Source organism: Zingiber officinale, chromosome 6A (genome assembly GCF_018446385.1).
Source record: "Zingiber officinale cultivar Zhangliang chromosome 6A, Zo_v1.1, whole genome shotgun sequence".
Taxonomy (NCBI): domain Eukaryota; kingdom Viridiplantae; phylum Streptophyta; class Magnoliopsida; order Zingiberales; family Zingiberaceae; genus Zingiber; species Zingiber officinale.
In genome coordinates, this window is record NC_055997.1 from 147,726,144 (window position 1) to 147,794,109 (window position 67,966).

The 67,966-nt window shown below is 43.3% G+C and overlaps 10 protein-coding genes and 1 pseudogene across 11 annotated transcripts; 8 read left to right on the forward strand and 3 right to left on the reverse strand.

Annotated features, from left to right (window-relative positions):
* The first annotated feature begins 4,014 nt into the window (after positions 1-4,014).
* LOC121995459 (indole-3-acetaldehyde oxidase-like) lies at positions 4,015-5,347 on the forward strand. The gene is made up of 4 exons (XM_042549194.1): positions 4,015-4,690; positions 4,913-5,005; positions 5,095-5,193; positions 5,285-5,347. Exons 1-4 carry the CDS (start codon positions 4,031-4,033, stop codon positions 5,345-5,347), a joined length of 915 nt encoding a protein of 304 aa, XP_042405128.1. The 5' UTR covers positions 4,015-4,030.
* A 6,889-nt stretch (positions 5,348-12,236) lies between these two features.
* Positions 12,237-21,772, forward strand: LOC121995460. Its single transcript, XM_042549195.1, has 8 exons — positions 12,237-12,243; positions 12,757-12,906; positions 12,973-13,200; positions 14,592-14,785; positions 14,892-15,284; positions 15,354-15,582; positions 20,685-21,037; positions 21,104-21,772. Exons 1-8 carry the CDS (start codon positions 12,237-12,239, stop codon positions 21,770-21,772), a joined length of 2,223 nt encoding a protein of 740 aa, XP_042405129.1.
* A 4,913-nt stretch (positions 21,773-26,685) lies between these two features.
* LOC121998621 (PI-PLC X-box domain-containing protein DDB_G0293730-like) lies at positions 26,686-28,205 on the forward strand. Its single transcript, XM_042553608.1, has one exon. The coding sequence runs from the start codon at positions 27,071-27,073 to the stop codon at positions 28,025-28,027; it is 957 nt and encodes a 318-aa protein (XP_042409542.1). The 5' UTR covers positions 26,686-27,070; the 3' UTR covers positions 28,028-28,205.
* A 5,658-nt stretch (positions 28,206-33,863) lies between these two features.
* LOC121995462 (thaumatin-like protein 1b) lies at positions 33,864-35,191 on the forward strand. Its single transcript, XM_042549196.1, has 4 exons — positions 33,864-33,915; positions 34,005-34,710; positions 34,894-35,035; positions 35,186-35,191. The coding sequence occupies exons 1-4, from the start codon at positions 33,864-33,866 to the stop codon at positions 35,189-35,191; spliced, it is 906 nt and encodes a 301-aa protein (XP_042405130.1).
* Positions 35,192-35,595: 404 nt separating this feature from the next.
* Positions 35,596-38,628, reverse strand: LOC121998622 (rac-like GTP-binding protein 5). Of its 2 annotated transcripts, XM_042553610.1 has the most exons (7): positions 38,214-38,624; positions 37,421-37,508; positions 37,212-37,321; positions 37,052-37,115; positions 36,176-36,240; positions 36,030-36,095; positions 35,596-35,933 (listed from the first exon to the last, which is right to left on the reverse strand). In XM_042553610.1, exons 1-7 carry the CDS (start codon positions 38,310-38,312, stop codon positions 35,832-35,834), a joined length of 594 nt encoding a protein of 197 aa, XP_042409544.1. In that variant the 5' UTR covers positions 38,313-38,624; the 3' UTR covers positions 35,596-35,831. The 2 variants fall into 2 exon arrangements, with proteins under 2 accessions (XP_042409544.1, XP_042409543.1); XM_042553609.1 differs by having other exon boundaries at positions 37,052-37,321; positions 38,214-38,628.
* Positions 38,629-39,117: 489 nt separating this feature from the next.
* On the forward strand, positions 39,118-42,602 carry LOC121995463 (annotated as a pseudogene).
* A 163-nt stretch (positions 42,603-42,765) lies between these two features.
* Positions 42,766-43,407, reverse strand: LOC121995464 (SKP1-like protein 11). Its single transcript, XM_042549197.1, has 2 exons — positions 43,066-43,407; positions 42,766-42,945 (listed from the first exon to the last, which is right to left on the reverse strand). The coding sequence occupies exons 1-2, from the start codon at positions 43,405-43,407 to the stop codon at positions 42,766-42,768; spliced, it is 522 nt and encodes a 173-aa protein (XP_042405131.1).
* Positions 43,408-43,923: 516 nt separating this feature from the next.
* Positions 43,924-47,518, forward strand: LOC121995465. Its single transcript, XM_042549198.1, has 4 exons — positions 43,924-44,316; positions 44,459-44,620; positions 46,280-47,080; positions 47,207-47,518. The coding sequence occupies exons 1-4, from the start codon at positions 43,924-43,926 to the stop codon at positions 47,516-47,518; spliced, it is 1,668 nt and encodes a 555-aa protein (XP_042405132.1).
* Positions 47,519-47,711: 193 nt separating this feature from the next.
* On the reverse strand, positions 47,712-51,084 carry LOC121998624 (ribonuclease P protein subunit p25-like protein). Its single transcript, XM_042553611.1, has 9 exons — positions 50,984-51,084; positions 50,461-50,583; positions 49,794-49,874; positions 49,555-49,643; positions 49,257-49,331; positions 48,439-48,500; positions 48,318-48,356; positions 48,034-48,231; positions 47,712-47,965 (listed from the first exon to the last, which is right to left on the reverse strand). The coding sequence occupies exons 2-9, from the start codon at positions 50,581-50,583 to the stop codon at positions 47,886-47,888; spliced, it is 747 nt and encodes a 248-aa protein (XP_042409545.1). The 5' UTR covers positions 50,984-51,084; the 3' UTR covers positions 47,712-47,885.
* A 537-nt stretch (positions 51,085-51,621) lies between these two features.
* Positions 51,622-57,258, forward strand: LOC121998625 (dr1-associated corepressor homolog). Its single transcript, XM_042553612.1, has 6 exons — positions 51,622-51,909; positions 53,091-53,163; positions 54,972-55,065; positions 56,307-56,423; positions 56,528-56,594; positions 56,676-57,258. The coding sequence occupies exons 1-6, from the start codon at positions 51,877-51,879 to the stop codon at positions 57,045-57,047; spliced, it is 756 nt and encodes a 251-aa protein (XP_042409546.1). The 5' UTR covers positions 51,622-51,876; the 3' UTR covers positions 57,048-57,258.
* A 142-nt stretch (positions 57,259-57,400) lies between these two features.
* Positions 57,401-60,556, forward strand: LOC121998626. Its single transcript, XM_042553614.1, has 2 exons — positions 57,401-57,772; positions 60,174-60,556. The coding sequence occupies exons 1-2, from the start codon at positions 57,660-57,662 to the stop codon at positions 60,376-60,378; spliced, it is 318 nt and encodes a 105-aa protein (XP_042409548.1). The 5' UTR covers positions 57,401-57,659; the 3' UTR covers positions 60,379-60,556.
* The last annotated feature ends 7,410 nt before the right edge of the window (positions 60,557-67,966 follow it).

Consider the following 67,966-nt stretch of genomic DNA (forward strand, 5'->3'; position numbering starts at 1 on the left):
GATCTGTTTCTCCATTGACTGATGCTTTAATTTCTAATTCAGTACCCACCTCTGCATGGGATATATATATATATAAAACTAGAGTGTCATTGAGCTTTCAGTAAGATCGCAGATTGTAACGTTGTTGGTCTGTATTCAGAAAGTTATATGCATTAACTTTTCTGTCCGTGATATTCTTCAGGTTTGCTAACAGTATGCGAAGTGCTTGCTTATCAGAGCATGTGTTGATCTTTTTTAGCAGAGCATTTTTATGTTTACCTGGTAAAAAGGTGAAGCAGCATCACATGAATGAAGGCACAGTCCTAGACTTGATTTTGAAACCCTGTGCATGACACTTCACTGGTTTTGCAGTTATATATATGTAGCTGGAGCAAGAGGGGGAATTAGTTCAAGCCATTTTTTCCCCCTGGAAGGAGAGCCCGGGTGATGCATTAAAGCAGATCAAAAGTTCGTCCGAGTTAATTTTATTACTCTTACTCACTTGCAAAAGGTCCACTGAAAACTTTAGCTTAGATGCCAGATACAAGCTGAACGGTGAGTGTTTTTGTTACTTTCTGAGAATTGTCTGTATCTTATCTCGAAAGCAAGGGCTGCTGAACACTACTTTCTACCACCATTTCCAAAGAACATTAAGCATCGTGGCCTTGATGATTCAAGCTGCAAATCAATTTTTAAGTTTAATTATGAAGATCTCATCGTAATCGACTTCTTTGGATCTTAATATTCTCGTTCAGCCCATCAAGTGTACACATCCTATGTTTCAATTTGTAGACATTATGATTTCATTGACTCATGCCCATCAAGTGTTTGATTAAATGTCTCTTCCATTATATAGATTTTAGTTGATACATTTTCTTTAGTTTAATTCCATGTAATGCTTGTTAGTTTAGTGATTTATGTTCCTATGATGTTTGTTCTTTATTTGAAACTTAGTTTACTTATAAAAGTACATCATATAGGACCATCCAGAATTGAATTAGTGGAGATTTTTCTAAATATTTGTATCAAGGGTCTACACTCTAGTACCATAAGAGCTAATGGACTACTTGATACCGGTAAAATAATTATGGATTTTGTTTCCATAGTTAATATGCGGTTAAATATACTTAGTGATGTTAAATGCAGCATTTTTTTTATCAATTAATATTGAGAGTGAAATTTTAACACGGATTTCTCTGATTGCTATTGCAAATGCATAACATCCATTTTTAACTTATAAAATTTTAAAGGAAATTTGTTTGATTATACATAATTGAATGAAAGTCCTATGCTTCTTTGGTAGTATGTATTGAAGTTGGTTAGCTGTATGATATTAGAGAAAAGGCATTTTTAATCCACGATATAATTCTATGATTATTTATACCTCTGGCCTGTTCATCAAGTCCTTGAGAATCTCAGGTGTTCTGATATCACTAGCAATTAATACATAAATATTTTCATTAATTAGAATATCTTTTAAGGTAGATGCAGATTAGATGAGCCGATTTAATCGATATCGGTTGATAAGTAATGGTTCTATTTTTTTAGGATGAAATCCGATGGGATTAGATATTGGTAGCCTAGCCAGGTGAAGATCTGATGATTGTTGAATCAAATTTTTGTAGCAAATTAAAATTGCAATTAAGGTTAATTAATCTATATCAATGCAATTTTGGTTGCTGCATAGGAATCAATGCAATTTTGGCCCTTCATACATTGGATCGTAATCGGTATAATCCTATGTATTTGCCTAGTTAATTTCCATTGGAATCTTAGTGTTATTGAACCTTACAAGGATGCTATTTACTTGTTGGATTCCCTAAGTTGCCGCATTCGCGATGATGATTCAAAATACGTAATGGAAATGTGAGTTCAGATTTCTTTTAGTAAATATTTATTATAATAAAAATCTTATTTAACAAATATTCTTAACGTATGAAGGGCCTTAAAATTGTTTAATTCAACCAAGGGAAGGAAAGGTAGGAAAAATGTTAAGTGGGAAGTAGTTAAGGTATGTGTACTTTTGTTTAACATATATTGTAATGTGTATAATTTTCATTAACAATTTGACTCTAATTACTATATATAGGCTCCTCAATCTCCTCTCCTGCGAAACAATGTGGTTTTTTTGTAATGCGATTTATGAGAGAAATTATTGAAGAAGTTGAGACTATTGAGAGAGATTCGCTGCAATCAATAGTAACATTATTTAGCTTATCTCAAATTATTTGACATAAACTATTTAAAATTGCAAAGTGATCAGTGTTGATTATTTTTTCCATTAACATAAATTGTGTATGCTCACAGTTCACAAAAATAGGGTACTCTCGTGAACAAATTGATGAGGTTCGGTCCGAGTTGGCGGAGTGCATACAAGATCATATTTATGAATAGGTATGGAATGATAGTTGCCATAATTCTATTTAGATTTAAGTTCATGGAATGGTGGTTTTTTTTGGTAATGGAATCATAGTTAATGCCAATTTTTTTGATGCAGTGCATAGTTACCAGATCGACCTTGAGCAGTTGACCCCAAAGAAAAGTTGTCACTGAAGTTTAAAAACTTGTGAAAATTTTTAGTGAATGATGATGTTTTGTGAATGATGATGTTTTGGAAAAATTGTCACTTAGGTGAAAGGATGTTTTCTGGATTAATATGCAAGTACAAAGCAGTGTATTATATGTTATTCTGTAAAGTTCTATCAGTGTAAATTATCTAGTTTCTTTATCTAGCTTTTGTTCCACTATTGGGTTTGTTTTTCTAATAATTACTCGTGCAGCAAAATACTGAGCAAGAAGCTATAGATCTTATAATCAGGTAAAGTAGAAAAAGTTAACTACTTCATTATGCTTTCATCTTAGTATTTGTATATTTGATTTGTCTTCTTTGAACCAGCTTCAAGTCAAAAAGCCAGATCCTCTAGATAGCTGTTAAAAATAAGGTATTATTTGGTTTGTCAGTGATCTTAATATTTGGTAATATTTGGTCTTTGATGCTCACGACAGAGTTCCAACGCTGCATGATTACCTTGTTCAAGCAGATTGCTTGCTGCCTCAGTAGCTCGCATTTTCAGGTTTGTTTCATCATTGATATTCCTTCTTTTTAGTGTTCTATATTAAAAGGAAATACTAACTGTCGATGAGATTGTTATCCTCTTGCTTGAACATGAACCAAAGTATATAAATTTGACCTTTTGATCTGAAAGTATAAAAAAAAGTTAATTGGATACTAGTTTTTTATTTTTTTTTTGCAGTTGCATTTGTTGTATTTTCATATGTTTCTCAGTGAACTTCTAAACAATTCTTTTTTCATTAATTTATTAAGGCTTATTATAAGTTTCAGTTCCTTAGTTAACTTTCTCTATTATTGAAACAAAGTTGAGTTATGGAATTCTTACATGAAATAAAAAATATCAAACTTGGCAGTATGTAATGAAGTTATGCTCAATAAAAGAATTAGTTTATATTGGTTTGGTAAATCATGTTAAAATTTTTAAAGAAGTCATCCCTTAATGCAGTTACTTGTGATTTTTCTTGTTGATAGATGTAATTTTTATTTTTAGCCCATTGTACATCCAGTCAAAATGTCTCAAAATCTCAAAATCGTTCAATCATATCATTTTGCTACATTTTAGACAAAATAATAATGTGTGATGTCATTCTCTATCTCTCCCTCTCTAGCTTTGGAATGTTTATGATTTAGCTAATAAACCGTTAGACTATGGTTTTTCCCTGATGCTCACAGATTGCAACAGCATGTGCTCTCACAGCCTTTAAGTTGCGTCATCCAATAAAGATGTACCTTGATCGTAGCACGGATATGGTAATGGTAGGAGGAAGGCATCCAATGAAAATAACCTATTCTGTGGGTTTTAAATCCGATGGAAAGATTACGGCCTTGTACTTGAATTTGTTGGTAAATGCAGGCATATCAGAGGATTATAGTCCACTTATTTCACATGCCATTATAACTTGTCTAAAAAAATACAACTGGGGTGCTCTCGCTTTTGATATTAAACTATGCAAGATGAATCTTACAAGTAAATCATCGATGCGAGCACCAGGGCAGGTACAGGGATCTTACATTGCTGAAGCTATTATTGAGCGTGTAGCATCTTTCCTGTCCTTGGATGTCGATGTTGTGAGAAAAAGAAATTTGCATACATATGAAAGCCTGAAGTTTTTTTATGGAAGTAGCAGTGGAGAAGCTCCGGAATATACTTTACCTGCTATAGTTGATGAGTTGTTTACATCTGCAAGCTACTTCAATCGTCTTGAAATGGTATTGCATTTCAATAGTTGCAACAAATGGAAAAAACGAGGGATTTCTTGGGTACCAATTGTATATGAAGTGGAACCAATGCCAACACCAGGGAAAGTATCCATTCTAAATGATGGTTCAATTGTTGTTGAAGTCGGAGGAATTGAAATAGGCCAGGGACTGTGGACAAAGGTGAAGCAAATGGCTGCATTCGGTCTTGAACAGCTATGGGATGAAGAGAAAAAATATCTTTTGGATAGGGTTAGAATCATTCAAGCAGATACTCTGAGTTTGGTTCAGGGAGGTTTAACTGCTGGAAGCACCAAATCTGAAGCAAGCTGCGAAGCAGTTCGTCTAGCATGCTCTATTCTAGTCAGCAGATTAAAGCCTCTTAAGCAAAGTTTGGAAGAGCAAATGGGATCAATTTCATGGGACACCCTTATTACCCAGGTGTGTAATTACGTCATTAATCAAATGTACTACTGTTTATTTATTGGCAAGAAGCTAAGCTTATTTCTGTAGTCTGTATGTGTTAGCTAGCTTATGCAAGTGAAGGACAGGATAGCTTATATGCATTCACTTTTAGGGATTTCCTGGGCTTTTTTATATTTTGGAAATCAAAGCAGTTACTTCCTTTCATCCATTATGAACTAGTTACCTTACAATATACAGGCAAATTTGCAATATGTGAACTTATCAGCGAGTACATTTTGGGTTGCTGACGATACTTCATCATATCTAAATTATGGGGCTGCTATAAGCGAGGTAACCTCCTTTGTAGATCATTCATATGATTGGCTTGTAATCACATTGCTAGTCTGTTTTCTTGATTTTGAAAATTGTGTGCATTCTAGGTAGAAATTGATGTTCTCACTGGAGCTACTACGATATTGAGAGCAGACCTTACATATGACTGCGGACAGAGCTTGAGTCCTGCCGTGGATCTAGGACAGGTTTTTTTTTTTTCATCTGTCCTATTGATTTTATAATCCTAAATCACAATCAGCCGTATGTTCATATACTTATATCTGAGTGTTTCTGCAGGTTGAAGGGTCTTTTGTTCAAGGAATTGGATTTTTTGTCCTATTGATTTTGTTCAATATATAAAGAAAACTTGTCAGTTACGATATAAACACACTTACGGTATGAATTACATGTATATATAACATTGACATATTATTTAGTACGAGATTTACATGTATGAAAGTTTTCATACAAAATTTCTTGATTGCCTACAACCCCAGGTGTGCTGATGACAAGTTGAAGAAGATGGCTCTAAGAGTGATAGCTGAAAGCCTTTCAGAAGAAGAGATTGTTGGACTTAAAGAAGCAATTCCATGCGATGGACACCAACAACAGCGGTTAGTCAATGATGAGGTTTTGTAAAACTTGTGTGTTTGAAAAATTATTGTCATGAAGTTAAGGATAACTTGTATGATACAAATTTAATTTGTGGATCAATATGTATACATTTTGTTTGTATAATATAAAGTTTTATTTATTTGTTAAATAGTCTTATTATAAAAATGATTGTGGTTGTGGATATTCAATTATATGTAAATTTTGAGTATTTTTTATAATTTTTGCTATTTAATTAAGAAAAACACTATTTTTTATAAATTTAAAAAGACAACGTTTTTAAGTAATAAAAGACAACGCTTAAAAAACAATGTCTTTGAGACCAACCACAACGCTTTTAAAGCGTTGTCTTTGATATGTGCATTTTTACAACAGCATCTATAACAACGCTTTTTAAGAACGAAAAGACAACGCTTAAAAAGCGTTGTCTTTGTGACCAACCACAACGCTTTTAAAGCGTTGTCTTTGATATGACTTTCTACAACACCATCTACAACATCACTTTTTAAGTACATACGACAACGCCAAAAAAGCGTTGTTGTTTAGCTTTTTTCTTGTAGTGAACTTAAGGCGATTTGGGTCGAACGTGTTAAGTTCCGCAGGAGACCCAAGTCAAAACCTAAAAGAACGAATAGATTAAGTTTTGGATCAAACGTGTTAAGTTCCGCAGGCGATCCAAAATTTAATTTAAAAGAACACATGGTAGCTAGGAAAAGGTTTAGACCTTTGTACAAAATTTTTGTACAGTGGAACCTCTAGGTTTTCCGAGTAGCAACCAACAATGAACATTTCTATGGACCTGGAACGTTTCTAGGCGCCTGGAATAAATCCTAGCGCTCAGAAGTCCTGATGTCAGTAGATAGCCGTTGTCGAAGCGGATTAGGATGATGTCCATGTCAGCAGAATCCAAGTGCTCGAGATGTGAGAAGTTATCCAGATCTGTTAGCGGACCATTACCAAATTAGATCGACTTTGACGAGTCCAGGCGCCTGAACTGCTTCCAAGTACCTGGATAGTGCCATGTCAGCAAACGATCATATCAACGACAAAGGATATAAAAAGAGAAGCGAGATTCGTAATTAAAGAAAACATATTTGTTTTAGTTCACGCTAATTCTGTGCTTTCTAAGTGTTGTACTCAATTGTTGTAAGAGGTTTCTTTGCCTCTTACTCATGTTCGAAGAAGGAGATTTTCGTAGTGCTCTTCATAGTCTTGGACTAGTAACATCCTAATTACAAATCAAGTAAATTTGAGTTTTATATTTTTATATTTTTGATTAATTAATGTGAGTAATTAATAAGAGAAATATCATTTTTAATTTATAAGTCGCTATTCACTCCATCCATCCTAACCGCTTATGCTCTCAATATGGGTCACTTATTAGTATTTAGTAGTGGCAAAAGTGAAACTATCATTTTAATGGCCCTTTTAGGACGGATTCAAAATTGCAGTGAGTCACTTCTTAGTGAACAAACAACTTACCATTCCAATTCCATTCAAGAGGGACTGAATAAAATTACTAGCACAATATTTGACCCCGACAACCACATCATAATAATTAATCCCTACAACCCTACTCATAATTCTCACCCCACTCACGTTAATGGGCATGCAAATAAACACTCATCACGATATTTTTATTTGCCTCTCAAAGTCAAAAGTCAAACACCAAGGAGCAACCAAAGCCAAGAAGAAGACGTGTTGTCCACCAATGGTTGTTGCTGCTCGGCACCTTCACAGTCTCCTGCCCAACGGCCTCACTTGCTGGAGGAAGGCTCTCGTCTCCGGCCAACGGGTCAGACGCCAGCGACTTGGGCGATTCTGTGTCAGCGTCGAAGGCGGCGATTCCGAGGTCGCAGAGCACGATGGAGCAGGTGTTGGCGCTACATGCTATGTGATCCTGTCCGGAAGTTGAGTCGGACGGAGGCTGATCGTGGTGGTCTGGTTGTTGACGGAAAGTCGTGGGCGATTCGGCTCCCACGGGCGGCTGACGATGCTGCAGGACCCTGCACACACTTAGACGATCCCCCCCCCCTCACGTTAGAGACCAAAACTCAGGGAAAAAGTCCCCGGATCAGGCCCTCCGACGCTCAAGTCAGGTCCTTTTTCCCCAGAAAAGCAGAGAGACTGAAAATGAAAAGTTGTGAAAAAAATGACGAGAGAGCGCGTACCCGCGTACGAGGAATCTCTTCCTTTTTATGCACCCGCCTTGCTTCCAGAACCTACAACCCTGTCAGAAAACGTTAGACGCTGGGCTTTGTCGTATATCCCCGACACCTGTCGTGCTGCTATTGGTCGTGAAGGCATCTTCTTGTTTAGGAACCTCCGCCTTTACACAGGGGTTTTGTCTCGTAGTGAAGGACATCTGTCAGGCTGCTATTGGTTATGAGAGCATCTTTTCGCTTAGGGACCTCCGCTTTCGCACATCTCACTGGTATGCAATGATTACCCTTGACGGACAGTTGTGATCCTCCGACTCCTGCACAGCTTAGCTCATCCTATTTATCACGGTCTGCATCTACCTCACACCCTCGACCAGATCCCGCCTCTAAGCGTTACCTGCCAGTCGGATTGACTCCGACCAGCTCTGCTGCTTCCGACCTGTGAGTCGTGACTTGCACTTCCGGGCCTTCGAATCGCAGGCTGTAAATCGGGCTGCCTCTACCCAGCTCTGCCGCTCCTAACCCATGAGTACTCGCTGGCCCTCGACCGTAAGCCCGTAGATCGGGCTGTCTTTGCACAGCTCTGACGCTTCCAACCTATGATTTGTGACTTGCGCTTCCAGACCTTCAAATTGCAGGCCTGTAAATCGGACTACCCCTACCCAGCTATGCCGATCCTGACTTATACCCGATGTTCCGCCTGTCGTCTCCCCTTGTCTTTCAACTACTTTGCCTCCTTGATCAACAAGTCTGCCTGGCCTCTGACTACCCCACATGCTTGCCTAGTCAACTTGACTATTGACTGCTGAATCACCCTGACTATTGACCGCCACGTCCTCTTGACTTTTGACCGCTATATGGCCTTGACCTTTCTCACCCTTTCCTCTTGGGCCCCTCCATTGCCAACCGTATCACAAGCCTCCCTCACAAGTCTAGTCGAAGGAGGGCGAAAGTCTGACTGACTAGACCTCAGCACATCTCTAAGATCTCAGCATATCTCCGTGACCTCAGCCTATCTCTGTGTCTCTACCTCAGCATATCTTTGCGCGCTCTGCTTCCTACCTCACGCATCAACCTTTGTGTCGCGTCGCTTGGGATACCATGCCTCCTTCATTGCTTCGACAGTCGCTTGGGGTATCGTGCCCCCTTAATTGCTTCGCCAGTCGCTTGGGGGGTACCGTGTCCACGTAGTTGCTTTGACTTGGCCACCCATCCTCTTTATAAAGGGCCTTACGGTCACTTCTTTATTCTATCCTTATTCTGTCACGCCTTCCCACCTTCTTTTGCTAACCCGTGTTCCACTAGCTTCTTTCCCACGCGATGCATTCTCCTTTTTCTGAGGAAGTTGATCAACCACCTTCCCAAACGCAGATAGATCAGCTCACCTTACAACTTGCCGCGAAAGAACGTGAACTGGAGCGCGTATCCAAGGATCGAGCTCGTCAGCTAGCTGCCCTGCGCTCCATGGAAACCCAGTATCGTGTCGCGAAGTCTTGCGTGCACGCTGAGAAGGCGAGGAAAGAGGAATGTCAGGCTAGCTTGCAACGCCAACTTAGCCTTCAGGAACGCTTGAAACAAGAGCATGAAGCGGAGCTATCTCTCCTCCGTGCGTATCTCGACGACAAGCAAGACACGATCGCCCGGCAACAAACAGTCATCAACTCCTTACACGCGCAGCTGGCTCAAGGCTTGAACACCCCAGAGGCTCCTGAGTCCCCAGACATTTCTTCACACGGCAGTGCTCATTCTCCATAACCAATCCTTTCCCCGAGTTAAAACTAGTTCGGGCCATAGTTGTCTCAGTGGCTCCTTCGCCGCAAAACGTTCCCTCCTGTAGCCTTAGCTGTATCGCCTGCTTATTGAACTGTGCTGCTGTACTTGTATACCTGTCCTTTTCCGACGTAGTCTTTCCTGCTCAAATTTCATCTAGCAAGCATTTTTAGAAACTGGCCCGTATGTAAGAGCCAAGAGTCGCATCATGATTCCTTTTCATGTATGAATTTTGAACAATAAAACCAACATATTGCTTGAGAATTAAAACTGCAATGAACGTGCAAAACCTGATTTCGCAGTTTAATATTGATGCTTTAGGGGTAGGGTAGATGGCCTCCCGCATTCCGTGCCTTGCATATTTGCTGCATATTTGCAATTTGCATAAAGGAGCTGAAAATAAAGCCAGATGTGGCTAACCTGATTATTTGAAAATGCTCCGCTCAGTGTGAGGCATATCCCGCTGAAAGGTAGTTAGGCGTGGGCGCCGAGTTCACTTATGATTTTCGCAGGGGAGTTGATTTTTGATTCCCGCATGGGGTCCGACTTGAAAGGTCGTTGGGCGTGAGGACAGAGCTCACTTTTGATTCTCGCATGGGAGCCGACCTGAAAGGTCGTTGGGCGTGAGAACAGAGCTCACTTATAACTCGCACTGGGGCGAGAGTCTGGGACTACCGACCTAAAAGGTCGTTGGGCGTGAGCACAAGGCTCACTTTTAATTCTCGCATGGGAGCCGACCTGAAAGGTCGTTGGGCGTGAGAACAGAGCTCACTTATAACTCGCACTGGGGCGAGAGTCTGGGACTACCGACCTAAAAGGTTGTTGGGCGTGAGCACAGGGCTCACTTATAATTCTCGCATGGGAGCCGACCTGAAAGGTCGTTGGGCGTGAGAACAGAGCTCACTTATAACTCGCACTGGGGCGAGAGTCTGGGACTACCGACCTAAAAGGTCGTTGGGCGTGAGCACAGAGCTCACTTATAATTCTCGCATGGGAGCCGACCTGAAAGGTCTATCACTGGGGCGAGAGTCTGGGACTACCAACCTAAAAGGTCGTTGGGCGTGAGCACAGGGCTCACTTATAATTCTCGCATAGGAGCCGACCTGAAAGGTCGTTGGGCGTGAGAACAGAGCTCACTTATAACTCGCACTGGGGTGAGAGTCTGGGACTACCGACCTAAAAGGTCGTTGGGCGTGAGCACAGGGCTCACTTATAATTCTCGCATGGGAGCCGACCTGAAAGGTCGTTGGGCGTGAGAACAGAGCTCACTTATAACTCGCACTGGGGCGAGAGTCTGGGACTACCGACCTAAAAGGTCGTTGGGCGTGAGCACAGGGCTCACTTATAATTCTCGCATGGGAGCCGACCTGAAAGGTCGTTGGGCGTGAGAACAGAGCTCACTTATAACTCGCACTGGGGCGAGAGTCTGGAACTACCGACCTAAAAGGTCGTTGGGCGTGAGCACAGGGCTCACTTATAATTCTCACATGAGAGCCGACCTGAAAGGTTGTTGGGCGTGAGAGCAGAGCTCACTTATAACTCGCACTGGGGCGAGAGTCTGGGGTACTCCGGTCCGAGACCGGTGGCGATGGCGCTGGTCTGAGACCAGTAATGATATTCCGGTCCGAGACCAGTGGCGATGGCGCTGGTCTGAGACCAGCAATGATACTCCGGTCCGAGACCGGTGGCGATGGCGCTGGTCTGAGACCAGCAATGAAACTCCGGTCCGAGACCGGTGGCGATGGCGCTGGTCTGAGACCAGTAATGATACTCCGGTCTAAGACCGGTGGCGATGGCGCTGGTCTGAGACCAACAATGATACTTCAAACGGCGGAGGCATAGACGCATTGCTCTTCTCTGCCTTTATCCGTCTCACCTATACCGACCTCATTGCTGTTCTTGATCTGGTCGTTATTGCTAGCTTTGGGCTTACTCCTTCGCGTCGCGTTTCTCCCTGCAATTGCATTATGCATGGCATAGAATTAAGAATAGAGAAGGGAGCGTAAAAACCTTACTCAACCCTTGGGCCACAGTGCCTTCGCAGCTTATGATGACCCCGCGGTTCTCGCGATGCACTTGGTTAGCCGACCGGATCAGGGGCTGTCTACGCAGAGCTACTTGCCCGGATGGTCCGAGCAAGCAACACTCCCACAGGCCCGCTTGATAGATCTGACATTCGCTTCAACTGACCTGCCTTGCCTCATTCGCGACCCTTTTGAATTGTCTGGCTTCTGTAGCTTTATGAAACTTCCCGCCTAGCCTTGGGCCTTTCGAGGAGAAATGCATCTTTCGTAGGCCACGCCCCTTCATGATTACCTTGCCATGTCAATCCTTAATGCGCTTCTCCTCGGGGTGACACGTGTCCGATGCCTTTACTGTTCACGCCTCCTGACGCCAGCTTCTGACCCCTTTTTGCACCCTTCGGCGCTTACTTCCTATCAGACGGCGCTAGGGTGTGTTACCCAAAAAGATACTTGGCTCGACTCTCGATGTGTCCTAGGAATGAATGGGCTTTATAAACCCTAAGAGCAGTCCGCCGTCTTCACTTTAACGCTTCGCTATCCTCTTCCTCTCGTTCGTGACCGTCTCTGGTAGTGCAGCTTCTCGTCCTCCTGCTTGCGCCCGAAGCTTCTCGCCTTCCTGTTTACGCCTGACCTGTGACCTCTCTTGTCTTCAACCTCCTCACTTGCTTACTCCTCGTAGTCATGGATGGTAAGGAACTCTTCTGGTATTCACGCTATATCTCTGATTTAGACCATCACGACCTGTCTTCATTGCAATCCAACTTGGGACTAGGCGCCGCATATGAGTTCCGACTTCCCTCGCCCGCCGAACATCCCTCTTCTCCTCCCGAAGGGTTTATCACTGTCTTTAGGGATCAAATCTTAGGCGGTCTTCGCTTTCCTTTACATCCTTTTTTCTCCGAGTTGAGTCAGTATTGTGGTATTGGTATCTTTCAGTTCGCTCCTAATGTATTCCGGGCCATCTGCGGAACCATCATCTTGTGCCACATTTATCACATTCCCTTGACCGCTCAATTATTCCATCATTTCTATTCCTTTCGGCGAGCCGAGGCGAGGGTATTCAACGTTCAGGCCAAGCCGGGCCATAAGTTTTTTGATGACCTACCTTCTTCCAATAAAGGCTGGAGATCTCGCTTTTTCTTCCTCAAGCCCCCCGTCCCCTTAGTCGGGCCTTCCCAATGGCGTCTCATTCTTGCTTCAGACTTCCCTTCGCACGCTCATGAGCCTGCCTGCTCTGCAGCTGTGGCCAAGCTGAGCGGTGTTGTTGTTCACTTGTCTGTATTGATGCTAGAAGGCATTCTGTACGCTTTTGGTTTTAGTCCTGTCTCCACAGAAATCGGAGCTCCTTTTGGTAAGTTGTTACTTTTTATATGCCGCTCTTCGCTAACTGAGGTGCTTTTTCCTCTTATTCTTGTAGTGGCTGCCATCCTCCGTTCTTTTGCCAGTCAGGAGACACCCTCGGTAGCCGTTCTGCAAGCTCTGAATGAGGAGCTAACACAAGGCCTATCTTCCGACCCCGCTGCTTCCGCCGGTCCACAGCCTTTGGGACCCCGAACCTCAGAGACGATAGCCGCCTCGGCGCTTATTGAGCCACCTGCCCCCAGCCCTGCAGACTCAGCCCTACCCTGCATCTCTGATCAACATGGCATGTGTATAATTAAATTGAAAATCAAACACGCAGAGGCAAACCCTAGCTCTGATACCAATTGTTGGTTGGTCCTAGGAAGATCGTACCGGTTCCACTATACAAAAATTTGTACAAGCCCTGAACCTTTCCTAACAACCTATTGTGTTCTTTAGAAATTAAATTCGGAATCGCAAACGGAACTTAACATTATTTATTCCAAATTTAACTTATCTGTTCTTAATGGTTTAGACTTGGATCATAAACGATGCTTAACATTATTGATCCAAATCCACTTATGTTATAAATTCAATTAAATATTAATTTCTAAAATTGACTTCCAGGAGTGCATGGCGAGGCACTAGTCCTTCTTGGGTATGGGATCATCCACCACCGCCTAGACAAAGCCTTTTAAAGAAATCTAATATTTAATTTTCTTATATAACTCTAGGTTTAACCAAAAGGAACAATCGAATCACAAATTCAAAAAACAAAGCAAAAGAAACACAACTTCGAATATCTAATCCGAAAATCTAGAATCTTTAGCCTCTTGTGTTTGGAATTCATACAAAGGAAAACTAGTATGATGGGGAAAAGAATTACTAGTTATACCTTTCTTTGTATGCAACGACCTCTTGATCTTCTACAGTATTCCTCTTCTTATCTCGGACGTTGTGTGGGCAACAATCTACCAAGATGAGAAGCACCCAAGCCCTTCTTCTTCCTCCTTGCAAGTTTCGGCCAAGCACTCATCCTTGAGATGAAGATTATCGACCACCACCACCAAGCTCCAAGGGATGCTAGAAACAAAGCCTCCTTTCTCTCCTTCTTCTCCAAGCTAGAACCGACCACCAACAAGAGCTCCAAGAGAGGGATGAAACCGGCCACTAAAGAAGAAGAGAAGAGGAGAAGAGTAAGGTCTAGGGTCGGCCACCACCAAGGAAAAGAGGGAGGAAAATAGAATAGAGTTGTATCCCATGAAGGCACCCTTACCCCCTCTTTTATATTCCTTGGTCTTGCGTCTGAGCCCTCGCCAGCAGGACAAGTGCCCTCGCTCCCTCCTACTATGAATCTGCGCCTTACGCGCAAGGGCAAGAGAGCGGCCCCGGTCACCACAACTTCTCCTCCACCTCCTCGCTGTCAACGGGTATTGAGTATCTCCTCCCCCTCTAGGTCCTCGGATACGAGCTTGACCCAGGAGACAAGCTTGGCCCGGGAGAAGGCCTCTGATCTGGAAATGGCAGACCCGTCATTGGACCTGACAGCTCCGGTACCAATCTAGAGTGTATTACCTACCCCGCCTTCGTCCTCTGGCGATCAGCCCCTGGACTCGCTGAGTCCCCCAGCCTCTCCTCTTCTTGCGCCTATGAGCTCAGTCATGCCGACTCTAAACCTGCCTTCTGCAAACTTAGCTTTCGAGGCTTCCTGGAGACTTCCTTCAGAGATCGACCCGGCTTACCCGCCCGCTGCCGACCTATCTTCTATCTTCGGTAGGGTCGACTTCTATAGGGACTTGGCCACCACCTGGCAATCAGCCAACCGCCAATTCTGGGAGAGAAGTTCCCCTTTGGAGGGGTTTAATCAAATTGCTCGTTCCTTGGTAACGGTAAGCTCTTCTTCTTCCTCTTCTGGGAATTCATATGCTTCTATAACCCCCTTTCCCTTCCTATGGCCACCTGCAGACCTGTTCCGCGAGTCTGAGTGTCGTTCAGCGAGCGACCGAGCTTCAGCGAGAGAACGCGGTGCTCAAGGCACGTCTTCAGGAGCTAGAGCCCCCTGTAACTTCCTCAGCTCCTCCTGAGCCTTCTCTTGGAAGCTTGGATGCTTATCTGCGTGCCCTCGGGGAATCTGCGGCTTCTGCTCGATCCATTTCCCATGCCGCCTTCGATAAACTTCAGAAGTTGGAGGCGGCTTTAAAGACAAGTGAGTCTTCCTTGGCTTCTGAAGAGGATCGCCATCAAGCGGCAGTTTCTGAGCTGAAAGACAAAGAGGCAGAGCTGCTCTCCCAATCGGCGGATGTGAGTTTGCTACGGCAAAGTCGGGAGCTCCTGCAAATGGGGTTGGCCGATGCCCAGGCCCTGGCTAGTGCTGCCGCTAGCCGGGAGGCAACCATGTGGACTTAGTGGGAAGCTTGCCAAGCCACTCTCCAATCCTTGCGAGTGGAGTTATCGAAGGCCCAAGAAGCAGTGTCTCAGGGCCAGAGCGATTTATCCGTGGCCCGCGCCGAGGTTGCCGAGAACAAGAACAGCTTGGAAGCGTACCGAGCTGGCGAATCAGAGCGGCTGAAGGCGTACAGACTGGCCTATGTCCGCTCTACCTTCTTCCTCCAAAAACTGGGACGCTGGATGGTCTTGTTGATGTGTCATGGGGCCGCTGGTGGGGTCAGACAGGCCTTCGAGCAAGGTTTTCTACGCTCGGCACCTCCTGCCACCTTTTTGGACACAGCTCGCCTATCCAGGGAATTGCCGCAGGAAACTTTCCCCTCCTTCGAAGCGGATGTAAAATACCGGAAAAAGGCAAATATTAATAAAGGAATTTTTCTGGAATTTTTGGAAATTTTTCAGGAATTTTTCGGAGCTCGTACGAACGAGTTAACGGGGATGAAAACGGGGCCCGGGAAAAGCCTGTTTAGGCTACCCTATTTAAGTGAGGAAATGTTTATATTTCCTTTTCCTTTTATATTTCTTTTTGCTTTATTCCTTTATTTGTTTTCTTCTCTTCTCCTTCGCCGAATTCTCCCGAGCCCTAACCGGTGCCGAGCAGTTCCTTCTCCCTCTCTTCATTTCTTCTCCTCTACCGACGTCGACCTCCTTCCCCTGTGCCCTAGCCGCCGGCGACGCACGGAGCAGCGCCGACAGTCGATGCTCTTTCTGCCGTGAGATTTCGATCACTGGCCGCCGGCTCTCGGTCCCCAATCGTGACCTCGCCGGCCTTTCCTTCTCCTTTTCTTCGAGCGCCGGCCACCAGGTCCACCGAGCTCTAGCCGCGTCGCCGAGCCTAAGCACCGACGCCCTCTCCGACAGCCACCTCTCGCCACCACCGAACCTCCTCCTCTGCCCGTGCCATAGGTTGAGCTCACCGCCGGCCTTGCCTCCTTTTTTCTCGGAGACGCCCTATTCACGGCAGAAGCAAGCCCTAAATGAGCCCTGCCGATCTTCGGTTGCCAGCCATTGGAATTTTTCCTAGCCGGCCAAACATTTCTGCCCTAGACATCACCATCGGATCCTCCTTCTTCGCCACAGGTGAGGAGAACAGGGTGTAGCGAGTTAGGTAAGGCAAAAAGGGGTATTTAGATTTTTGATTTGGATCCTGTGTTGAATTTGTTGGTTGATAACTATGGTACTTGGCACTGTTTTCTCCGGGTCTCGACAGTAAGTTCTTCAGGATTTGAGCAGCACTGAGGCATCGAAAAATTTGAGGTAAGGTTTAGGATTTTTGAGCTTCGTGTATATTGATTAGGTATATGTTGGAGATTGGTAGATTGAATTAGCTTAGATTTTTAATCTCATGTTATGATTAGGGTTAAGGAACTAACCCTGGTGGACCCACTGATGTTATTTAATTAGGGTTCATTAATTTTGTTGGATGGATTAGTTGGATCCAATTTAGAACTTTTTAAATTGGATTAGAATTTAATTTGGCTAATTGTGGTATGATAGAATTAGCTAAACTAGACCTTATGTTTAATATACAGGACCTTGACGCGAGACGAGTATCTCGGAGTCAGATTTGGACCATTTTATCGGAGGCGGGTACTTTGACTTATGTCTTTGATATGCATGATAAATTGTTTAACAAATAACAATAATTGTGTTACTCTTTGTTTCGGTTGGTCACTACATGATTATAGCATGTTGTTTGTTTATTTATTCTGCTCTGCATATTATCTATATGATCATATATGTTTGAGTAGTGACCCAACCACATGATATGCTATGTTCTAGACTTAGGGTTTGTTTGATGCCCTATTTGGTTGTGTACCATTTATTTGACACATCTTTCAGTGGTACACACTTGTATTTATTTATATGGACCATGCCATGTTTTAGTGTCATGCATCATGATTGCATGCTGTACGATTGTCGGCTCTACTATGGTTGAGCCCATCGTCAGTTACATGTACTGCACACACCACCCATGGATTAGTTGTATATCTGGCTGGAGTGTGGCGGTTCTGCTGTTTGGCTCCGTTGGTCAGGTGACTCAGCGTGGTAGCCGGCAGTCAGTTCCGCTCTGTTTGGCTCCGTTGGCATTTAGGATAGCAGCGTGGTAGCCGGCAGATGGTGGACTCTGTTTGGCTCCGTTAGTCAGGAGACAGCGTGGTAGCCGGCAGAGATTTCCTCCCCGTCATTGTGCACCGGGAGATGAGAGCATTGAGCTCCCCCATTTATGATTTGGGGTCAGAGGACAGGAGTACTCCGACAGCATCCCATTCACTCGATCATGCTGCAGGAGCAGTGATGTCAGGGTGCATGGTGATCATATGCACTTATTGCATTTATTGTTTGTGATTGCTGCATTTACTTGCTGCATTTGTATGGATGCATTTGACTGACATGCATACAGGACTATGACTCACTCGGTCTGACGACCAGTTATTTTTATACTTGATCCCGGTCAGTACAGTTATCTTCTGATTTCATTTCAGTTGCATTTATCCTCCTTATATTCAGGAGACTGTACGCATGATTAGTGTTGTATGTTATTTGTTTTATTATGCATATCAGTTGTACCTGCTGAGTTTTGGACTCACCCCGCCTCCATTGTTGATTATTTTCAGGTTGAGGCTGTCCGGAGCAGTTCCAGTCGCTGGCCCCCCATCAGCACGTAGAGCCAGTTCTCTGCTGGTTTGAGTCTTATTGATATTTTGGCTTTTTCCATATAGAACGTTGTCTTATTCTGGTTTTGGATCTTTATTTATGGAATGTGTATGGATTATTTTTGTTTGATGAACTCTTGATGTGATTTTTGGATTCTATTCTACTACGTACCTGCCTGGACGGCAGAAGAGGTGAGTACGTCGGTTTTGAGCTTTACGAGTGTAGTGGAGTAGGGTGGATTTCGAGTCAGAGTATATTTATTTTATGTTGCTATTATCAACTGCGTGGTTGTGATAGCCAGAGGCTGATTTTACATATAAACTGCGTGTGTATGTTTTTTTTATTTACAGTTATGATTCCAGCCGCCTGTGGCTGAGTATTTAGTGTTTGTAGAATTTTTTTTTATTGTCCGCCGTACAGGGGAGGTGCTGCCGAAATTTTCTCGGACAGGGACTCCTCTGGGGGCGTGACAGCGGATGATGGACTTTTCCTCTTGGAGGCTCCTCCCCCTGCGGCCGATCCGGCTCCCGTGGATATTTCTGCCCAGGTCCTTCCAACTGCTGCTCCTGAAACGTCCGCTGATCCTGCGTCTTCCGCCATAGTGCTGGCTGATCCCCTGCTTCTTCCGTTGGCCTCTATTGATCCTGCGCCCTCTTCTTCAGATGTTGTGTAGTCGGAATCATTTTGTAATGTTTACCTTTTATGTGTTGATGCTGAACCTTCTCCGATTGTACTTATTTGCGTGGTCTTATTGAACTTTGGATGATCATACTTATCTGCCTTTATGTCTGGATAATCGTATGGCTGCCCCCTTCATGTGTTCTTAGCTCGTTTCTTTCCTTAGTAGGTCGTCCGTGGGCCTTGGCTGATCTCTGCTAATCAGCCTGCCCTCGTTTACTTTGCTTTGTTACATAGCTCTTCCTTCTATGATTGCTTTTGGACCGAGCCCGGCGAGAGATAGATTTTCCCTTGCATGTTCATGAAGCCCGCTGTTTTGATCTATCCACCTTTCTAATGGCCCCTCCGCACATTTTTGTCTTGCTTGGAGCAATCACCTTAGGAGGCGCTTCGTATCTCGAGCCCTTGCCTTTCCTATAATGCCCTCTGGTTATATTCTCGAGGGTCATCACAAAGCGCTCCTTGTCTACCTTCGCCCCTGTATCAACCATCCATTGTTAACTTACGAAAATATCCTTCCTCCGCCATACCTATAAGTATCTTCTTCCTCTTTCCCTTCTGTTATGATTCGCCATCACCACGGAGCACTCAAACGCTGCCGCCGCCGACTGACTTTTTTCGAGACTGCGCCACGCTCCTTCCTTTTTTTCAAGTCGCCTCTTTTCGTTTGTTCTTTCTACCTCCTGGGATAATCTTTCTCGCAATGGCCTCTCCTTCTTGGATCTCCTTGTTGGCGGAGCATTTCCCAGGCGCTTCGACTTTTGCCGAGTTGGATTGGGATGACCTACGGTATACTTACGAAATCCCTACTAGCTTTCGCCCCATCATCCCTACTGGTGTGAACTTGTACTTCGATCATCCGCCTGGTTCTTGTACTTTTTTCACTGAGCAATTTGTATCTGGCCTTCGTCTACCCCCGCATCCTTTTCTGTCTGGAGTGTGCCGTTACTTTAAGATCCCCTTAGGTCAGCTAACTCCCAACTCCATAAAGATTTTATGCGGCTTTGTAATACTCTGTGAAGTTTGCGAAGTTTCTTGGTCTGCTCCCCTCTTTCACTGCTTCTTTGCTCTTGCTCGCCACGCCGATGGTCTCTTTTACTTCCAAGCTCGCAGTCATACTGCTTTCTTCTCTCATCTTCCTCCTCCTAGTTCTAACTGGAGGAAAAAAATTCTTTTTTCTCCGGTTTCCCGAGGAAATAGACTGGCCTATGCACTGGCAGTCTGAGCTCCCCCTAACTCCGGCGTTGGACGAATTTCACATGGACTTCTCCTATGCTACGGCTGCAATCCAGATGGAGGATTGACGCTTGAATTTGACAAGACTGATATCTGAAGACCTACTTTCCTTTTTCCGGCTGAGCCCCGCTTCCTCTGAAACACCGTGCTCCTTAGGTAAGTTCAGGCTGAGCCCCCCTCCCCCGCTTTAGACCATTTTCTTTGTGAGAATGACCTTTCATATTGGTGCCTATAGCGGAGGTTCTGCATTGCGCCTCAGAGGTTCTGTCTTTGCCCCTCGATGATCTGGAAATAATGCGACGTGGTCGGGTGATCTTGGATAGGAGGCTACTCCCTCATCTTGGATCCACCTCATTTGAGGCAACAACCCAGCCCACTTCTGGCTCCGCTCTACACAATACTTCTCCTTCACCTGCTGCCCCGAGCCGAGGTCGGGGTCTCGATCAAGCCGGTCGTCCGGCCATACGCGTGTTCCTAGGAGCCTCCCGGGCCTCTAGACGTGGTCGCGTGGCACTCCATCGCGCTGGTCAAAGCTCATCCGGTCGGGGCGCCACAGACGGGGGTGCTGCAGCCTCTTCTCAGGGTCAGCCTTGTTCTGACAATTCTGATTCTGATAACCAGCCCCTGCTTCACAGACGGCGTCGGAGACCAGGTCTGACTTTACAAACGCTTGATCATGTTCCTTTTACTACCCAATTCCCCCCCCTCGCTGCCGCCGTGGCTGGCTCTGACACAATTCCCCTCGTCATTCTTGCCTTGTCCATCTGGCAGCCTCCCCCAACCCTTACAGGGGAAGACCAGCTGCATTCCGCTCTACCCCCATTCCTGCTGAGGAAGACAGCCCAGGCGATCGCCATGACCCCGTGCCTACTGAGCCCGTTCCCGAGCCATCTCCTGCTCCTCCTGGTGCTGACACCGGCCCTTCTCAACCTTCCTCCTCCGCCCGCCATCATTACAGGACCACTATCTCCTCTGAAGCTGCTCTAGCTCGGCGACATGACGTCCCCACGAGCCTTCTGATAATGAAAGGCTGTCTTGGCAGCTTGTGGGCAGAGAGCATGAGTCAAATGTATAGCGCGTCGCCATTATCCCAAATGGATAGGTTCTCGAAGTCTTGGGTTAAAGTAAGTTCTCTTCACCCTACACTTGGTATTAGTTTGTCTTAACTGAGGGTCATATCTTCCATCCAGACTCATGCAGAATCTTTGGTGTTGAACCAATCCTTCCACGCCCTCCATCACGAAAGCAAAGAACTTCGAGAGAGAGTCTCTGAATTAGAGCTGCAGCTGAATGACCCCGCCCAAGCTAGTTATGCATTGCGGGCAGAAATTCAAGCCCTGACCAATCAGACCAACCGGCAGAAAAGTTCCCTGGTGCAGGTCAAAGATGAACTCCGGGCTATGAGGGAGGAAAGAACTGCCTCAGAGGCGGGGTATCAGCAACAACTAGCCCATCAGGCTCAGGAAATACAGTCCAAGGATACCCTTCTGCAGGAGAAGAACAAGAAATTGGAGGCTCAGGCGGCTCAACTGGAAACCCAAGCAGCTGAACTGGGGGCTCTGAAGGCGGAACTATCCCAGTCCCGAGCAGCTTTGACGGGAGTATCCACTGCCTTGGCCGTCTATCAAGAAGGAGAGGAGGATCGTTGCCTGCAAAGTCGAATATCTTATCTGACCTCTCCCGAATTTTTATCCCAGACTGGGGCACGCTTCTCTGCGACCATACCATACACGGCGGCTGGGGTTATCCGACAGCTCCACGCACGAAGCTTCTTGAACTCCATTCCTCCCGCAGACTTTTTGGATCCAGAGAAAATCATCCAAGGCTTCCCGGATGAGATTTTTGCTCCTTTTAAATGATCTGTACCAACTAATAAAACTGATGAAATTTTTACATGTACATACGTATATTTGAGTTTTGGCTTGACTACCATACTATATCCAGCCCCTCCGGCCGACCTGGCTTACATTAACAGGGTCGGCCCTCCTCACACCCGATAGGGCTGTAGGTAGTTAGCACTCCAAGGTCGGTCTAGCTTCCTTCCTTGAGCATCTTGCATATAATAGGCCCCCGATGCCAACTTCTTGACAACTTTGTAGGGTCCGTCCCATTGAGGCGCCAACTTTGTCACTTCCCCCAAGGGTTTCACCTGCTTCCAGACCAGGTCTCCTTCTCCGAAGAAACGAGGGATCACCCTTTTATTATAGCTCTGTCTCATCCTCTGTCTATAGGCTTCCAACCTGGCCGCTGTTTGTTCATGAATTTCGCTGATGAATCTAGCCCGGCCAGCCGTCGCTCAGTGTTCCCTTCGTCATACATCATTCTTCTCACGGACGGTATCCCAACCTCCAGAGGTACAACTGCTTCATTGCCATATACCAAATGGAAAGGTGTCAGACCTGTACTTTTTCGGGGTGTCGTACGATAAGCCCACAAAATGCTTGGCAGCTCGTCCACCCAACTGCCTCCTGTGTGATCCAGCTTGACTTTGAGCCCTCGCACTATTTCTCGATTGACCACCTCTGTCTGACCATTACTCTGAGGATGAGCCACCGAAGTAAAGGCCTGAGTTATGCCGAACCCCTTGCACCAATTTTGTATCTTGCGCCCCTGAAATTGTCTGCCATTGTCCGACACTAACTTATGAGGTAAACCAAATCTGCAAAAGATATTCTTCCACAAGAACTGGATCACCGCATCTTCAGTAATTCTGGCCAGAGCTTCCGCCTCTACCCACTTGGAGAAGTAATCTACTGCTACCAGCAAAAAACGTCTTTGTCCCGTAGCCATCGGGAAAGGTCCTACGATATCCATACTTCATTGGTCAAATGGACAAGACACTATAGAAGTTCTCAGCAGCTCTGTGGGTCGGTGTGTTAGGTTCTGATACCTCTGGCATGACAAACAAGTGTTCACTAGCTTCTGTGCGTCCTTCTGCAGGGTAGGCCAGAAATACCCAGCCAATAGTACTTTCCGGGCCAGCGTTCTTCCACCTGCGTGATTGCCACAGCACCCCAAATGTATCTCCCGCAAGGCCTGATCTGCTTCTTCCGTATTCAAGCACTTGAGCAGAGGTCTGGAGAAAGACTTTTTGTACAATTGATCTCTAATCATAACATAAGAATGGGTCTGTCTCCTGAGCATATGCGCCTCTTCTAAGTTGGCGGGTACAATTCCTTGTTGGAGGAAGCTTATTATGGGCGCCCTCCAATCAATCACTTCTCCCAGGTTATTTTGTAGATCTATCTGAGCTATAAGGAAGGTCTGTGTTATAGATCTGTCAAGCGCCCAAGTGGTTAGGGAGCTGGCCATTTTAGCTAGTTCATCCGGTCTTTCATTTTCAGCCCTGGGAATCTTAGTGACTGTGACTTCTTTAAAATCTTTCCTTATATTCTCATATGCTTCCTTGTAAACTTGCATCTTTTCGTTGTTTACTTCAAAATGTCCGGTCACCTGCTGAGTTACTAGCTGTGAATCCGAATATATTATGACTCGGCTCATCCCCACATGCCGAGCTGCTTGCAGACCTGCTAATAGGGCTTCATATTCTGCCTGCCTCATTATTGGTAGCTCTGAAATTTAGCCGTACAGCCAACTGCATAATGTCTCCCTGCGGAGATATTAGAAGTGCACCTACGCCACTTCCATGATGGGTAGCCGACCCGTCTACGTAAACTTTCCAAACCTCCTCCGAATCCGCTTGATAAACCTCTGTCAAGAAATCCGCCAGGGCCTGCGCCTTGATCGCGGTTCGGGGCTGATACTGTATATCATATTCCCCGAGCTCGGTTGCCCATTTGATAAGCCGACCTGCTACCTCCACCTTGGTGAGAGCTCGACCCATTGTACTGTTTGTCAGGACGGTGATGGGATGCGCCAAAAAATATGGTCGGAGGCGTCGAGCCATGAGAACAAGTCCGTAAACCAACTTTTCCAGGGCCGTGTACCGAGACTCAGCCCCCTTCAATAGATGGCTGAAAAAATACACTGGCCGTTGTACATTCTCCTGCTCCTTAACCAGCACGGCCCCCACGGCCTCGGGGGTGGCTGACAAGTAGACCCAAAGGGGCTCTCCCACAACAGGCTTAAACAGTGATGGCAAAGACTCCAGGTATTGCTTTAGCTCCTCAAAGGCCTGTGTGCATTCTTCCGTCCACTGAAACTTGGCCGCTTTCCTGAGCACTTTGAAGAAGGGCGCAGCTCGATCTGTAGATCGGGAGATGAATCGAGACAACGCTGTTATCCTGCCGACTAGCTTCTGCGTTTCCTTTAGATTCTGAGGGATCTGCATGTTCCGACGAAGTGCTTGAACCTTCTCAGGATTGGCTTCTATCCCTCGGTCGGTCACCAGATAGCCCAGAAACTTCCCTCCTTTGGCCCCGAACAGACATTTCAGGGGATTCAGCTTTACACCATATTGCCTCAGAGTCCCACAGGTTTCTTCTACATCTTTTATTAGACTGGACGCCAGGGGGGACTTGATTAAGATGTCATCAACATAGACCTTCACGTTCCGCCCGATCTGAGTCTGAAAGATTTTATCCATCATCCTTTGGTAGGTAGCCCCAGCATTTCTGAGTCCAAATGGCATGACCGTATAGCAAAAAGTACCGTCGGTCGTTATGAAGCTAACCTTCTCCTGATCCTCCCTAGCCAAGGGTATCTGATGATATCCTTGATAAGCGTCCATCATGCATATCCTTTCACAGCCAGCAGTTGAATCCACCACCTGATCGATCCGCGGGAGAGGATAACAGTCTTTGGGGGTGGTTTTGTTGAGATCGCGAAAGTCTATGCACACCCTCCACTTGTTGTTAGGTTTTTTTACCAGTACAACGTTAGAAAGCTAGGACGGGAACTGCACCTCTCGAACATGTCCTGCCTTCCTGAGCTGATCCACTTTAGCTCGAATAATTTTATTCTGGTCAGCGGAGAAATTTCTCTTCTTCTGCTTGACTGGCTTGGCTTCAGGTATCAAATGCAGCTTGTGCTCGGCTATGTCTGGTCGGATCCCGGGCAATTCCTCCGGGGACCAAGCAAAAATGTCCCTATTGCGAGTCAGACACTGTATCAGCTCTGACTTAAGCTCAGATGGTAAGTCGCTGGCGATGCGAGTAATGCTTTCTGTTCTGTCAGGGTGCAACTGAATCTCTTCCCAAGGAATAGGTTCCTCACAATAGGCAGAGGCTCCTCTTGGATAGCGTGTACACCACCATCCTGCGTCCTCCAGCTTTTGCGCGCCTCCACCCGGACCATATCGATGTAGCAGCTGCGAGATACCTTTTGCTCTCCTTTGACTTCCCCGACCCGCTCGCCAACAGGGAACTTGATCTTCTGGTGAAAAGTGGAGACAGCAGCCCGGAACTCATGCAGAGCTGGCATTCCCAGGATGATGTTGTAGGAGGAAGGCGAATCCACCACTATAAAGGTGCTCCTCCGGGTGCTCACCAGTGGCTCATTGCCCATGGAGATGGCCAGCTTGATCTGACCCATGGGCTTGACTTCGTTGCCTGTGAACCCGTACAAAAAAGTGGTCACGGGTTGGAGCTCAGCGGCATCAATCTGCATCTCCTCAAACGCAGCTCTAAACAAAATATTGACCGAGCTCCCGGTGTCCACAAATACCTGGGTCACTCGGCTATTAGCGATAACGGCCTTGATTATGAGAGTATCGTCGTGGGGTAGTTCCAGACCCTCCAAATCTTGTGGCCCAAAACTAATGACAGGGCCAGACGCCTGCTCGTGGCTGCACCCCACAGCTCCCACATACAACCGCCGAACGTGCGACTTACGAGCTCGGCCTGAGTCCCCGTCAGTGGGCCCTCCTGAAATCATGTCGATCTCTCGTACAGCGGCGTTACCCCGGTTTTCCAGCTCTCCGGCATCTCTTCGATCTTCCCAGGGACCGGCTTGATTAGAAGGACCGGCTTGATCGGGTCGGGCCTGACGAGCACGTCCAGCCGCAGCCCGTTCCTCCTCCATTCTCTGTATTTGGGGCGCTAACTCCGGGCACACCCTGCTCGGCAGCTCGCCTGGAATCACGAGCGAATTGGAAGCAGTTACTGAGATCATGCGTCCTGGACCGATGATATGTGCAATATGGTGCTCCCCTTGGTCCAGGCCTAGGCGCGTGTATGGCAGCAACTCCGACCAGCTCTGCTGCTTCCGACCTGTGAGTCGTGACTTGCACTTCCGGACCTTCGAATCGCAGACCTGTAAAACGGGCTGCTTCTACCCAGCTCTGCCGCTCCTGACCCATGAGTACTCGCTCGCCCTCGACCGTAAGCCCGTAGATCGGGCTGTCTTTGCACAGCTCTGACGCTTCCGACCTATGATTTGTGACTTGCGCTCCGGGCCTTCAAATCGCAGGCCTGTAAATCGGGCTACCCTTACCCAGCTCTGCCGATCCTGACTTATACCCGGTGTTCCGCCTGTCGTCTCCTCTTGTCTTTCAACTACTTTGCCTCCTTGATCAACAAGTCTGTCTGGCCTCTGACTACCCCACATGCTTGCCTCTGACTGCCTAGTCAGCTTGACTATTGACTGCTGAATCACCCTGACTATTGATCGCCACGTCCTCTTGATTTTTGACCGCTATATGACCTTGACCTTTCTCACCATTTCCTCTTGGGTCCCTCTATTGCCAACCGTATCACTATGGATGAAGCAGAATTCGTTGCCGGGGCGGCGTCGGGTGCAGTACCGCGGCGGACAAGGGAAGCGGTGAACTTGTCAGAAGGGAAGGTAAGGAAGGGGGCAACGGCGTGGGGAGGGCAGTCGGGGGACAGAGTGGCCAGAATTTGCTGCTCGATCTCCCTCACAGTGGTGCCTGAAGGAATGGCGGCGCCTTCGGCAGCCACGGAAGAGGCAACACTAGTGTCATCGGCCAAGGAATAAGGAAAGAGAAAGAGATAAGCCACGAATAGAAGTAGAAGGAAGAAGAAAGATCCAAAATAAGAACCTCAAAAATCATTGTCCTCCTTTGTAATCTCCGAGCTTATCCCTAAAGATCCAATTGCTGACCATTTCTTTGCATTTCCTTATCACTTCACTATTTTAATCACCACCAACCAGAACACAACCACTCCCAACCAAGATACAAGTCAACTCTCTCAATGATTTCTTCTTAAGTTTCTTTAATCTCCGTCGCCGGCATCATGGGCGGCCAGTGCTCGAAGCAAGTGCAACACTGCAAGGCCGTGGCCTACGAGAAGCGAGCTCTGCGCGACCTCCTTGACTCCTGCGGAGCCGCGTTCCCCGGCTCCGACCACTTTCCGGCCGACCGGAAGTCCTGGATGTCCGCCCTCGGCCTCGGCGAGCTCCGGCTTCATCAGATCGTGTGGCCGGGGACCCACGACTCTGCCACTGACTCCATCGGTATCCCCTGCATCACCCGCCCCTTCGCCCAGTGCCAGTCCTTCTCCGTCTACGGCCAGCTCTGCCTCGGAGCACGCCTACTAGACGTCCGCGTCCAGAAAGATCGCCGGGTCTGCCACGGCTCCCTCGTCTCCTACCCCGTCGACCGCGTCCTCGATGACGTCAAGCGCTTCCTCGAAGAAACAAAGCACGAGCTCGTCGTCCTCGAGCTCCGAACAGAGTTCGGCCACGAGGACCCCCCTGACTTCGACAAGTTCCTCGTCGAGCGCCTCGGCGACTTCCTCATCCCCCACGACGAGGCCGTCTTCGCCAAGACCGTCGCCGAGGTGCTTCCGCGGCGCGTAGTGTGCGTGTGGAAGCCGCGGAAGGCGGCGCCGCCGGCGGCCGGAGGCCCTCTGTGGGGCCCGCAGTGTCTGCGGGACCACTGGATTGACACCGACCTTCCGATGACTAAGTTCGAGAACAACTTGCGGCGGCTAGGGGAGCAGAATCCGGCGGCGGAGAGGGGGTACTTTTACCGGGTGGAGAACACGGCGACGCCGCAGGCGGACAACCCCGTGGTCTGCGTGCGGCCGGTGACGGGGCGGATACGCCAGTACGCGAGGCTGTTCATCTCGCAGGCCTTCAAGAAGGGGATCGCCGACCGGCTCCAGGTGCTGTCCGCGGACTTCATCGACGGCGACTTCATCGACGCGTGCGTGGGTTTGACTCTAGCGAGAATGCAGAGGAAGGCATAACCCATGATTGCACTCTTCTTCATAATAATATTATTATTATTATTATTATTATTATTATTCACCGTAGAATTATGTGTGATATTAAATCTTGAGTGTGTTTTTTTTGGTAAAATGTTAAAAATGTAAATATATTTACATGGTATTTCTTAAAGGAGGAATTTAAATAAATTCGTTGTAAGAATCGAAAAAAAAATATCAGCAAAAATTAAGAAAGTAATCAAAGATACAAGCTCTGCGAGGAATGGAAGATTAATTGATTATTCAACAATCATGTAAATATAAATTGGATTTTGTAAACTAATGATATTAATTTACTATGGTAATAAAAACCACCAATAATTATTTAATTTAATATTAACTCTTTTATATATTAAACTAATGGATTATTAGGTAAGTACATGAGGTAATTTTAATATCATCAATCAAATTAAGTTAGGTTATAGTTTAATCCCTATATCTAAGTGTACAGGAACTTAAGAACACAGAAAATCGAATGAAACATGCAACTAGCAAGAAAGACTACACAGGAGAGAGCCGATGGACTCGGTGTATTCGAGAGATGAGGTGTTGCGAAAGACTACGTGGGCGGACGGACGAGAAGGAGGCGTGCGACGTATTTGAGAGACGAGAAGTCAGAGCAGAAGGTTGCTCGAGAAGGCCAGAAAATGAATTCGGGTGAGCCCTATTTTAGATGGGAGAAATCACCCAAGCAAGTGGAACCAGAGCGGAAGACCCGGACCAATGCGAGCGAAACCAGAGCAGAAGACCGGGATTAAAAAATCAACGAAATGTTGACTTTTTGGTCCGACCGCCAAGACCTAGTCCAGGCACCCGAACTTGGTCCGGGCGCTCGAACCCCCGGGATAGCCCGGGGGTGCCTCGGCTCCGCGGAGTCGCGAATGGCAGTTCAACCCGGTTCGAGCCCTCTGAATGCTTTTGGGTGCTCGAACCAAAAATTTTATCGAAACGCGGCGTGGCTTGATCCGTTGCGATGGGGATAAAATTTTATCCCCCTCTAGGCACCTGGAACCCTTCCAGACCCCCCGATCAGGACTATAAATACAGTACTGATCTTAGTAGCTAGAAACAATCACTTGTAATCAATTCTTTTGTCTGTTCTACTATTGTGTGATATGTCAACGCTATAAGATGTTTCTCCGCCTTAAGGAGACATTGATAAGCTTTCAACTTCCTTGGATTGGCAATTCCCTGATTCAAAACTAAGTAATTCCTTGTGTGCCTTTATCTTTAGTTTACTTCTTATTCCTTTTATGCAAGTATCTATTTTAATCAAGTTATAAAAATCGAGAAAAGTTTTATTTTTATTTTTATGCAAGGCTATTCACCCTCTGTAACCGGCCGCCAAGAGACTAACAATTAGTATCAAAGTAAGGTTCGCTTCAGAATGACTAACCGTTGACCGAAGCACAAGAGATGGTCGAACCGAGCATCTACCCACCGAAATTGGAGGGGGAATTCGCGAATTGGAAGAAAAAGATAGAGATATTTTTTAAAACAGATTTTGAATTATTAATCATTATGAAATATAGTTTTGTAGTCTCGAAAGACAAAGAAGAATATCAGTGGACGAAAGAACAAACTGACTTTATGGCAAATGACAAACCAGAGTTTCATTTGTTGAGCATTTTAGCGCCACAAAAAGTCAACCAGATCAGAGTCTACGAGTCAACCAAGGAACTTTGAGAGAAATTCCTAGAACTACACGAAGGGATTCGGAGGTAAAACTAACGAGACGAGATCTGTTCCGGAACCAGATCAACAACCTCCGATTAGAAAAAGGCGAATCATTTGCATACCTTCACTCAAGGATCAAGGAACTCATCACCGGACTCACGAATCTCAGAGAAAAGATAATTAACCGAGATTCACTAAGGTATGTGCTTAACTCATTTTCTAGAACTTCTAAATGGGTGCTCTTAGTAGATGCATATTATATCTCTAAGGATCTAGAGGTAAGTACTTTAGAAGAGTTATTTTCAACATTTGAGATTCACGAATCTAGAAATATAGGTCTAAGAACGAAGATAACGCAGAATATTGCCCTTAAAGCAAAAATTGATGAAAAGAGTCTGAAACATCCCTTGACGATGACGAAACAACGTTAATGGTAAGGAAATTTAAAAAGTTCTTTAAAACTAATAAATTTAATCAAGTGCAGGGTAAAAGAAAGGAAAAAAATAATATGCTACCACTGTGACGAAGAAGGGCACGTCAAAGATAACTGCCCAAAGTTGAAGAACATGGAGAAGAACAAGAAGTCAGTCCAGACAAAGCATCGAAATCTAAATGCAACATGGGATGAAACGTCGTCCGAGTCGGAGATCGAAGCACTCGCCGGACTTGTGCTAGTAGCAAGTCACCAAGAAAAAGAAAACGAAGCAAGCTCTTCCGAAATAAGTATCAAGAGCATTGATGAAGGGGGAGCAACATCAGAAGGAAGACACTTCAAGGAGAGCTTCAGATTATAGGATCGACAATGTAAGTCAGGTATGGTCTCTAATACTTGATAAATTATTTCAATTTATAAAAATATTATCAAAAAATCCCTATAAATTAGAAAAAGAAAATGATGAATTAAAAGGAATTCTAGCAACATCTTGCCGATTGAAGATTTCGACAAGATAAAAATAGAAAATAAAAAATTGAAAGTAGAAATAGAAGATTTGAAAAATCGTGCATGCTCCCATATTCAACAAGTAAGAAAATATAATGGATTAAATTGACAGTTTAGATACCATAAGAGCCAAATTAGAAGAATATCACAAAAGAATGTTTTTAGAAAGTTTTTTATTTATCCAGTAAGAAAGAATCTATTTTGGGTTCCAAAGTCATGTTTAAATTAAATTAGCTTTTTGAAAGGTAGACCTATGACTTTCAGAAAGAAAATTAAATATTTAATTTCTTTAATGGGTTTTGTCTAGAAGTGGTTGTTGTTCTAATAACTAAGAAGACCTAATGTCTCACCATAACCTGGAAGCCAATTACTGAAATGAATGTTTAATTTAATAGCTGTTAAGCTTTTAATTATTATAAAATTATCTAATGCTTTAGAAAAATTATTTTGTAAAATTTCTGATTAAAATTAATTTGATCTTAATTTTTTTAATTAATTTGATCTTAATTTTTCTCTTTCCGAGAAAGAAGAGTTCAATTTAAAATTTTTTTTTTAAAATTCGTTGTAAGAATCAAGATTTTTTAAAATTTCTATTTTCTTAAGTTTTTGGATATAAGTTTAAATTTAAATTTAGATTTTAAAAATATTAAATTTTGAATTTTAAAATATCTAAATTTGAATTTGGATTTTAAAAATATTAAATTTTGAAAATAGTTAAGATTAAACTTAAATTCCAGTTTTAAAAATAAAATTTGAAAGATATTTAGGTCTGAATTAGACTTTATTTTAGTTTTATATCTAATATGATTAAAGGGAGAGAATTAGAGGTGAGTCTAGGGGGATGTAGATGTTTTTATTTTTTTGCATATTTTTGAAATATTAAATATCTCTATTATTTGTTTGTTTTTTACCCTAACTTAACTTGGGTTGTTCACATAAAAAAGGGGAAGATTGTAAGTACCCCGAGGTAATTTTGACGTGATCAACCAAGTTAAGTTAGGTCCTATTGTGGTTTAACCCTTGTGTCTAAGTGTGCAGGAACTTAGGAGAACAGCAAGTTGAGCGAAAGACGTAGTTAGTGAGAAGGACAACACGAGAGGGAATCGACAGGCTTGGTGCATCCGAAGAACGAGGTGCTGCGGAAGAGTACGCATGCAAACGAGAAGGCGTGCGACATTTCCAAGGGACGAGAAGTCGGAGCGGAAAGTTACTCGAGAAGACCGGAAAATAGGTTCGGCTGAGCTATATTCTGGATGGCTGAAATCACCCAAGCAAGTGGAACCGGAGTGGAAGACCCAGACCAATACGAATGGAACTGGAGCGGAAGATCGGGACTGAAAAGTTAACAAAATGTTGACTTTTCTGTCCGTGCACCCAAACCCCCGGGACAGCTTGAGGGCGCCTCAACTCTACAAAGTCGCAGATGACAGTTCAACCCAGTCCGGGCACCCTGAACGCTTCTGGGCGCTTGGACCAGAAACTTTATCGAAACGCGAAGTGACGTGATCCATTACGATGAGGATAAAATTTTATCCCCCTCCAGGCACATGGTGTTGGATCGAGAAGCGCTAGAGGGGGGGTGAATAGCGCTCGTGGCTTTCACGCGTTTCGGACTCGGAAATCGTTCGAGTAAATGCAACGGAAATAAAAAAAAAAAACAACACCCGAACACAAGCTATTTACTTGGTTTGGAGCCTAGGGCGACTCCTACTCCAAGACCCGCGATCGTTGATAGCTTTTTGTAGGCAACAACTATATCGCGCAAATTTAGTTACAAAAGTATTACAAATTAACAGGATTAAACGTTGTTCCGACAACTAAATTGAAGATTTGAAGCTCTGGGTCGTCGGGAACTTGTAGCAGTACTTTTGGGTCGTATTGTTCGCAACACACAGGAGAAGATTGTTTTGGAATCCATTGAATTAACCTGCTGCTCGAATACCCCTTTTAAACAGTGCTAGAGGCTCCTTAAAGCCCTTCTGAGGTGCCTCAAAGCAGCCGAGTTAGCCGTGTGGATCAGCGCTGAAAGCTTCTTCTCTTATCTTGCTTGAGGCGCCTCTATGGCCACTCCAAGGAGCCTCCAAGCCCTGGTCCAAGGCGCCTCAAGATCCGTCTGAGGCGCCTCCAAGCTTGTTGCGCAGCCTGATTCTACCTTGCACCCGAGGCGCCTCCAAGCTCCACGGAGGTGCCTCGGACATTATTAATCCAAGGCTGACCTTGCTCATTTATCCCTGCAAAGCATGTTAGCTCATAAGACACACACATACCCTGCAAGACAAAGTTAACACACATAAAAATATAGTAAAAGCAGTATTTGACAGTCGTCGGACTGTCCGGGTCTGACTTCAGATCTCCGACCGGAAACGCTAGGTCGACCCGACGCCTACTGTTCCCTCTGCGGGGAACGCGCCCTCACCTACTCCCCTCAGGAGAGATTACCTTATGTCAGCCCGGTCCTCCAGACCGACTGGACTTTCTGCCTAGGGTTACCACCCCCTATGATTTTTCTCCACCTAGGGTTACCACCCCCTAGGACCTAAGGTTACCCCCCATAGGATTTTCCTTCACCTAGGGTTACCACCCCCTAGGATCTAAGGTTGTCGCCCCTTAGGGTTTTTCTCCACCTAGAGTTACCGCCCCCTAGGACCTAAGGTTTCCACCCCTTAGGATTTTCACCTGCCTAACTGCAGTTAGGACTTTCTTGAAACACTTATTCAAGTACGTTAGACAACAATTAATCTTAACTTTGAACCCTTTGTCATTATCAAAACTCGGGTTCGATTGTCGGATGTTTCCTGCACTAACACTTGGAACTCTTTCAGACACCCTGATCAGGATTATAAATACAACCCTGATCCCAGTAGGTAGAAACAATAACTTATAATCAATTCTTTTGGCTGTTCTACTACTATGTAAACTGTCTACGTTGTAAGAGATTTTTTCATCTAAAAGAGATTTGTATTAGTAATCTTTTGATTGTAAACTAAATAATTACTTGTGTAGCTTTATCTTTAGTTTACTTCTTAATATATATTTTTTTTTTTTTGTATGCATGTGTCTATTTTTATCAAGCTTATTGAGAAAGATTTTATTTTTATTTTTCTAGAGGGCTATTTACCCCCGTCCGCCAAGAGACCAACATCTGCTTCTTCTCCGATTTAATCTCTGATCTGATATGATTGTTAAATCTCTCAATTCACAATGCAGACTCTCTTTTCTCTTCTCCCTTTTCTCATCATCTCCTCCTTCCAAAGTAATCAATTAATGATCCCATTAACTCCATAATCGATGTTTAAGTTTCATTAACTGATCGCTAATCTTCCCGTTAATCGATTGTTGCAGCCGTGTTATCGACGACGTTTACGGTGATCAACAACTGCGGGTACGACGTTTGGCCCGGCGTCCTCGCCAACGCCGGCTCCTCCGCCCTCGACTCCACAGGCTTCGCGCTGGCGCCCGGTGAGTCCCGCGCCCTCTTCGCCCCTCTCCCCTGGTCCGGCCGCCTCTGGGCCCGCACCCTGTGTTCTGCTGACTCCTCCTCCGGCCGGTTCGTCTGCGCCACCGGCGACTGCGGCAGCGGCGCTGTTGCCTGCGGCGGAGCCGGAGCGGTGCCCCCCGCCACCCTCGCCGAGTTCACTCTCGGAGGCGCAGGCACCACCGACTTCTACGACGTCAGCCTCGTCGATGGCTTCAACCTGCCAGTGCTCGTCGCCCCTCTGGGCGGCGCCGGCGCGGGGTGCGCCGCCACCTGGTGCGCGGCGGACGTGAACGCGGTCTGCCCGCCGGAGCTGAGGGTGGCGGCTGCCGGGAGCGCGGCGGTGGCGTGCAAGAGCGCCTGCGGGGCGTTCGGGACGGCGAGGTACTGCTGCAGCGAGGAGTTCGGCAGCCCGGCGGCGTGCGGGCCGACACCGTACTCAGAACTGTTCAAGACCGCATGCCCGAGAGCATACAGCTACGCGTACGACGACGCGTCGTCCACTTTCACTTGCCCCACCGCCGCCGTTCCCGGAGGCGGCTACGCCGTCACCTTCTGCCCCGAAACCACCAGGTACGCCGCCGCCCGGGGCTGCCGATCAATTTGCTATCGCCTTCAAAACTTATCAAAATTCTCACTTTACTACGCAAAAACGGTCAAACATGTTTAATGCTCGATCAAGGAAGAGCACATGATCGAGCATCGAAAGTCACGAGACCAGTTCATCCATTTTTTAATCACATTCTTGCGATGCAGTTTAGAACCCAAAGGCGGCGATCGGAATCCGGAGGCGACCGGGTTGCCGTCGGCGAACGGCACAATGGTGTTCTTCGGATCAGCGAATTCAGCCGCCGGCGACGTTCCCTACCTTCATCAATTTGGGGGAGTATTTGCATTGGTTATTTATTTATTCTTATTTCCCCTTTATTTATTCCTCAATTCTGTATCCCTTTTTCTAATTTAAAAATAAAAAATGGATATGGACAGGTAAATTTCTATTTCTGATATATTATAATAATGCGATGGTAAATGAATTCTTTTTAATCAGAGATGATGATAAAATATTTAAGCTTGATGCATTATAATATAAATTGTCAAGGGATTATTCCCTCACGATCATACATTACATGAGATTAAATAATCATGAGGCTATAGAGATTGATGCTCTACATGTGAATGTGTTTAAGATGCAATTAATATGAAACTAATAGATCAATCATAAATAGTCGAAGCCATTAAAAACAAATAGGTTGAATTTCCTTAGCACCTTAGTCACTTACACTTTCAACACCGACATCCCTTGTAGGGCAATTACTAGCCGAGGAGGTGTTCTCCGATGATACCATTTGGTGTCACTCGTGCTAGTTGCACGAAGCATAGGCGGTGTCGACGCATTACTTCACCTGACTAACAGATGATCAATTGCACCATCCAACAAAGCAATCACTCCATTTGCGATAAATTTACAATGAGCAATCAAACTTATACGACAATCCAACGAAAATAGGTTCCTCAGACATCGACATGAATTGGTCATCTAAAGTCATAAAAAGCTTGGCAGGTCGTTACAGATCATTTGAAATCCTAGTGAAAACCAAATATCCTGTTAATCCGAGATAGCAACCGTATTACAACTGGAAATATTCGGAGTTTCGGTGGAACAACTCTTGGATGTTTTCTGCACACTCGGTTTATCACAAAATGGAGCAATGTCTTTGCTGCTTTCTCTTCTTCTTGTTTTTCTTTGGTGGTTGAAGTACAACCTTGATGGCTTGATCGAATACTGCCTTGACGTTCTGAACCGGAACATTTTGCACCGTGGCAGAATTCAATCAGAAAAAAGTGGTAGATCGGAGTTTAAAGAAGGGAAGTAACTTGAGAAAAAAGCATACTTGTTGGGTCTTCGAACTACATTCAATGTACGCAGCGGCCCCTATTTGCTTCAGCAGTTCCTCCCCCTTAAACATTGTTATTTATGGTAAGCAAGACGCATATCGCAATATGAAATACAACCGCACCATACACTGCTAGATTTCACCTGAGCAGTACTAATAGGAAAGGCACCAGGATGATCAATGAAGAACTGTTTATCATCTCGAAGATCTACAAACACCCCGTGCAGTAAAAGGATTGTAGGAGCATTTTTCAAACATTAGAAACTAATGAAGATAAACTTGAGAAGATCGATAGGCTTTAAAATGTACTACTGTCAAACAATTTTCGGAAATGCCAAACATAAATTGTATCTATACCAAACACAAGCAAAAAAGATGAACTTGTATCACTCTTAGGAACCACCAGAAAGTCCATAAATTGTACAGCAAATAGAAATGAATCAATATATTTATTTATCTGTACCGACCAATTAAAAAAATAAATACCATGTCATCACGTTCTCCTTGTTAATCCTAAAAATAGTTGAATGTCAATGGTCTAAACAAATATGATGATGGGTTGCTCATCAGGTGAGACACAGCAAACCGGCATCAAACAAATAGTGATTGGGAGCTAGGTAAGATAAGAAAAGATCAAATAATCAGTTACCTGTAATCTATTAAGATGTGAGGAAAACCATGTCTCAGAAATCAAAATCTAATGAAAAGACATATCGTTAAAAGCAAAAGTTACATTTTAAAGCACTTTGTTACTTCAACTTGATTTGCATAGTTTAGGATACAACTAGTATAAGTCGGTAACATTGTTCAAGGAGAGAAAAGGAAGAGTCATCAAGGTCATAAATCTAAGAGAGTGCCATAAAGCAACTAATAAATCATGAACCACAAACAGATGCAGCTAACTGGTAGAAGATTTTAGAGTCGCTAATCCAAAAACACGACATGCAAACAACGCCACTCTCAAGTAGAACTGATTGAAGTGCAAAGAAAGAGTAACATGTTATGGAATTAATAGTTACCAAGTTTTGTTCCAACAAGAATTATGGGCACACCAGGTGCATAGTGCCTCAGTTCAGGTATCCACTGAAAATCCAAATCAGAAGGAGGAAAATGTAAATCAGAAAATTTTGTTGAGTTTAAAGGTCGAGAAATTATAAAATGAATAAATTCATTACTAACCTTTTTAGCAACGTTCTCATAGCTAGCTTTACTAATGAGAGAAAATGCAAGCAAAAAGACATCTGAGCCTCGGTAGCTCAAAGGTCTCAATCTGTTGTAATCCTCCTGCCCTGTTAAATGGAAAAGTCTTATTATACCAACCTTTGAAACGAAGAACTAGAACTAGAAAGCAACAGCAAGCAGAAGAGACAAAGAAAGTTCCAATGTACCTGCAGTATCCCACAACCCTAAGTTAACTGTGCTTCCGTCCACAACGACGTTAGCGCTGAAATTGTCAAACACTGTTGGAACATAGTCCTGTTCATAAGATGAAAAACACAAGTATCTATAAAGTTATTCTTGATACATCTTAATGTCTTCTCGGATATACTTTACATTTATAATTTCATTAATGAGATACAACCAATGCTATACTTAGTGGAATATATATTTAATGAAATTATTGATCAAAGTATTAGCTTTTGCTTCCAAGTAACAAAGAGCAGATGAAATGCTTAATCAGAATATGCTAATGCTCAAATTTCAACCATGGAAAATGCATAACATTAACATTTCCCAAGAAACTGCGTGTTGAGAGGAGACAATGTCCTTATTTATCTAGCAGGTGTTTCTTCCAACATAGTACTAAACATCTCGTTCCATTTAAACAAGAAATCTCCCGATGTTCCTTCATAATAAACACGATCAAGCAAGGAATCCACATTAATCTTACAAGCATCCTAGTTAATCAAAATACAACCAGCTTAACCAAAACTGCTTCCTAATGGTGAACAACAGAAAATTTTAAAAAGATCAAAGTTCACAATTCAAGATCGTCACTGTAAATGGGGAACCTAGCAATTAGGAATTTTCAACGAACGGATCTAAGAAAGGATAGTATGGGGAGAGTCCCAAGAAGGGGGGATTTTTCCATGTTTAATCTCGCACACAAGCTATTCAGCCTAACAAGCATAATCTAAACACCAAACAACCAAAAGAAAAATCAGAATTTTCAGCACTCACCGTTGGAAAAGTGTTGCTGGTGTAGGATATAAGCATGCAGGTCTTTCCTACGGCGCCGTCGCCAACCGTGACGCACTTTATGAACTTCGACGCGCTCATCTCTTCGACGGATCGCCTCCTCACTACTCTTAATCGCCGACCACAACAAAGAACAAGACAGAAAAAACGGAGGGAAAGGGAAAAAGGAACACTTTTTTACCCTTCCCCACCTCCGCCGCTGTCCGCTGTTGCTCCAGCTACGCAACCGCTGCATTCACCCCGCAGCCTTCCGCCATTGACAACGAGAAGCAGCAAAAATCCCAACCCTAACGAAGCACGGGTAGGGATCTGCACAAAGGGAACCCCTTTTCTTCGCGGTCTCCTCGTTGTGGAATCGTGAGTCTTCGAGCGGTCAGCCTGTCGGAAGCCACAAACTTAAATTAACCTCCTGGAAAATATTATATTTAGAGGTCAGTCCTTTAAAAATTCACACTAATCCACTTTTTCATCGATTCATTAATTAAAAAAATAAAAAAGAACGAAAAAAACAATACATGTTCTTTTTTAATATTTATTTTAAAAAATACGATTGAGGATGAGAAAAGATGAAAAATTTTTAAACTTACTAAAGCAAAAATATAAAGAAACAGGGCGTGGAAAGTTAAAATAAAAAATTTATAGTGTAATGGTTTGCAAATTCGAAGGACAACTAAGATGTGGCCTTTCTTTAATTTGTCAATATCCAATAATTATATATTTTTTTATTATCGTTATTGTTATTTATATTCTTTTATATATATATATATATATAAGAGTCACATCATCATCACAAGCAACTTTAGCATAAAATTGATTGTTTTCTTTGTCCTTAATCCAACTAATTACATATAGACGACGTCGATTGGTTATCATACCCCATGTATTAATGGGGCCCAATTACAGATGGACGATCTCCACGTTCAAATCACGTCCCGCCGACATGCACGATCGATACCAAAGTGTGTTGCGCTCAGCCCGACAAACTGAACCAGGAGCTTACAGTGGTGACAAGGTCATCAAGCTTACCCCACTATGACGCGTCGAAAACGGAGGCGGCAGGTGGTTGGAGCGGTGAGAACCCCACTGTGAGTTCGTTACATGGCGAGCAAATGGTGATTCTCCGCAACAATTGAGCGTTGACATACCCGAGCTGCTTCAGAGGTAACCGGCTACTCTGCCTCTCTGCGGAACTTAGGGGACGTTTGATTTAGGGTAATAGGAGTGGGGAATGAGAATAGGAATCATTGATTCTCATTGTTAATGTTTGGATTATAGGAATATGAATACAAATAAGAAAATAAATCCTTGAAATTGGGTAATGACTCATTCCCATGTACCTCCCCTTCAATGAGTCATTACCCTATTTTCATCAATCAAAATATTACCTTATTCCAAAAATACGCTTGACTTAAAACTAAAATTTTCTCCATTAATATCAAATATCAAAATATATTTATTAATTTTTTCTTTCATATCACTTATCTCTCCTTATTCTCTCTCATTACATTTTCTCTCTCATCATAGTTTCTCTCTCATCATTTTATCACACACTTTCTCTCTCCTTAATCTCTCCTATCACACTCTCTTTCCTCTTTTTTTCTCATTACACTTTCTCTCTCATCATACTTTCTCTCTTCTCAATCTCTTCCATCGCACTCTCTTCCTTCTTTTGTCCTCATCACACTTTCTCTCTCATCACACATTCTCTCTCCTCAGTCTCTCCCATCACATTCTCTTTTCTCTTTTTTCTCATCACACTTTCTCTCTCCTCAATTTCTCTTATCACATTTCCTCCTTTTTTCCTCATCACACTTTCTCTCTCATCATACTTTCTCTCTCCTCAATCTCTCTTATCACACTTACTCCTTTTTTTCTCAACACACTTTCTCTCTCATCATACTTTCTCTCTCCTCAATCTCTCCCATCATATTCACTGTTATCTTTTTCTCTCACCATACTTTCTCTCTCCTCAATCTCCCTCATCACACTCTCTCTCCTTATTTTTTCTCACTATATTTTCTCTCTCTTCATCCTCTCCTATCATACTTTCTCTCACATCATATTTTCTCTCATCATGCTCTCTCCAATCACACTCTCTTTTTTTATTTTCTCTCATCACACTTTCTCTCTCTTCATTCTTTCTTATCACACTTTCTCTCTCATAACACTTTCTCTCTCATAATACTTTCTCTCTCATCATTCTCTTTCATCATATTTTTCTCTCATATTCATCTTTCTCTCACATATATTTTTTCCTCTTATTTTTCTTTAAGGGTAAAAAAGGAAACTTTGATTTATTCCGATAGAAGATATTCAACTAACCAAATATTACTTTTAAGAGTGATATCCATGCTCATACCCATTCCCATTCCACAATATAATGATTCTCATTTCGATTCCTATTCCTAGGAAAGAACCAAACGCCCCCTTATTCTTGAACGTTTATGTTTTCTAAATCGATTATTTTAGGCACCTTCATGAAAAGAGCGTTTTAGTGGTGACTCATACAGTCATACTACAATCGAACCACTCTACCTTGATAAAGCCCTAAAAGCCTTGATTTGGGGGAATCCTAACATCACGGTGGAGAGTGTGATTCTACCAGATGGGGAGAAGTACAAGAACATGATTGGGTTTTGGAAGACTCTTCTTTCAATTTGTTATGTACACTTGCACTATTCTATGTGTTGCTTTTTTCAGAGTTAAGTTTGATTTGACTGTATAGGAATACTCGTAGGAAACACTAACGAAGGTCTTCGACAGTGCCATAGAGTGTAGGATGGATCGTCGTTGTACTTTCCGGGCACTTGGTGGTGGTGACGTTGGTGATATGTGTGTCTTGTCTGCTGCTACCTTTCTTCGCGGTGTCAACCTCATTCAGGTTCCAACTACACTGATGTCATGGGTGTTTGATTTACTCTTAGATTTTGTTATCTAATTGTTCATCGAAAAGTACTTTTTGACTAACTGATTGAAAATGATTAAATTTATGTCAATAATGTTCAGGTGGAATCATCATTGGGGGCAAGACTACAGTAAACCATCCAATTGGGAAGAACATGACTGAGACCTTAATTTTACCAGCCACAATGTGTTTTAATAGATACTGACACTCTAAATACATTGCCTGATAGGGAATTGGCATCTGGCATTGGTGAGATTGTAAAGTGTGGGCTCGTTGGGGATGCCAAGTTGTTTGAGTGGCAAGAACAGAACTTGCAATCTCTTTTGGTAGGGTATCATAGTTTATTCTTGCAATGAGCTATTACTAGAAAACCTATGTTTTGTCCGACCCAGTTTTATAGTCTCTGCTTTCTTTTTGTTTGATTTAAAATCGCATAGGTTCTTGTTGCTTGCTAGAATAAGGTTGAATGTTCTGTTCCTTACATAAGACACTTGTCAATGTTGCTTTTTGTTGAATCAGTAAAGAAAGCATAGCTCTATTAACGAAAGAAATGATGAAATGCCACTTGAATTCAATGTCCTAATCTAGTGAAAGAATCTAGATACTGATATTTATTCTCCCTTTCAATGCCAGTGTTAATGTTAAATAATTTAAGATATCCCTTTTGTTGCATTAAGAATGAACTGCCATATTGTAGATCTTCACTGTATCGTAGATGATATATTTTATGATTTTAACATTTTGCCTTGCATTCTCTATGTTCTATGCTTATTCTAACTTTAGCTTGTATGAGTCTTATATTTTTTTTAAAAACTATTCAGAGATCCATCCACCTGGCATATGCAATCAAGCCATCTTGTGAGAACAAAACTAAGGTTGGTTCCTTAGATGAAAAAGAAAGAGGTATCCAGGCAACCCTGAACTTTGAGCATACGTTTGGACGTGTGAGTATTGAGTTTGCACGTTTTATTCTTGTTCTTCTGTCTGTTTCTAATATGTTCGAACAACCTTCAGCTCGTTATTCACAATTTGATCAGCTGTTTCTAGAAATTTTCCTGAATGGCTATCTCATGCTGTCTTGTGGTAGGCAATTGAAACAGTGGATGATGGGCAATGGCTCCATGGAGAAGCAGTTGCAACTGGATTGGTGAGACGATGCATTCGATCTCATTCACTCTCAAGTTAGTTTTGTTTCTAGATGTTTCAATCAATGAATGGATAATAGGTGATGGCAGTTTATATGTTTCGTCGCCTTGGCTGGATCGACGATTCTATCGTGGCGAGTCCTCTAAACCTTACAAGATGTCAAGCTTCCCACTCACCCACCTGAGTGATGACGGTCAAGAAATTCAGATCAGTTATGGCTGATACTTCTGAAGCGTCCTTTGGGTGGCTGTGTATTCACCGGCGACTATGACTGGAAAGCACTCGATGATACTCTTTACACCTTTTGCAACAACAGATAAGCTATGGTTCCTTTAGAGTTTGTTGAGATTGCTCAGTAGGCGAACTAGTTAAGATCAGCTATCTATTATCAATAAAAAAAACACGTTTCTTATAATTACGATAATTACGATGGATAAATAAAAAGTCGCTTCAAATTAGTTCTGAAGATCATTGCAATTAGAATCAATTGTTTTGGAATGCCCAAGAATTCTCCCTCCGGAGGGCTTCCTCTTCCTCAGGAGTGAAATCATTCTCGATGTTAAACTGCCGGCGAATCTCTTGCGCTTGCTTCCCTTTGATCCTGTCGGCGACGGTTTCAAGCACCAAATCCACAAGTTCTTCAATGTCCAGGTAGTTTGCAGCCTGTTTTCATCGATGAGTGATAGAAAACCAAAAAAAAAGCCGTATTTAATTAGATATCTTCAAATAATAGAATAATCATGAAAAGGGGAAAAACGAAATGCTTTCTTCTTCAGTACGTACAATGACAATATCGAAGAGGGAGGAATTGTTGAGCTTTACGAACTCGTTGTCCCAGGCCCTGAGCGCCGGGTCCGAGACGGGCTTCGAATATGAGATGGAGGAGGAAGAGGAGGCGGCGGCAGCAGCGGAGGAGGAGGGCGACAATGGGAAAGAATTGACGGCGGCATGCTTCCGGCAGTACTCGATGACCTGGATCAGCACCTTGGAGCTGACCGTTGGGAGGGGGATGACGTCGTCGGCGTCGGCGACGATGTCCTTGATGATCTTCGATTGGAAGGCCACCTCCTCCTCCACCTCGAATTCTGCACCGTCGCCGGAAACGAGCTTGATCATCTTCGCCATTGCCGAAGGAAGGATGTAGAAATTAAGGATTCGACGCAGCAGCAGCAGCAGAGATCGAAGGAAAGCCGAAAAAGGTTGCAGGGGACGATCACTAGGGTCGCATGTATATAGGCGAGAATCGATGAGAAATTGGACCGGGTTTTTTTTTAAAAAAAAAATCATAGTTGGGCGGATTTGGGATTTAAGTTTTAATCAGATTTAACCGAGTTCAATTGTTTTAGTGATTATATTTAGGGAACATAAGATATTCTTAGTAAATAATCATGTAAAAAAATATTTTATAATAAATTATTGAATAGGATAGATACTCTTCCTATTTTAGTTAACTAATATTATTAAAATTAAAGAAAATAGCTAAATAATTAACTGAAATTGTATTTTATTAATAATTGAACTCGTTAAACCTAATTAATCCGCGCAACTAATTTTTTTTCTGCCCTAGCCTACAAATAGGCTGCAACCTAAACCCTCTGCATCGCCTTTCTTTCGAACTCGCGGTTCATCCTTCCCTCCGCAATGACGAAGATGATTAAGCTCGTTTCCAGCGACGGAAAAGAGATCGAGGTGGAGGAGGAGGTGGCCATCCAATCGAAGGTCATCGAGGGCATGCTCGGCGACTTTGACGGCGTCATCCCGCTCGCCCCCGTCCACTCCAAGGTGTTGCGCCAGATCCTCGAGTACTGCCGGAAGCACGCCGCCACCAATTCTTCTCCCTCGTCGTCGTCCTCCTCCTCTGCTTTCGCCGCCGCTGCCTCCTCCTCCGCCTCCTCCTTCTCCGCCGCCTCCTCCTCCGACAACTCCTTCTCCTCTTATTGCATCTCATCGAAGCCCGTCTCAGACCCCGCGCTCAGTGCTTGGGATAAAGAGTTCGTCAAGCTCGACCCATCCTCCCTCTACGATCTCTTCATTGTACGTACTGAAGGAGAAAGCCTCTTCTTTTCCGCTTTTCATGATTATTCTTCTGTTATTTGAAGATATCTAATTAATTAAATACGTCTTTTTGTTTGTTTGTTTGCTTGTTTTGGTTTTGTGTCACGGATCGATCGAACAGGCTGCGAACTACCTGGACGTTAAAGGATTGGTCGATTTTATCGCTGAAACCGTCGCCGACATGATCAAAGGGAAGGAACCGGAAGAGATCCGCCAGTTGTTAGACATCGATAATGATTTCACTCCTGAAGAAGAAGAAGCCGTCCGGAGCAAGCACCCCTGGGTATTCAAATAATTGCTATGATCTCCGGAACAGAACAAATTTGAAGCGACTTTTTAATTATCCGCCGCCTTAATTACATTCTATTTTATTTACTGTTTTTATCTTGTCCCTTTGTAAATAAATATTCTCCATGATGTTCAATTGTTTGCGTTGATAAAATTTGAAGCAAATATCAGTACTGAAAGGAAAAAAAAAAAGATCATATATATTTCTGTTGTTGCCATCGCAAAATTTTAATTATTCCTTTCTTTTTCATTTTTCTCATATAAAAACAATTCAATTAAAATAAAATTATCTAACACACGAGAATGAAATGTTTGTTATGCTTAATATTTTAGCTCGATCTTTTGTATCTGTCTTAATTCAGTTTTTTCTTTGTCAAATTGCCCGAAGCTTATGCGATTTTCAATCCAATTTACGCTTGTTGTATCTCAGAATCTTCATAGATTACTCCAACAAAACATACTTAAAGCCCAAGGGAGAATGAAATTTTAAATCCTGCTCTATCTTCACCAATTCCTATAGACTTAACAATCAATAATGTCTCGTTTTACACTCCTAATTCTCATTAGTCTTACCATTCATCTTTGAATAATTCCAATGATGAAATTCCTCGTCATATGATCCCTCTAAGCAAGATTTATGCACAATGTTCATTAATTTTCACTCATTATCCTTTTCCACAAATTCAAATTAATTCTTTAAATTTTGTTGAATTAACTAGCTTTACTTGTTAGCGTGCCTCCGCCACTGGCCCTATAATATGTCACCATCACCTTCCCTATTAAGCACCATTGGGAAGGTGTTAAGTTATACGATCTTCTTTTATATTGTCGTCGATTTTTATAAGAGTTGATTGTCTATAATGATACAAATTGAATTGGATCTTCTAAAGATAAACATTTTACTAGTGGGTATATCATATTTATTGGATAAAATTTTACTTTTTGCCTTCTAAAGAAATAACTTACCTCTCTTACTCAAATATTGAAACTGAAGACAAAGATATATAATTAATGTGTCTTTTGGAATTTTTTGATTACACTATCTTGTTTCAAAATTATATATTTCCATGACCGCTACATCCAAAATCGAGTATGATAATATTAGAGCGATATACACTACTATAAATCTAATTTTTCATACTCATACAAAGTTTATAGAAATTAATTTTAATTTTATCCTATAACATGTGGTAACTCAGACAACCTTGACGCTTTAATAAGTTGACAATCAAATACACTCCGAGTTTGTCATAGGTTAATGACAACAAGAATATCAATTAAGCATTATAATCTCGCTGATATATTACTAGGGGAGGACTGCCCATCGCTAAGAATAGACAAGGGAAATTTGAATATTTAAATTATCAAAAAAAAAAAAGGAAAAATAATAATAATTTTGATTTCAAAATTAAAATTTACCATATTTAATTAGCTTCATACTCAACTGATAATATTTCTAAATTTATCATATAATTTTTTATGATTATAATTAACAAATCTTATATTTATTACTATGATTGCAATTACTATACCATATTTGATGTTTCTATTTAATATTTAGATAATAGGTATAAATAAGTCCATGAGGTGCAGTAATAAAATCATCAAATTAATAATTATTGTTTATTCTATCCCTCGGTAATTAATGTCCAAGGTGATCAAGCTCTTTCGTATGGTAACGACGAAAGCAGTGAAGGAGATGATCAAGCTCGTTTCCAGCGATGGGCAAGGGATCGAGGTGGAGGAGGAGAAGGTGGCCCTCCTATCGAAGGTCGTCGTGGAGCAAGGGATGGATGTGGAGAAGGTGGCGTTCCTCCTATCGAAGGTCGTCGTGATCAAGGTGGAGAAGGTGGCGGCCCTCCTATTGAAGGTCATTGTGGAGCAAGGGATCGAGGTGGAGGAGGTGGCAGCCTTCCTATCGAAGGTCATCTTGGAGCAATGGATCGAGGTGGAGGAGGTGGTGGCCCTCGTATCGAAGGCCATCGTGGAGCAAGGGATCGAGGTGGAGGAGGAGGTTGTGGCCCTCTTATCGAAGGTCATCGCGGAGCAAGATATCGATGTGGAGGATGCGGTGGCCCTCCTATCGAAGGTCATCGTGGAGCAAGAGATCGAGGTCTACGACGTGGTGGCCCTCCTATCGAAGGTCATCGTCAAGCAACGGATCGCGGTGGAGGAGGCGGTGGAGGAGGAGGAGGGGATCCTCCTATCAATGATCATCAAGGACATGGAGCTCGACGATGCCGGCGTCAACCCCCTCCTCCTCGAGTACTGCGAATGGAAGCGCGCCCAGAAGCACGACGCCTCCAATTCGTCTCCCTCCTCGCCCTCCTCCTCCGATGACGACGACGACGACGACTCCTTCTCGGTCCCTTCGCTCAGCGCCTGGGACAAAGAGTTCGTCAAGTTCGACGGATTCGACCCATCCGACCGATCCTGCCTCCGGGATCTCCTCCATGTAAGTGCCGAAGAAGAATGAAGAAGAAAGCGTTCCTTTCTTTTTTTCCCCCTTTTCATGGTTATTCTGTTATTAATTAAAGACGCCTTTTTTGTTTTGGTTTTGTGTCACGGATCGATCGAACAGGAGGTTGCAAGTGAAAACTGCCTGGACGTAGCTTTGGTCGATTTGATCTCTAAAAGCGTCTTCGACATGGTCAGACGACGGAAAGAACCGGGAGAGATGCGCCGGTTGTTTGCATCAAGAATGATTTCACTTTTGAAGAACAGGAAGCCATCCGTAGAAAGAATGATTTCAGTCATGGAGAAGAGAGCGAGAGAATTTACAGCGAGAAGATTTCAGAGATTAGGGAGGCGTGTGGTGCAACAACTTCTGGCTAATCAAATAGCCATTCTAATCGCTATGATCTCCGGAACAAACTTGAATTATCAGCCTTAATTACATTCTATTTGTTCTTATATTTTTTTCTTAATTTGAATTATCTTTGCTTATATTTTTTAATTTCTTTGTTTATTTGTTTCTGTTGTTGCCATCGCAAACTCTATGCAAGATCATATTATCCAAGATGTTTAGAACCAATTAAATCTCTTTTTTGTTCTACTTAAATCTTACTAATCACATGGTTAAGCACTTCAAATAAAACAAAAAATTTCTTCAACGAATGAAAGAATGTACTGCTCTCCAATGGTCAAAATCCTAGCATCTAACTAAAACTCTGGAATCGTCAAGTTCATTGCATCAGAACAATCTTCCAATGCTATCGATCCAGTCGTAATGCAGACATATAGCATGGGAGATCAACCCGTTAAGCACCGACATTGATCGGTCCATTCCGTTTCAAGTTATGACCCCTTCCTCGAGTTGGACCTTGTCCGCGACCACGGCCTGAAATGAAACACATGTGCCATTACTGAAGCTCCTTTCAACTTCCAACTTCACATTGACAAACTTACCTCTTCCCTGATTGTTTATGGGAACTTCATCGTTGTAGGCGTAGCCGCTGATTTCCGGTGGATAATCAGGCTGGCCACCATATCCACCCCTGCCTCGCCCAGGGTACCGTCGGCCTCTGCCTCGTCCATAGCCAACTCTATTGTATCCATGAACTCTATCATCCCAACTTCCATCATCGTATTCTGTTTGGCCATTTCCTGAATTTACACAATCATATGCTGAGTAGCTGCATCTTAGCATTCACCCAAGAGATGATGGCTAAAAAGAGTAATCTATAAAATACCTCGAGCCCGCCCTCTGCCTCGACCAACAGGAGATCCTTCTGTAACCGTAGAAATAAAATCAGAAACAAATTGCATGACTACCTAAATGCATAGAGTTGAGATCATCTTTCACGTGTTTACCTCCTTCGTAGTCAAATTCAACAAAGGGTTTCACCTGATCTCTAGGCAAAGGAGGTTGATACCTTCAAAAAGAAATTATTCCACGCCAACACTATGTTTAAGGAACCTAAACTTCAGGGGATAGAAAAATTCTTTAAAAAAGATATGTATGAACACACTCTCATCCCTGATCCTTTCAATTTTGGATCATGAAGAAAATACAAAGCAAGGTTTTAAGTAATTCTTAAATCTTCCTTGAGAGGCCAGTCATAACTGAGAAAAGTATCTCTGATAAATAAGAATCTTAAATCATAATGAACAATTACTCCACTGTCCATACAAAGTTTAAGGCAATTTCTCTAACAGTAAGAATCTTTCGGGTCACAATGGAAGATAAGAAAAAATTCAGCCTCGAAATTGAAATATTCATGTTTCATTACATGGGCCAAGAAGGCAGTAAAAGCAAGTGAATATCGCCAACTTCAAAGGATAGAAACCCTAATATGGCTATTTAATTGTCAAGCGAATTGCCGGTAAGAAAGCCCAAAGCAGGATATTTCATTCTCATTTCACTCTTGATGCTCAATTTGGTCTAACTAATTGCAGAATTAGATTAACTAACCAAAAAATATGCCGAGACAGTGAATCTTAAGACAAATCTGACAAATTACAGATTCATGCAAACATAGTAATCAGGATTGTTTGATTATAATAGGGTCTATAATGAATTCATTGCCTTAAATGTGCTTTATCAATATAAATCAACCATACAAAACAAAAACAACAAAAAAAATCAATTCAAAATCAATTTGTAAGATTATGAGAAGGTAGTCAATTACCCAACAGCTGATTTGTCCAGCTCCTGCTTGGATAAAGTTATGCTGATTACTGAGACATGCCTTGTAGTCTCAAGCCTGCAAATGATATTGTCAATAACTATGATATGTTTTATGTTAAAACTTTGACATGATAAAGCATTAGTCTGAAGCCTACAAATAATATGGTTAATAGCTAAGAGATATTTTTAATGTTCAAACATAAGCATGATTTTGCAACTTCCAAGCTCACTAAATGTTCTTCCAATCATCCAATCTGTTACTTCAAAAAAGAACAAAAAATAAAAAGCCAGGTTCTTACGGCAGTAAGCCTTCCTCTAATGGTTCCCATGTATCAGTTATGTCAGTAGATCCAATTACAGTATTTTGATGAAGGCCAACTATACGTCTCTGCATCATCATTATAGTTAAAATTTAATTAGTTATGTTACTTGTGTCTAGTTTATCTAGGAAATTTAAGGACTCCCATCATCATTATAAATGAAAAATCTAATGCACTTGTCAGGAAAACTTACTTATCTTTTAGAGCTTATGATGTACCTTAATCAGTTCCACAATCAAAACAGTCTTGTTAATAGCTCTTCCCATTGCCTTTAAGGCAATCTTATTTGAACCGTTTTCCTTCAAAAATGAAAGAAGTGAGATGAGTACAAGAAAAAAAAAAACAAAAGAGCTAAACAAGTAATACTAATTTGGTAGAGAAATAGAACATTAGTTGGTAAAAAATGTTAATTCAACCCAATCAGCAATGTTTTTGCCTGGATATATCAGGGGAAAAAGTGGAAGCATTAAGTATTTCAAACATAGGGAATTAAGCATGTGATTTCGGTCTGATGTGTTTCTTGATGTGGATGCAAAAGGACAAGTGGACAACAGGTCAATGTTGTGGAAATTAAAGAAAAGAAGATTGTTATTAGTATTCAAACAGAAAAATAGGATTACTCACAAAAGAACTCCATGATCATTCCAGAGTAAAACATGCAAGCAAACAAATATAACATTTAGAACTCTCATGAATGCCACCGAGAAGGTATGCAGCACATGGGTGATTAATCCCAACAATTCCTTCACTAAAATTTACCACAGTCAAAATTTTCAAAAAAACAAAATGTTAAGTATTACTACTATGAAGAACGATATAGTGGAGAAAGAACCAAATACCAACCTAAAAGGTTCAAACCAATTTTAAAGTTCAAATGACGTATACCTGAAGCAAGCTGGTGGCGTACGAGATATAGTTGCGCATCCTCCCTTGAGCCGTGATACGAATCTCGTTCTCATTAATCGGGGTCTCTTCCCTCGGTTTCTCTACCTTTTGGTACCGATCCATCTTCTCATCCACCCATGAAACAGAAAAAAAAACACACACACACACACAATTTTGACATCACCAATGATAATATCCTTGGTACTTGAAAACACTCATCACAATGGACAAAGATCAGCACATTTTAAAAAATGTTTCTTGCAAAAAATAGCGTCAAAATAGCGAACTATACACCAAATTATACCATTCAAAGAGAAACTACGATTGAATCAAGAAAACAGCGAACGATTCCGGATTGTTTCTCCACTTTTTCCTTCCATTTCGAAACCCCCATAATGAAACTTTTTTTTAAAAAAAAAAACACAACTTTTGACCATCACAATTGCAGCTCCAGTCGAAATCAAGGAAGAAACACAACCAGAAACAAAGAAAGAGGAGGACAGCCATCTTCTCCATTGCCTACCTCGGTCTTCACTGCCGCTCGTTGCCCTCTACGGCTCGTATACCTATTTTCGACCCCGGGGAGAGTTATCACCACAGAGCGCTCCTTGCCATAGAAAAATCCGTATGGGAAGCGCGCGACCGGTTCTCGTTCGGGCTTTGGGCCGTCGCCGAATCGACTAATGGCCCCCGGTCGATTACTTAATTACCATCAAGTCCAAAGAAATATCTGCCGTAGGATACTGAAGATGTACGGCGGTGATTAGTGCCGATGGAGTTGGACTTTATGAGTGTCCTTCCCAAAATGCTATTTTCTTTTAAATTTAATTTGTTAAAAATAATTGTTGTGGTAGAAAAAATATTCTATTAATGATGTTTTTCCTTATCATTTTCTAGTTTTTATAGGATTAATATTATGTTTACTTGCACAACACCAATTTTAAAATATTGTAATATTATAAATAAATAATAATAATAAATTATATTTACCCCATGCAATTGAGTCTTCAATTCCTTTGAAATTATGCAGGGCATTTAACGATAACTTGAAATTATGTAGGGCATTTAACAAAATAAAACTAAGTTTAAGGGGAATAATAAAAAAAAATCTTAACTCAAAGGGTGAAACGACGATGGGAAACGGTTCGATAACGGATCCCGGCCCCCGTTGTGTTCCAATCCGATAGGAAAACTGGAAAGAAGGGGGGAGAAAACGAGGGGCAATCAGTCGTTAGAGTGATCAATCGCCGTCAGAGGCGGCTGCAACCGGATTGCTCTTTCTCCCCGCCTTTCCTCTCGATCTCATAGTTTCAAATCCTTATCCATGTTATGTTCCCCGAACTCCTGGCGAATCTGGATTGATTTGGTCATTTTCTGAAGGAGTTGTTGGTGGTGGATGAGAAGCAGAGCTAGAAGATGAGGAAGAAGCTAGGCACCCGATTCCCGGCGGTAATTTCTTCCTTTTTCATTTTTGAATATATAAAATCTCGAATGATTTCCTTTTTGTATTTAGTATCCCAACTCGGATCTGTGATCCGATGTTCTTGAGGAGTCCGTTCGTCTACGAGATCTAGGGATGCCTCGTGGCGGCCTGATTCCGAAAACCCTAATAAAAGTTTGCAGTTTTAAATCTGAGCTCTATTGACTTTTTTTTTCCTGGAATAAGTAAATTTTTTGTTTCTTTGATCTTGGTTAATTGCAATAAGGGATCTAGTTTTTCGGTGGTGAGGCTGGGAGAGCGGAAATATAACATTGGATTGGTTCAGATGCTCGTGAATTAGTCGTTGTGGCGTTGCATGTCAAAGTATTTGTCTAACGCTACGAACTGGACTGGCGAGGAGAGATCCACTTTCAAGGATCTATCCCTTATCAGCCTGGTTGAGAACGAACACAAAGGGGTTGACGTGGTCCTCTATGGAGAGCAGGTCTTGCAACAATCTATACAAATTGTAATAGTAAAAAAAAAAGGTACTCAGATAGAGGAAATCTATGGTAGGTCAAGCACTTCTATTATTTATATTTTTAATTTTACATCCATGACTTTCATAGTAGGACAATGACACAGTTAAAACTCAGGACTACTTTTCATACGACTTTAATGAGCCCATTCTTCATTCATGAAATATTTATGTTGTTTTGTGAGTTGATGATAACGGTTCATACCATTATTTTTCCAATGGCCACTGACATGTCTTTGATAAACCAGTTCCCATGTATTTGAGATACTCTTGGGTTCTTGACCTTGCTATTTATATATGGTTTTCTTTCTTTGTTTACCTTATATACATGTCAAACTACAAACATAGCAAAGATCCCTCACTGGATAAGCACGCTGATCATTTATAGTTTAGTGTCATTTCTTGTGGTGTCACAAGATCATAGCATATATTTTTTTGTTCGTCACTAATTCTTTGGGGGAAAAGAACTCGTAGATTTTGATTTTATTTTCCTAAACAAATCAAATGAAACTATCTTGGAAGGTATTCTCTTTGTTATCAGTTTGTATTTATTCTTGTACAGCTACCACACTTCTTAGATGTTTACAAGAGTTTAACACTAAATGTAATAGTTACGAGGTTATATTACAATGAGTTGAAACTCATGGTTATCGCATATTTTTGTTTTTACAGTCGAGAATAAAAAAGATAATGCAGGCAGATGAAGATGTTGGCAAGATTGCGTTGGCTGTGCCTCTTCTTGTATGTATGTATCTGTGCATTTCTGAATTTCATTGTGTCATTTCTTGATTATTGTTAGCATTTTATCTTGTTAGCATGCTTTCAGACTTCCTAATAGGTGTTAACTTGACCTGATTGTTTGTTACTAACTGCTCTTTTGAACGACTCTCGCTTGTGTGATGAACTATTTTAATTTTCAAGTTCTTGTCAGTGTCATCATTCCCTCCATCAAATATCTTGTTTATTTAAGGCAAATTGACTGATAAAGATTTTGAGAAAACCAATTGGTGTAGTTTATAACCCTAATGCATTTGTTTGGCATTAGTATATTCTCCTTCAAAATCCCTTTGCCTATCATTTGCCATTCACTGAAGAATTAGAGTCTCATCAATTGATTAGCATTATGTGAGAAGTAAATCATGTAATTGTTCACAGTTGGTTTATAACACAAACTTGACAGGAAGACACTATCCGCATTGGTTATAACAACTTGCATGGAGTTTTGAAGTTCAATGAATTTTCTGTCAGAAGGGGAGCCTTCGTGCAATGGTAACATTGTTGTCATGCGACCTTGAGGTCACGGGTTCAAGTCGTGAAAATAGTCTTTTGCAAAATGTAATATAAGGTTGTGTACAATAGGTCCAATATGGTCCCCGAGACCACGCACTAGCAGGAGCTTCGTGTACTTGGTTGCTCGTAATGAATTTTCTGTCAGTGCCTTATCTTTGACTGGTGCCTTTTAACTCCTGAACTTTGATCAAGCTCCAAAATGAACTGCATGATAAAATCTATTAAAAATTATTTCTTAGTCATGTTTGCCATAGTGGATACCTGACTGCTTTTTTTTTTGTCACTGAATGCATTGATATTTGGTCTTCAAAAATGAAAGGCCTTGCAAGTCAATGAAATCTTTGGAAATATGCTCTACCTGACAAGGTGATGATAAACATTGGAGTCCAAACCATGCAAATGTAGGAGGGAGGAAAGGACAATGCCCTCTTAATCCTAAAGATTTTTTTTTTGGTATAAGTAACTTGACGTTTGTGTGTTTGAATAAAGTATATTAATGGAACCTTTTCAAATTAATCTATATGGCCTCCGTGAGAAGCAACGTCATAGGAGACTTTTACATGCGGTGAATTCATATAAATTCTCTGGTAATCGATGTTATTTTTCTAAAAGAAAAAAAAAATAAAAAGCTGATGCATGTATCTATTCCTTGCAATGCATCTACACTTCCACTTCAAAAATTAAAGGCTTTACATGTCAATGAAATCTTTGGAAATATGCTCTACCTGATGAGGATACATTAGAGCGCAAACCATGCATTTTTTGGAGGGAGGACAGGACAATGTCTTCTCAATCATAAAGATTTATTTATTTATTATTGAAGTAACTTGACCTATATATGTTTGAATAAAATATATTAATGGAACCTTTTCAAGATACTCCATATGGCCCCCATGAGAGGCAACATCATGGGAGACTTTTACATGGGATGAATTCATGTAAATTATTCAGTTATCGATGGTTATTTTTCTTAAAGGAAAAATGCTGACATTTGTATCTATCCCTTGCAATGCATCTACACTTCCACTTTGATTACCTATTTTTTTTAATTGTTATAATATACATAATTTATCTTTTGCAGTGTAAGAAAACAGACTAGCCATCACAGAACCATAGAACTTAGCGAGATTGTTCACATTAAATTCTGATTTTTTTTTCCCTTTTCTAATACAGTTTTGAGTAAAAAATAATGATAGTTTTATATGCAAAAATTTTAGAGATAAAACAGCAGTGGTTAATGTATTGTTTGTTGACTTTTTACAGCAAAGGCTTTGGAGTTGTTCTTGCAAGATCTTTGTGACAGGACATATGAAATTACTCTCCAAAGGGGAGCCAAGACATTGAATTCTTCACACCTGTAAGATAACTTACTTTTACACTTTATTTAATGAATTAGCAGCGGTCTGGTTTGAAGTTTAGTAACTTGTGATCATTTCATTAACCTATAAGTAAATATTTCATTGCTGGTTGTATGCTTAGTTTCTAAAGCAGGTGATTATTTTTACAAAAGTAGATCTAGAGGATAATGCACTGTCTTGGCAGACAAGAATGCATTCTCATATGTGCTTATTTTAAATACAATGATCTTAAATATACACATATATGCCTATTTATCATTCAATAATTAATTTTCAATATTTTTGTTTCAGCTTGTCTATACTGTTACTGACTACAATAATGTTTGTCATCCATGTCTTCTAATGTCACATGCCCTGTGGGCAATATCAAATGAATGTATTCTTCTTGTTTTTGTTGGTTGTGTTGTGTGCATTATTGTTTTATACCATTTCTTCAAATTCGAAGTATCAGCGCACTGTAATCTTTGGGCTCAGCTGGACTTGTATGAATATGCTCATTTCGATTTAGACTAATTCCATCCCTATCCCATAAGGCCTTTTCTCTCTGAAAACAAAGGCAAGAGTGAAACCTCAGGGGCATGGTTGAAGGGGACATTATGTTCATATCACGGAGTAAAAGTTATAAATACAAAAAAACCTTTCACCAAATAGCATATTCAAGATTTAGTACTTTCAAAAAAATCATGGACATGCTATATTATCACAAAAGGGTAAGGTCCAATATTTTGAACCAAAGATATGGAAATATATTGTATGAAGATATATTGAGCCATACTGTGGATCCAATCAGATCTATAATTTGTTGTAACCCGTTCCAAATTGCAAAATCATTATATCTGAACGTGTTTAAAAATTGTGAGTATAGCCTTAAATCTATTTACAACTACTTGAACTGAGATTAAGGTTAGGTTTTAAATGAATATTTATTTTCTTGAAAACTTGAATTGAGGATGAATAGGCCTGCCTGTTTCAATTTGAGAAGAATTAAGAGGTTGATAGAAAGATCGAGACTGAAATTATTAAGGAAAAACTGAGATACTTGGGGAGTTCAACTGTTCAAGAGGAATACTGCTTTTGGGTTGGATTGCTTAATACAAATTGAACAGCCGTTCTCAAACCTAGAGTAGAACTTTGGTAAAGTTTTACTTTCTATATAATGTTCGAAAAGTGGTTCAAATTTTTGTGACTTTCTACAATCGGAAGACTAACTTAACTCATTGTCGTATTGTGTTTGTTACAGAAAACAATGTGTGAAGATTCATAGTGCTTATGATTTTTTAACTGGTGTTGTCAACAAGGTACCCAACCTTGGTGGCATGGAAACTTCTGAAGATGACAAGGGAATCGGTCACAGAAGGTAATGCTTAATCTATTTATTGTAGATATTAATACATATCGAAACAAAAATGTTACGATTAGCAGTCATCAACAAGGTCCTGATTGTTTTATCAAAATTTTCAGGAAGACACTGCCTCATGGGGATGACATCGATAGCAATGAGGACCTTCAATTGAGGTCCCCTAAAATGGTACCTCGCTAGAAGTTTGTTTTCTGTGCCAAGTTAACCGCCTTGCGCATGTTCCTGATGCACGGCCCTATTTTACGACAGGCTATGATGGATGCTAGTGTTAGTCCTAGAGGTCGTGGCAGAGGTAGAGGGAGAGGCAGAGGAAGAGGCCGGCCGCCAACCAAGCATAGAGAGGAACGGTATGTGAAATGTGAAGATGACGACGACAACATAATGTTAGGGGATCAGGATGAGGCCCCGATCGGACAGCCTGTACAGTCTGAGATTGCTTCTGCTTCCTCGGCTTCAATCATGGCGGGATCTGCAACTTCAACCGCAGTCGAGATTAAGCAAGATCAGCAAACTGTTTGGCATCCGCCTGATGGAGTGGCCAACATCGGCATAGAACCACCCAGACTTGTACAATTAACCGTGCAGATAGATGAGGATGAGGATTATGACAACGAAGATTAGTGAAGCTGATTGTAATTTTTTAACCTGTCTAGTTACTAACTAAGCTGTTTCGCCTGTAAATTTATCTCATCCCTAAAGCAGGGTTAGTGTTTAGGAGCTTTAGCTAAAACTACGTAATATTAGAACATTTTGTAATAATATTGGAGTACAATGTTAGAACATAAATGATTGATATTAAAGTTTCTTTAATAAAAATTGTCACATTGTAACACTTTAGATACGAGTGTTATAATAATATTAGAATATTTTAGAAATAAAAAAATGCTTTAATATACAAAAGTAAGTGTGTTACTAAACTAAGCGGTGTATTTTCTTTTATCCGGAGCGTTTTTTAGTAACAAAAATACATATAACACTTACGAATAATGTAACATTTACGAGTCAGCGCACGCGATGGGGTGCAAACCCTTGTGGATCATTCCATTCGTCGAGTTTGGGAGCTACTCGGGCGTCAAGAAACCCCAGGTATCAGCGTTGGTCTGATCCACGCCGGAGGTTTTCCGCTGAAGGAGACGTATTTGGTTGCCGATTTTTTGATCCAATTCGCGGATGCTTGATTGGTGGGAATCGACGCGGTAGCCTCTTAGCTTCGCTTTGGTTGGATCCGGGAAGATGATAACGCGATCGAATCTGGCGGAGCAGCTCAGGGAGTACCAGGTGAGATCCAAGCACGAGTGGGCCACCTTATCGTTCTTCTCCTCCACCGCCACCAACACTTCCTCCTGGTAATAATTTGATCGTGCCCCATTTTTGTTCATAGTTGTTTCATGATGTTCTTGTGCGCTTGTGGAAAATAGCTGCTGGACGAGAAATAAAAAGATCCATCCGATATGTCTTGTTAGCATTGCGAATCGAGTTGCTGGATCTGGTCTAAATAGTTCTTTCGATTTATGTTTAAATTTTAGGATCGGAGTGGGAATTAGATAATCTAGCCATTCTATTCTGCGAATTAGTAATGTTACTTGTTTCTTTTGTGTGCCATACTTTATTGAAATCATTTTGGTAACATGCTTAGGAAACATTACTCTTCTTAAAGTGTATATGGAACATGAATGGAATTCTCGAGATCCATTAATTATGCAAATTACAATAGTGAGATCTAGTTTTGCAACAAGAGTGTAAAATGCCAAACCAAATTGAAAAGACCAATCATGTGGTAGTAATGCTGAACCAGATTATAAGAAAGGTTTAGTTTGTATGAGAAAGGAATCTTACATAGCTACATTACTTATGGTTGTTGTCCGGGCTTCAGAAAGTAGCATATCAAAATTCTCTTGAAATGACTGAGACAACAGGTTGAAAATTTAAAGTTCAAGTGATTGACCTTCAACTTTCTCCAATTTGTCAATGATCCTAACTGAGTCAAGCTTCTTTGTTTAGTCTGATTATGCATAAAGAAGTGACTCAATTTGACTTATTATTGTTAGTTTAGTCCAACTAATTCATTTTGTTTTTTTTTTGTTGGAACCATCTAGTGGACACCCCTACTAATTGCAATCTTTTTCCTCTATGTTTAGACTAATATAGAAAAAAGTAATGCTGAGAGACTGTGGTATTCCTTGCCGTGATACAACACGTTTCAAATTCTTTAGTTGGTAGGTGATGAAAGAGTGAATTCTTAAGGGCCATGAGTTCCACTATTATCAATTCTCTCATTACTGACAAGAATAGCAGTGAACAAAGGGTAATGTGGCCTGTAGCTTCATACCCATCCCAAAGGATCAGATGTACACTAGGTTGATACTATTTGTAAATTTTAATGAGCCATGACTGTGAAATTTAGGTGTGAAGCAAGATGGCAAGTGCAAACTGAAAAGAAAAATTTATTGTGTGTCAAATAAATGTTTGCTGCTTTATTATTGTAATTGAACATATTGTTCTTATAGACGTTCGTGCCATTAGTGAAACGACTCAAATGATATCACGAGCCAAGGCCTTCTCGAATGGATGTGTGAGTGGCTAGTTAATCCTTTTTCATCCGAAGGATAACAGCAAGCAAATGTATGCAAATGTCTACAAACAAAGAATAATAATTACCATATACACATAAGAGATCGTCATGGACTGACATGTCTCCACTTTATCAAATTTATGGTCATCAAACAGCACACTCCCATAGGATTGGCTTGCACCAAAATATAGCAGGACCTCTACTTGGTGTTAGTGCTGTTCGGCTGCAGCACGTTCCAACTGCTACCCACTTGTAAGGATCCTCTATTGTTCTGCTAAGGGATTTCAACCAATTTTTTTACAGTTTTTAGCTCAGTTTTCTTGCTGAAGTCATGATGATTCCTTGAGAGACATGCTACAACTATTAAGAGGACAAAAAGTTTGTAGATAGAGATTCCTGTGCCCAGTAGAGCTGTTGCTATCTAGAGAACTAGCTAGTGAGGTGAGTTTTTGTCTCTATTTCTCTAATCCTAAGAAAAATATATATGTAGGAGAATTGCTAGCTTTGTTGTACACATTGTAGCATAGTTTAACTTGGAATTTTCTCCTTTCCTTTTCATATCAAATAGATTTGAATTTATTCATGTATGCAAGCTTAGGTTGAACCAAAGTCTATTGCCCCTGTCTTTTTCCCTCTATAGTGCATTTAGCATTTATCATCACTTGTTGTGTTAGAGGAGTTTGTTCTCAATCGTCCATACAGTTATATTATTGGAGGCAAACATTCTGCTGCATATCTTTAAAAGGGATTTTCACATTCTAGGCATGCTGGTGTTAATCTGTGTAGAGCAGTTGTATTACTACATCTTCTTTATTGTGGTTATTAATGATAATATTTGATTGTAATGATATCAGTAAGTGATGCGATGCAAGAGTGGTCTCAACTTCAAGAATTAGAGTTGATTTGACCCACCTAATACTTTTTACATCAAGGAAACTATTAGGCGATTTAAATATTATAGTTCCTTCATTTACCTTCATCTTTATCCTCAGATGTAGCAACTATATTTTTAGTTTTAGCAAAAATGTATGGTATCTTAATCAAAGCCATGTGATTTCCTCCTACTTCTTTGACGCTATAACCCTGTTTACTTAGTGATGATTCAGTCATGATATTTATTCTGCAGAAGCAATTTAGTCATTTTACATGCTTACCTCTGGGTAATATTTCTACAGGGTGGACGCAATACTTGTGGTATGGGAGCTGTCTATGTTGGCTTCCCTAATTTTCTCAGGGGTTGCTTTGTTTTTCCGGTACATGAAGGCTGCTTTGGTCTTAATCTCTCTCACTTTTCTTATGTTTTTGTGCATCAAAGTAACAAAGCAAGTAAGAAGAAACAGGAAGATGAAGAGAAAAATGCTTCTACCATTATCAATGTAAAATTGTAACTGTGGCAGTCCGATGCCTATCTGATTCTTGATCAAATGATTTTACAAATAGTTCTGTAGCTTGCTTCCATCAATAGTTTAGCCAGCACCTTTGGCTGAAAAAAAAAGAAATTATAATCGTATGCATATACAGTTTGACTTCTGGTATATTTTATTGCAAAATTATACTCAACAAAATGTCAGTCATTATGATCTGGGATTATTCCTGTTATTACTCACGAGATGTTGCTATATTTTTGGCCTTGTTTCTGAGTCGATGATTTGCTATTTCTCATTGGAACAGTAGTATACAATTTGGTTTTTTGTTCTCACCTTTTTTCATCGGAATAATTGGCCCTTACCTAAACAATAATTAGCCATTCCGTTAACATAAGAAGTTGTTCAAGTATTTTTTTTCAATTTGGTTTTATGAAAATTTTTCACTTGATCATCAAATAAATTGAGAAAGTATAAATGAGTCATGAAGACTTTCCAATATCATGAGTTATTCAAGTATCACAAGGTATTTATTTGTATTGCATAGGATTCGAACCATTATTATTTGAAAAATTCGTCCTTCATTTATCATCGCACTGTGCTTTTATATTATATATTAGAGCAAAAGATGAAATTATCATCTTAACGATCCTTTCAGGACAATTTCATACTCCTTTCGTCCCATACTCTCCAAAGGAGATGAATCATGGGAAGTGATCCTGTCCGAACCAGAAGTCAACAGACGCTGGGCACGTGGCGCTCCAAGGCTCGCTGATGTAGATCTCCAACTAGTGTCGAGATGCTCCGGCTATCCTGCACAGAAGTCGAGCCGGGAAGGGGATTCCCAGCGACGACCCTCCGACGCTCAAGTCAGGTAAATCACGATGAACAAGGTGGCTCCAGAAGTCTCAGAGTACGTACCAGCATCCTCTGTCGATGAAACCTGAGGTGCTTTATATAGAGCTGTGAAAGGTTTGGGCACGCGTACCAAGGTGCATAAGTGTCCTCTGTCCTATCCTAGGTATGCGGCTGTCAGAAAGCTTACCTGTCCTTTCCTAGGTACGCGGCTGTCAGAAAGTTTACCTGACCCATATCAAAGCATGCCCTCGATGGGACAGCAGAATCCCCTGTCACAAGATTTGGAGCATGGCACACACGTGAAACCTACAGGTAGTCAAAGAAAGAAATCCTCTGGCCTTTTCCTTTGCTCCAAACTTGTAGTCCGAGCGGACAGATACCTAAACATCCGACCGGACATCCGCAGTGGTTTACTTGTGCTTTGTGAAGACTAACAAACAGGGGTGCTTTATGACTGCGGTCGGTCAAAAGGTCAGCTCGGTCCATGACCTTTTTAACTGAGCGTCGGAACCCCGATTTGACAGGGTGCCTCCCAACTACAAGTGCGAGCCGGCCGGGCCCCTCCGGGTACTCGATTCCATCGGCCGGCCGGCAGTCCAATCGGACCGACCGTCTACGGCCATCCGTCCGGTCGGACCACACTCTCCTCTGGGTGGGCGGCTGTTCCGGTGACTTCCCCTTGGCGTTGACTTTGCAAGAAAGGGGAGGCCCACTCTTACTACCGGATCACTTGCCTTCCCTTCAAGTCTAGTCGAAGGAGGAGCATAGTCCGACTGACTGGACTGTGAGTCTAGCCGAGCGGCTCTTCCATGCTAATCTTCTTCGCCCGGTCAGCGGCAGAGATATCCTTGAATGAATCAATGATGGTTTTCGCCGGATCTCCTTGCGTTCTGCGCCAATCTTCGACATCAATGTCGATCATACCTTCATTAAATGCTCCGAATGATTGACTGCCACGCGGAGCAATGCCATCAGAGTACGGAGGCGGTTGCATGATATTTTGATGTGACCGAAGCAATTCGAAATAAACGGCTAGATGTATGCATTGATTCCCGTGACCTGGATCCGACGGTGGAGGCCGCCCGGCCCTCACCCTATAAATTCTTCATTTCCTCCTCACCTTCACACGCCTCCGTCACCTCTATTGTTGCTTTCTGCGCTCTGGAGCTCCGGCGATCTCGCTTCTGCCCTTTGACGCTATCCGGCGCCTTTCTTCGATCCCTCTTCTCCCAGTAAGGTTTTAGATCTCTCCTTCTTCCTTTCCGATATCTAATTCGCACTTCTGCTCTAGTTTTTGAAACTCCATTTCCTCGTCTTTGAAACTTCCTTTTTGATTTCTTCTGTCCCGATCATGGCCAGTTCTTCTCATCCCGAAGAACAATCTTTAGGCCCATGGTATACTACCATGCGATCTCGTTTCGAACAACGGGATTTTGATATTTTGGCTGACAATTTCGAAATCCCCGAGGATATCGAAGTTCGCCTAGCTGGTCCTGCCGCTCGGCCTCACAGACCACCGCGCGGCGGTTTCTGTGTCTTTCGCGACCAATTCATCGCCGGTCTGCGGTTCCCCGTACATCCTTTTATAGTAGACGTCTGTAACTATTTTAGCGTGCCGCTCGGCAGTTTAGTACCAAATACCTTTCGTCTGCTCTGCGGCGTTGTCGTTTTGTTTAAGATTCACAACATCCCCCTCCGACCGGAGGTCTTCTTTTACTTCTATTATCCTAAGCAAGCCGAGCCGGGCACCTTTATGTTCCAAGCTCGGCCCGGTCTGGTCTTCTTCAATAAACTACCCACTTCCAATAAACATTGGAAGGACTATTATTTCTACCTCCGCATGCCCAGTCAGCCAAACTTTCCGACCCAGTGGCAAGTCAGTCTACCTCCCCCTCCCGAACTGAAGAAATTCAAGACCCGACCGGATTATCTTCACGCCGCAAATGTACTAGCCGGTCTACGGCTTGACATCAACAAGCTTCTTCACGAGGGAGTGATGTACATTTTTGGGCTGAGTCCTATACGGACCCCACTTCCGACCGGCTTCGGTAAGAACTTTGCTTTGGCACTTGCTTTAATTGCTAACTGATTTCTTTTTCTCTTCCTGCAGCTGACATCGTCATGGACTCGGTGATGGCCGGCGTTCTAAAGAGAAAGGCAGCGGCGCTGGAGGCCGTGGCAGCCAAAGAAATGAAGGCGCTGGGTATTCAGCCGGTCGGTTCTCACGAAGGAGAAAGCGGCACCCAGGCTGAATCGGCCGCTCAGGCCTCTCAACAGCAGGTGGACAGCGGAGCTACCCCCTCCAGGGAACCAACGGCCCCCGAGGAAGGGTCCGTTCGGGAGGAGGATCAGCCACTGCAAAAGAGACGCCGAGTGGAGACCCCGCTACGCTCGGCTACCTCCGCGGTCCAACCCTCTGACCGGGCCGCCTCGACTGCGAAAGGGAAGGCGCCTGTGCCCGAGACCATTTCGTCCGACCGGACGCCTTCTGACTGGGACGAGCTGACTGCTCCGGTCGAGGCCACTCCGGTTGAAGCCACTCCGGTCGACACTCTCCCCCCCGCTCGCCGTTCAGTCCAACGTTCGACCATCCATTCGCGGTCTTCTGCGCCAGCTTCTGATCCCGGTCGGGCGATCCCTGGTCACGGCCGCACAATACGGGTTACTCTTCATCTTCCGACTGAAGAGTTGCTGCCAGAAGCTGACCGGACAACCGTGCCCGAGCACACTATTACTTTGAAAGGGCCCCTCGCCGAGATGTGGGCCGACGCTCGGGCGCGCGTAGCACTGATCCCTCTCCAGAACTTAGCCAACAGCCACATGCAAGCGGCTACGGGGGTAAGTTCTTCGTTGTTTTTTGTTTTTTGTTTTGCCTAAAATATTTCCGCTCGGCTTCTAACAACTGCGCCTTCTCGTTTCAGAGGTGGGTGGAAGAGATAACAGTTTCCAGCCGTCTGGCTATGGCGGACGAGGAGATAAGGCAACTGCGGGCGGCAGGTGGTCCGAGCGGCTCCCGAGGACCTTCCTACTCCGAGTTGCAAAAAGAGCTGAAGAAAGCTCAAACTCTGCTGGCTGCTGAGCAGAAGAAAACAGCTGACCAGGCCCACGCCCTAGCCGAGTCCGAGCGACAGGTCAAGTCGCTTGACACAAAGATAACTCTGGCCACCACTCGGAAGAACACAGCCATCTCCGATCTGGAGAAGAAAAACGTGGAGGCCCGGGGCCTGGAGTCGAAGATAAAAGAGCTGACGGAGCAGCTCGATCGGGAGAAGGCAGGCCGCTCGGCTGATGCGGAGAAGATCGAACGTCTGAATGAGGCCCTCACAAGCTCCCAGGCAACCTTCAAAGAATACCAGGATGCCGAGCCGAGCCGAGTTGCCGCTCTCCGACAAAGCCACATCCGATCGCCCGAGTTCTCGGAGAAAATTTGCGAGCGGATGTACTCGGCTTTCGACTTGGCAATTACGGCTACTATGACCTATCTGAAGTCGAAGGGCCTTCTTCCGAAGTCCACCAATATTCCGGGCGGCGATCAGGTGGAGCTTCTGAGCAACATTCCGAGGGACCTCTACGACTACATCGAGTAATTCTTGTAATTTAGCCGCTCGGCTGATCATGAACCCTTTTGTATTTAGGCCACTCGGCCTAAGGTTTTAATTTTAATGAAATGCTTTCCTTTAGTGTATTTTATCTTCTTGTACTGTCCCCTTGCTAACACCGGCCACTCGACCTCTCGATGTTCAACCTCGGAGCTCGACGGTTGGCCTGCTCGGATTATTTATGGACGCCGGCTCGTCTCTTGATCTTTAACGACGGTGCTCGTCGGTCTTCCGCTCGGAGGGTTTATAGACGCCGGCTCGTCTCTTGATCTTTGACGGTGCTCGTCGGTCTTCCGCTCGGAGGGTTTATAGACGCCGGCTCGTCTCTTGATCTTTAACGACGGTGCCCGTCGGTCTTCCGCTCGGAGGGTTTATAGACGCCGGCTCGTCTCTTGATCTTTAACGACGGTGCCCGTCGATCTTCCGCTCGGAGGGTTTATAGATGCCGGCTCGTCTCTTGATCTTTAACGACGGTGCCCGTCGGTCTTCCGCTCGGAGGGTTTATAGACGCCGGCTCGTCTCTTTAGACGGTGCTCGTCGGTCTTCCGCTCGGAGGGTTTATAGACGCCGGCTCGTCTCTTGATCTTTAACGACGGTGCTCGTCGGTCTTCCGCTCGGAGGGTTTATAGACGCCGGCTCGTCTCTTGATCTTTAACGACGGTGCTCGTCGGTCTTCCGCTCGGAGGGTTTATAGACGCCGGCTCGTCTCTTGATCTTTAACGGCGGTGCTCGTCGGTCTTCCGCTCGGAGGGTTTATAGACGCCGGCTCGTCTCTTGATCTTTAACGACGGTGCTCGTCGGTCTTCCGCTCGGAGGGTTTATAGACGCCGGCTCGTCTCTTGATCTTTAACGACGGTGCTCGTCGGCCTTCCGCTCGGAGGGTTTATAGACGCCGGCTCGTCTCTTGATCTTTAACGACGGTGCCCGTCGGTCTTCCTTCGGAGGGTTTATAGACGCCGGCTCGTCTCTTGATCTTTAACGACGGTGCTCGTCGGTCTTCCGCTCGGTGGGTTTATAGACGCCGGCTCGTCTCTTGATCTTTAACGACGGTGCTCGTCGGTCTTCCGCTCGGAGGGTTTATAGACGCCGGCTCGTCTCTTGATCTTTAACGACGGTGCTCGTCGGTCTTCCGCTCGGAGGGTTTATAGACGCCCGCTCGTCTCTTGATCTTTAACGACGGTGCTCGTCGGTCTTCCGCTCGGAGGGTTTATAGACGCCGGCTCGTCTCTTGATCTTTAACGACGGTGCTCGTCGGTCTTCCGCTCGGAGGGTTTATAGACGCCGGCTCGTCTCTTGATCTTTAACGACGGTGCTCGTCGGTCTTCCGCTCGGAGGGTTTATAGACGCCGACTCGTCTCTTGATCTTTAACGACGGTGCTCGTCGGTCTTCCGCTCGGAGGGTTTATAGACGCCGGCTCGTCTCTTGATCTTTAACGACGGTGCTCGTCGGTCTTCCGCTCGGAGGGTTTATAGACGCCGGCTCGTCTCTTGATCTTTAACGACGGTGCTCGTCGGCCTTCCGCTCGGAGGGTTTATAGACGCCGGCTCGTCTCTTGATCTTTAACGACGGTGCTCGTCGGCGCGGATATTTATAGCCGGTCGGCGCGGCTCTACGGTTTAACGTCTGGGCTAGACGGCCGTCAAGGCTAATTTTGACACTTCCGTTCGGCGCAGCTCTTTGCCTTTCCCCCAGCTTGGATAATGCCCTCCTGGCCGCACGGCTCAGGATCTACTTCATCGAGTATTTTGGCTCGGATAATATACCTCCGTCCGAAGGGCACGGGGCCTTCGATCTTCGAGCGTTTGGCTCACCCATTTACCTCCGGCCGAACGGCACGGGTTATTTGCTTACAAGTCTAAACCACATAAACCTCCCGGCCGATCGGCCTGGGGGCCTTCGCGCTACGATGATAATGCCTTATATTCGCTCCTTTGACTTTTCATCTCTGCATTTCAAGTATTTAGTCGAAAAATGAAATACACAGGGTGATTTACAGTGATACACCTTTCACCCTGCCCGGTAAGGCTGGAGGTGGTTCGCGCTCCACGGCCTATCTAGCTGCCGTCCGTCCTCATCCTCCAGATAATACGCGCCCGAGCGGAGCTTTTCGATGATTTTGAAAGGGCCTGCCCATGGCGCTTCAAGCTTGCCGACGTCGCCGACCGGCTTGACTTTCTTCCAGACAAGATCGCCGACTTGGAACGATCTGGGAATTACGCGCCGGTTGTAGTTTTGCTTCATCCGCTGACGGTACGCCATCAGCCGAACGGACGCCTTTGCCCTCTCCTCTTCTACCAAGTCCAGCTCCATGTTTCTTCGTTCGGTGTTGTCATCATCATAGTTCTGGATCCTGGCTGACTCAACGCCGACTTCGACCGGTATGACAGCCTCACCGCCATATACCAAATGGAACGGTGTGACTCCCGTCCCTTCTTTTGGCGTCGTTCGGATAGCCCACAAGACGCTCGGCACTTCATCCGGCCAACTCCCTCCCAAATGGTCGAGCCGAGCGCGCAGAATACGAAGAATTTCCCGGTTGGCGACTTCAGCTTGACCGTTGCTCTGAGGATAGGCCACGGACATGAAATGTTGCTCGATGCCGTAGCTTTGGCACCAATCCTCCAACATCTTCCCTGTGAACTGCCGCCCGTTGTCGGACACCAGTCGGCGAGGGATGCCGAACCGACAAATGATGTGCTGCCAGATGAATTTTTTAACCATTTGCTCAGTGATCTTTGCCAGCGGCTCGGCCTCCACCCACTTGGAGAAATAGTCTACCGCCACTAGTAAAAATTTCCTCTGCCCGGTCGCCATCGGAAATGGACCCACAATATCCATTCCCCACTGATCGAACGGACATGAGATGGTTGATGCCTTCATCTCCTCTGCCGGTCGGTGGGAGAAGTTGTGATACTTCTGGCATGAAAGGCATGTAGATACTGTCCGAGCGGCATCTGCTTGTAAAGTTGGCCAAAAGTATCCGGCCAAGAGGATCTTCTTGGCTAACGAGCGTCCGCCCGGATGACCTCCACATGATCCTTGATGTACTTCCTGGAGGATGTAAGCTGAGTCCTCCGAGCTCACACATTTTAGCAGAGGACGCGAGAAAGCTTTCTTGTAAAGCTGATCTCCGATGAGTGTGAACC

Excerpts from the sequence above, each read along its gene's own strand:
- LOC121998621 (XM_042553608.1), top strand. The coding sequence starts at position 27,071 with ATGGGCGGCCAGTGCTCGAAGCAAGTGCAACACTGCAAGGCCGTGGCC.
- LOC121998625 (XM_042553612.1), top strand. The coding sequence starts at position 51,877 with ATGAGGAAGAAGCTAGGCACCCGATTCCCGGCG. Across the intron at positions 55,066-56,306 it reads ACATTGAATTCTTCACACCT|AAAACAATGTGTGAAGATTC; the intron begins GTAAGATAACTT and ends TGTTTGTTACAG. Across the intron at positions 56,595-56,675 it reads AATTGAGGTCCCCTAAAATG|GCTATGATGGATGCTAGTGT; the intron begins GTACCTCGCTAG and ends ATTTTACGACAG.
- LOC121995459 (XM_042549194.1), top strand. The coding sequence starts at position 4,031 with ATGCGAGCACCAGGGCAGGTACAGGGATCTTACATTGCTGAAGCTATT. Across the intron at positions 4,691-4,912 it reads GGGACACCCTTATTACCCAG|GCAAATTTGCAATATGTGAA; the intron begins GTGTGTAATTAC and ends TACAATATACAG. Across the intron at positions 5,006-5,094 it reads ATGGGGCTGCTATAAGCGAG|GTAGAAATTGATGTTCTCAC; the intron begins GTAACCTCCTTT and ends TGTGCATTCTAG.
- LOC121995462 (XM_042549196.1), top strand. The coding sequence starts at position 33,864 with ATGCAGACTCTCTTTTCTCTTCTCCCTTTTCTCATCATCTCCTCCTTC. Across the intron at positions 33,916-34,004 it reads CATCATCTCCTCCTTCCAAA|CCGTGTTATCGACGACGTTT; the intron begins GTAATCAATTAA and ends CGATTGTTGCAG. Across the intron at positions 34,711-34,893 it reads TTCTGCCCCGAAACCACCAG|TTTAGAACCCAAAGGCGGCG; the intron begins GTACGCCGCCGC and ends CTTGCGATGCAG.
- LOC121998624 (XM_042553611.1), bottom strand. The coding sequence starts at position 50,583 with ATGGATCGGTACCAAAAGGTAGAGAAACCGAGGGAAGAGACCCCGATT. Across the intron at positions 48,357-48,438 it reads TGAATTTGACTACGAAGGAG|AAGGATCTCCTGTTGGTCGA; the intron begins GTAAACACGTGA and ends CTACGGTTACAG. Across the intron at positions 48,232-48,317 it reads AGGCAGAGGGCGGGCTCGAG|GAAATGGCCAAACAGAATAC; the intron begins GTATTTTATAGA and ends GTGTAAATTCAG.
- LOC121995464 (XM_042549197.1), bottom strand. The coding sequence starts at position 43,407 with ATGGCGAAGATGATCAAGCTCGTTTCCGGCGACGGTGCAGAATTCGAG. Across the intron at positions 42,946-43,065 it reads CCCTCTTCGATATTGTCATT|GCTGCAAACTACCTGGACAT; the intron begins GTACGTACTGAA and ends CGATGAAAACAG.
- LOC121995460 (XM_042549195.1), top strand. Across the intron at positions 14,786-14,891 it reads TTGCTCGTTCCTTGGTAACG|CGAGCGACCGAGCTTCAGCG; the intron begins GTAAGCTCTTCT and ends AGTGTCGTTCAG. Across the intron at positions 15,583-20,684 it reads CAGACAGGCCTTCGAGCAAG|CCTCCCCCAACCCTTACAGG; the intron begins GTTTTCTACGCT and ends TCCATCTGGCAG.
- LOC121998622 (XM_042553609.1), bottom strand. The coding sequence starts at position 38,312 with ATGAGCGCGTCGAAGTTCATAAAGTGCGTCACGGTTGGCGACGGCGCC. Across the intron at positions 37,509-38,213 it reads CCAGCAACACTTTTCCAACG|GACTATGTTCCAACAGTGTT; the intron begins GTGAGTGCTGAA and ends TCTTATGAACAG. Across the intron at positions 36,241-37,051 it reads TCTTGTTGGAACAAAACTTG|ATCTTCGAGATGATAAACAG; the intron begins GTAACTATTAAT and ends GGGTGTTTGTAG.
- LOC121995465 (XM_042549198.1), top strand. The coding sequence starts at position 43,924 with ATGACGAAGATGATTAAGCTCGTTTCCAGCGACGGAAAAGAGATCGAG. Across the intron at positions 44,317-44,458 it reads CCCTCTACGATCTCTTCATT|GCTGCGAACTACCTGGACGT; the intron begins GTACGTACTGAA and ends TCGATCGAACAG. Across the intron at positions 44,621-46,279 it reads TCCGGAGCAAGCACCCCTGG|GTGATCAAGCTCTTTCGTAT; the intron begins GTATTCAAATAA and ends TTAATGTCCAAG.
- LOC121998626 (XM_042553614.1), top strand. The coding sequence starts at position 57,660 with ATGATAACGCGATCGAATCTGGCGGAGCAGCTCAGGGAGTACCAGGTG. Across the intron at positions 57,773-60,173 it reads GCCACCAACACTTCCTCCTG|GGTGGACGCAATACTTGTGG; the intron begins GTAATAATTTGA and ends ATATTTCTACAG.